The sequence below is a fragment of the Taudactylus pleione genome, unplaced genomic scaffold (assembly GCF_031769625.1).
Source record: "Taudactylus pleione unplaced genomic scaffold, aTauple2 ptg000214l, whole genome shotgun sequence".
In the NCBI taxonomy this organism is placed as follows: domain Eukaryota; kingdom Metazoa; phylum Chordata; class Amphibia; order Anura; family Myobatrachidae; genus Taudactylus; species Taudactylus pleione.
The window spans coordinates 8,711,482-8,783,570 of NW_028284616.1; the positions used below are offsets into that span (position 1 = coordinate 8,711,482).

The window sequence follows — 72,089 nt, forward strand, 5'->3', positions numbered from 1 at the left end:
TACGTACCAATATGCTGGAGTAACCAACCTTTTGGAGTACATGGCGCTTTTATACTGGTGCTCTCTTTGTAGACAGTGTTTATTTGAGCTATTACCTAAGGAGTTATTTATTATTAATTTAGTTTACACTGTTCATTGAGTTGCGTTGCCCTGGTTACTGGTGACTCGATCCGTTTTTCGGATCGTCACTTCCGGTGCTCGCGTTGTTGTTAGGTTGTCTTGGTTACCTGTGACCAGTTCCGGTCCAGGAGCGTCACTTCCGGCATATCCGGCGTGTGTCTGAGCTATGGTCTCATGACCCGCCGCTGTGCGTCTATGTACAGGTGAGTATGCTTTACTTTGATTGTTGGGTGTATATGTAGGCAGGGGTTGTGGTTTGTATGATATGCCCTTGATGAAGGTGTCGGATTGACACCGAAACGGCTGTCGGGCGCTACTCTCTGGAGGGAGGACTTGTGATGAGTATTTTCATGATTGCCTGCTGTTTGTGCCATGATGAACTATTGCTATGACTTTGCTCACAAGCCCCTCAAATAACCTCGACATTTGTTCTCTACTGGATTAATACATTTTCTATGGATTGATATGGATGTGCTGACTCCTTCTTTCTTTAATATATATATATATATATATATATATATATATATATATAAATAAAAGATCCAATGTGGTCCGGCACTCATACAAAATATATACCTTCGCCCGGTGCCATCACATAAAACAACAAATAGGCATACCAGAAGGTGCGGCACTCAGGGCACATCCAAAGAATGTACTCAGACACATAAAACGTTTTATGTGTCTAAGTACATTCTTTGGATATGCCCTGGGTGCTGCACCTTCTGGTATGCCTCTATATATAATCTTTCTTATACTCTTTAGCTGGTCACTGTTATTATGAGCCAATCTAATTCCTGTAATTATTCCTCTCTCATTTTAAAATGCTACAGACTACTGTTTGATTTATATACTGTTATGTCATATTTTTTGTTGGAACATTAGGTTACATTACATTACATTATATGTAGATGTTGTCCATGTTTACTTAGATAAATGGATATATGAAATACCTATAAAGTTTACCGGAAAAACGTTATATTAAAATGATAGATATTGTCTGCTTAAATTTAAATCAACCTATCTAAACTGAAGTATTATGGCTTAAAAACAAATGTGACTGATTAGGAGTCTTCTCAGCTTAATATTTCTGACAACTGATGGCTGTGACCGGACGCCTTTCGCCTAGGCCGGCCCTGGTCACGGGTTAGCGCTTTCGGACTCCCACTCACCGTCAGTGACCGCCTGTCACTGACTCCGCCCACTTCACCGTGGGCGTGTAACGATGCTGCCACCACCAAACTCTACCATCTGCGTTTGGAACTGCTTTTTACATTACCCTCAGGCTCCTCCCTCGGCACCTGGAACTGCTTCTGCTGCGTATGCGTTTGACTAGCTGCGTCCACACCCCCTGATTGGTGTTGGCTGAATCCTCCTGATCCCTCGCAATGGACCAGGTCTGCACGGTAGCTTGGCAGAGAGCTCGAACTTGGAGACACAGAGCTCTTACCCAGAACAGCCGGAGAACGGAATAGCGTTTGGCGCAATTCTTTTGGTCGCAAGGTACAAATATAGTCGAAGGAAAGGCAAGATGTTTATTGCTCTGAGTCTTAAAAAAGACCCTCCCTTCGGATTGAAGGGGAATTTCAGCATACAATACAAGATGTTACAGCAATTCTTCTCCACACAGGATTCACAAGGATGTACAATTTTACCAGGCATGAAGCCTCCTTTTATGCCACTCTAATACACATTTCCGCAGGGTGTAAGTCCGCCCTGTGGTTTTCAACTAATCATCATAAGTACATGACCTGTGCATGTGCTAGCCACATGCACGTTTAACATCGTCCCCTATGGCAAGGGGGAGTGGTGACTCCCCTGTGCCTGGGCTCAACCTCTGAGCTGGGCAACGTCCACGGCTCTGCTCCATCTGGACACAGCCTGGGAAGATAGGGATTTCCCTCCGAAAATGGACTTCCAGGAATCTGCTAAGGGACCAAGCTGGCTACTCTTGCCCTAATCTGAGCTCCAGAGGTGGGCAAGCAGGATCCCTGGCAGAGACTCCTGGCCACGGAGGAAAGTCTGTTTGGAGCTCGCTGGAAATTCTTAGCTGGCTGTATTAGCCAGCTCCCTATGCACCTCCTCATCCCACTTCCAGGCATGAGGCCGCATAGGAGGATACTTTATTAACCTGGATGGGCTGGAAGATCCAGCAGCCCACTGAGGACTCTGGATCCCCCTAGCCATCCAGGGAAATCACAGGTAAGTGCACTTTACTTAAATTATACATTTAAAATACATTGTTTATTCTTTACACTGCCCAGCGCTCAGCGTTGGGCTCCCCTAGCCCTGCAGACCTGGACTGCTGGGGCTCTCTGCTGTATCCTGCTCACAGCACTGGGGTCCAGGGAGCTGGCTCTCCCTGTCCCCCAGCGGCGTCCCTGTGGAGCTGGGACGCCGAGAGTCATACTCCCGGGTTCCAGCGTGGAGCGCAGAGCGGCTCCCGGCACTTTGTTCTCCCCCGGTGTGGCACACCGGGGGTTAACTCATCCCTGCCGTGGCTGCCAGAGTGGGGCTGGACCATGGCAGGGAATTACAAAATTAAAACATTTAATTTAAAACACTCGGCGCCTAGCGCCGCTAACACATTTTAAATATGGCACCCAGCGCCCGGTGTCCCTTTAAAAATGGCGCCGCATCACAGGGGTTAACCCCTTCAGTGCCACGGCCGCCATTCCACACGTGAGGCCGGCCTCCGGCCACAATGGCTAAGTTTGATTAATTAATTGACCGATCATTTCTGTTTCTGCACTATTTTAACTGCTAATGGATTGAGGTGAGCATCTAAGCTTGAAAAAGGCTATAGAGATAGCCGAAACGCGTTTCTGCTCCCTGTTTGGAACATCTGAGATTCTATCTGCCTCAGTGCCTAGCTGTTCATTCCCCACTACCTCCTGGCAGGTGACTAATATAAGCCTCTATTCACTGCAGCACCACGCGGTTAGAGCAGTGTGGAGATAGGAGCCGATTGAAACTTCAGCGCTGATACCAATGAGCGCTGACATCCCATCCACGTTGCTGCAGGTGTCAAGGGCACGGGAGCCGTCTTGCATATGGCATTTTGCATCTTCAAGCCGTCTCCCTTCACAGTGCCCGGACCACTAATACAGGTACACCATTTCATACAGGCTGCCAGCAACTGTGCATTACTCACGTTCTTGTGCACTAGTCTGTTTATGTACAGAACTTTACACCAGATAGGCTGAAGGGACACTTGATTGTCAATTGAACAGGCTGGATGACTGGACATGCAATCTATGGTGATGGGCTTTTCTCCAGTATTTGGGGTATTAATCCAAAGGAGAGCTGATGGTGCTTTTGTATGCAGAGTGAATCTCAAAGGAAATACCACTGAGTTAATTGCAACATTAGTAGCTATATTGATACAATCTAACCACCATCTGGAATATCCATTACCAATAGCTACATTAGCTCAGATACAGCTGTTTTATTCGGGACTTATATTTTTACTTTCCACACTTCACATTCTATAGAGAGCCTGATCAACTCTCTGTGTTGGCTGTAGTTTATATTTTTACTGTTTTTTTAATGTTGGATAATCACATCTTTACTTTAAGAATATGTATTCCTATTGCATTATTGGCAAAGGTTTTTATGACAATAGACGCATTTAATTTGTATTTTTTATTTTTCATATTTGCATGTTTATCATTTTTATAGTTTTATTATTTAATATATCTATGATTATTTACTATTAAAATGATCAATTTTCTGATATTATTTGTGTTTACTAGTGTCCCCACACAAGTATTAGAGCACAGTAATTCATATTTTGTCTTTTCAAGTGAGGTTGACAATCACCTCAGTAAGGACTGCTGCATTAATACTTGACCCTCCTGTCTGTCTAGCGCCGGACATCGTTTTGTCTATACAAATCCACCTTTCCAGTGTCTGTTAGCTGGCCATCCCCTCTTATGAAACCCATATAAGATTAAGAGGGAGTTTGATTTCCTGATGGAACTAGTATGATCCATGTAGATCTTCAGAGCATGGACCACATCCAATGAAGCCTCACCTGCTGAGAGGTCTGGTGATTGAAAGGCCGGAACCACAATTTCCTCATTAAGGTGGAAACAACAAACCACCTTGGGAAGGAAGCTCCGGCACGTCCTAAGAACGGCCCTGTCCTAATGAAAGATTAAAAAGGGGGAGAGACATGAAAGTGCCCCTAAATCCAAATACCCTACGGGTAGTTGCTATAGTCAGAAGAGTCTTCGCAGTGGGCCATTTGACATCCACTGATTCCAGGGGTTCGAATGGAGGTTCCTGAAGTGCGTGGAGAACCACTGACAATTCCCACTGAGCCATAGGAGGGACAAAGGGAGGTTGTATACGTAGAACACCTTGTAGGAAGGTGTGAACTTCCAGTAGAGGAGCAAATCTGCGCTGGAACCAGATGGACAGAGCAGAGACATGCACTTTCAGAGATGCAAGGCGGAGTCTGAGTTGCAATCCAGCCTGAAGAAAGGCAAGTATTCTAGAAACCTCAAAAACTTGAGGGTCATAGTTTCTAAGAGCACACCGCTGGAAATATGTATGCCATAACCGGTGATAAATTCTGGTTGAGGTCTGCCCTGAAGAATATGCTGAGCCAGAGTGAGAGTTCTGTAGATAGCTCAGAGTTTCAGGACGTTGATTGGTAAGACCGTCTCGGCTGGAGTCCAGCGGCCCTGGAAGGAGTGCTGGCCTGTCACTGCTCCCAACCCACGGAGGCTTGCGTCTGTGGTGAGTGCCCAGTCAAGGATCCAAAAGGGGCATCCCTTGTCTAAGTGGGATGTCTGTAGCCACCAGGCTAGGGACAGGCGAACCTCCAGGGAGAGGCCCATCATCTGGGATCTGAGCAGGTGGGGAGGATCAGGTGTTGTAGGGGCCTGGAGTGAAACTGAGCGAACTCCACCATGTCGAAGATGGACACCATGGATCCCAAGATCTGCATTGCAGAGTGAATCGACACTCTGTGACTGCGTAGCAGTCTGTGCACTCGAGATTTGCAATGGTTACCTGTAGATGGCGGTGAAGAATCTCTGGGGAGCTGGCCAACAGCAAGAGATCGTCCAAGTATGGGAGCAGTCTTATCCCCTGACGAAGATAGGCCGCCATAACTGCCATGATCTTGGTAAATACCAGAGAGGCCGTTGAGAGGCCAGAAGGCAGAGCCTGAAATTGGTATTGTTGCTGTAGTATAGCAAACCAGAGATATTGTTGATGAGAAGGCGTTATAGGTACATGTAGGTAAGTGTCCTGAATGTCCAGAGACACCAATATATCCCCAGGCTCCATAGCCAGGATGATAGAGTGGAGGGTTTCCATACCCTGATAAACTTGTTCAGAGATTTGAGGTTGAGGATAGGCCAATGAGACCCGTTGGGCTTCTGAACTAAGAAAAGGGTAGAATAATAGCCCTTCCCTCACAGTGAGCATGGGACCAGAATCATTACGCCTGAAATCAGTCAGGACTGAATGGCCTTTTGGAGCAGCAGGGTCTTGCTAGGGTCCGATGAAGGACCTGTGCAAAAGAACCGCTGGGGGGGGGAGGGTCACCTCAGGAAGGGGATATCCATGGGAGACTACGTCTCTTACCCAGGCGTCTGATGTGGTCTGATGCCAGAACTGGGTGAATTGAAGAAGTCGGCCTCCCACCCTGGGAGAAGCACACCCTGTCAGGCTGAAGGCTTGTCGTCAAATTTGGTAGGTGGACATCTAGTAGCCCAGGTCTGTTTGGTCCTAGGCTAGAAGCCCCCTCCATAGGGTAACCGAACACAGGCTGCAGTAGCCATGGTGGTACCCTCTCTGGCAGTTCCCATGGTGCAGGCAGACTGTCCTCAGTATTTCAGCTGTAAGTTATTCTAAAAATATTAAAGAAAAGGGCTGAAGACAGCCCCATGTACACCGGCTCTCGCGGGCACATTCTAAAAACTGGGACTGATGGGGCATAGAGGGGGAGAAGCCAGTCACACTTTTAGATTCTTAAAGTGCCAGGCTCTACTCAATGCGGCGTCTATACCTCATTGTCATGAAGCTCCAGTGTATGAAGGAGAAACTACCTTTTGTCGTTTATAGAGTTTCCTCACTCTGACCAGCTATCTGATCATGTGAGCGAGGCATGGCATATGCCCGGTATCTTTTCTTGCTACAGAACCAGCGTGAGCTCAAGATAAGCCCGCTCAGTCAATAGCCTTGCACAGGTCATGGGTTCTCTGCCTCAGCCTCCCGAGGCCGTGGTAAGTCGGCCGTCTAAGAGGAGGGCACTTCCGGCGGTTCTCCAGTCTGATGAAGAGTGAAGCAGATCACTTGTCTCAGGAGGAAGGGGAGATGTTTGATGACTCAGATACAGAGGCTTCTTCAGAACCTGATGCAACACAGGCTATTGAAGCACTTACGGTAGCTGTGAAGGACGTACTTCATATTTCCGAGCCTTAGGCTCCAGAATCGTTAGAGGTCTCCCTGTTTGCTAAGAAACAGAAGTCTTCTGTTACCTTTCCGGTTTCCGAAAAGTTAGACGAACAGAGGGTGGCAGCCTGGCAGAATCCCGACCGTAAGTTCCAGATCCCTAGGAGTTTTTCTGCCTTTACCCCTATCCTGTAGAAAATAGAAGTCGATGGGATACTCCGCCACCTGTGAATTCTTCGGTTTCTCGCGCCACCTGTGAATTCTTCGGTTTCTCGTCTGTCCAAGAAAACGCTTCCAGTTCCAGGAGCTAATACGTTAAAGGATAGCTCAGAGCGGAAGTTTGAAACTACGTTAAAATCCATTTATACTCTTGCAGGTGCACTTCTCAGATCGGCCTTGGTTGGCTCTTGGGTCAATAAGGCAGTGGAGAAGTGGGTGGTACAATTGGTGGAAGGTATAAAGTCAAACACTCCGCGGGCGGATCTGATGATCTTGATGGAGTATATTCAGGAGTCTGCAGTATACTTTGGATATGCCTTCAGATATATTGGCCAAGTAAGAGCTAGGATCTCTACTTCGGCTGTCGCTGCTCGCCGGGCACTTTGGCTTCATGCTTGGCAAGCGGATGCGGAGTCCAAAAGAGTAGTTGAAGCTCTACCTTTCACAGGTGATATTTTATTTAGGCCAGAGTTGGACAAGTGGATCTCGTTGGCCACTGGGGGTAAGAGTACTTTTCTATCTCCGTCCGCACCTCCTCCACGTTGCCCGTTTAAAGGGACCTTCCTTTCGCTCCTTTCAAGCTCCAGCAAGATTTCAGGGTCGACCTCGAGGTTTGTCTTCAGCAGGTCTAAGAGGCCGCGCCAGAGGACGTCAGATGACCAGTGCCCGCCATCCGGATTCCAAGCCAGCAGACAAGCCTGTGGCAAGACGGGCTCCCACGGTACCCACCTTGTCTCTAGCGCTTCTCGGAGGCCTGGAGGCAGACTTATCCCAACATTTGGGTTCAGAATCTGGTATCTCATGGATACAAGATAGTTTGCCTTCACTCCTCCAGTGCGATTTTTCACAACAGGGTTTCCTGTCGATCCTTTGAAACAACTAGTTTTGCATTAATCGATCGACAAATTTCTGCTGGCCGAAGTTCTGGTTCTGACTGCACAAAGAAACCTGGGGTTTTACTCAAACAGGTTCTGAAGCCAGATGGGTCAGTCAGACCCATTCTAAGTCTCAAGTCCTTGAACCAGTATCTCTCCTTTCACAGGTTCAAGATGGAGTCCCTTCATTCTGTGATTGTGGGACTAGAAGGAGAGTATTTGGTGTCATTGGACAGCAAAGATGCCTATCTGCATGTTCCGATTTGGGGGCCTCACCAGGCTTCCCTCAGATTTGCCATCAGCGAGACTCATTACCAATTCCAGACTCTGCCGTTCAGTCTCTCGTCAACTCCCAGAGTATTCACCAAGGTGATGGCCATAATGGTGGCTTATCTGCACTCTCGCGGGGGTACAATTGACCCGTACCTGGATGACTTGCTCATCAAGGCTCAGTCGGCAGAAGTCCTTCTGCACCAAGTGTCCCTTACACATCAGATATTCACACAACATGGCTGGATTGTCAACTTCCAGAAGTCTCAGTTCATGCCGTTACAGAAACTTCAGTTCCTGGGTATGATTCTGGACACAATCCTTCTTCTGATTTTCCTGCCAATGGACAAGGTCATAGCCATCCAGGAGCTGGTTCGCTTGGTGCTCAGGCCCAGAAAAGTGTCTGTGCATCTTTGCATTCATCTCCTAGGGAAGATGGTGGCCTCCTTTCACATCTGGGAAGCGCACTCCCTCAGTCGTCAGAATCTTCACCCCAGGGAGTGGTCCCTTCATCCCGAAGTCTACCTTCAACTAGTTCACCGATGGCGGAGACCACAGATAGATCTCATTGCCTCCCGGACAAATCGCCAGCTACCCCTTTACTGCTCCAGCGGTGGGAGCGGATGCTTTACAGATTCCTTGGCCATACAGCCTTGTATACCTGTTCCTACCTTTTCCACTTCTTCCTCGGGTTCTCTGAGAAATGGTTTTAACGGTACCAAAATCCTATCTTTACCAGAGGTTGTTTCGCCTTAGGAGCTGGTTCTCTTCTATTTGAAGAATAGATTTTACAGCTCTCACAAATGCAGGTATATTTAATTTAGAGGGGGGTTCATCATCTCCTGAGGGGGAGTCAGAGAGAGAGAGAGAGAGAGAGAGAGAGAGAGAGAGAGGTCTGCGTCTTCTGCCTCCCCAGTTGATAATTCAGAATCTGATAGCTGGGTGGACTGGGAAGATAACACAGCTCGCTTAGTAGGTTTACTGGTGAGGGTCTCTCTTTTTGCAGCATTTGCTGAAAGGCTGTAGAGGTATCTGCCCTGCACTGAGGTAGAAAGTACGTCTACCCATGGGGGAGAGAAAGGATTTGCAGGGAGTACCTGCTGTGGCCATCCCATAGGGAGAAGCTACCACAGGGACCACTAGGTGGTCTGCAGTTTTTGCCAGCACCTGTGAAAAGGTAGGGTGGGTCCTGAGGAGAGGACACCGGGAGCTGATGGGCCCACGGCGTTATAACAAGTTGCACAAAGACCATCCTGAATGAGGTCCTCTGAAGCTAAGCCCGCTGAGCAGGACTTACAAGACACCAGAATAGGAGCAGCAGCAGCTGCCTGCTTGTTATTCTTGCCTCTTCCAGACATAGCTGCAAGAATAATGAAATACACAATCTGACTGTGCAGTGAGCAACCAAGATGTATTTGTAATATTGGCACAGTGTAGTGCACAACAGCACTATATAGTATTTGATAGCCCTCACAAATATAAGTAGATGTGAGTTACAATGAATCCCCTATACCTTATTATTTCAGGGTTATAGTAAAATAAAGGTATAAGCTGACAGAAATAGGAAAACAGATAGCAGCGCTAGCACAAGTCACATATAAAAACGCAGAATATACACTATAACTGCAGTGGGCACTAAAATCAACTACACAGACCGCAGTGGCTTTAAAAATCTGGCACTTGGGAGAGGTATACAGGGAGACTGGACCCAGAGTTCCCGGAGACCTGCAGAAAATGGCTGCTGTGAGTCTCAGAGGGGGCGGAGGGTGAGGGAAGCGCAGCTCAGGGAACAGCAAGACCGCAGTGGCATGGTGCCGAGCTGGGGGAGGGGCCACAGTGAGAGCACCTTCTCCCCTAAGCTGACTTTAACCACCGGGTCCTCTGGTCTTAAATTATGCCATGTGCCAGCAATGCCCTGGTGGTTTAGTGGAGTTCCAGGCGAACCGGTGTCCACATCAGCGCCTCCGGTCTGTCTCCTGAGAGGCAAGACTGCGCAAGACGCAGGTCCCCGCAAGCAGGTATTCGCATTACCTGTCCCCTGGAATCCGGGTAGCTGTCTGGGGTCCAGGGTGCCTGGCTAGCTAGGTCCCCCTCAGAGCACTGCTGCTCAGTAGTGAAACAAATAAAAGTAAATCATAAAAAATATGCTTGGGCTACTTAAAAGCAGCCCCACTATTAAAATGGTAAACCAGCTCCTGCTGGACACCATTGAAACAGAGTTGCCCTCAGGCTCTGGGTGGGGTATAGGGGAAGGACCAGAGCATCCTTGGATTGAAAAGCTTTGCTGTTGGTGTCCGGTCCTCCAGGTCCCACCTACACCCCAATGTCTCCCCTGTGGAGCCCTATGGAGTCTGAAGAAAAAAGTTTTAAAGTAAAAATGAGAAATACTATATTGTTGAATGGTGGCATCTAAATGAGATGGTATAACAATAGGTAAATGGCTATTATAGTCAGGTGTTGTATATTAAATCTACAATCAATCAGAATGTCCACGTTTTAATGTTGACATTTCAACACTGACATAATTTCGACATTGTGAATGTCGACAATGCAATTTTGCATTGATTTGTCATCTAACCCCAACATTGGCTGTCGTCATGGTCAGTGTCGACATTCAGAACATGTCGACTATGACTACATATTGCAGTCTAACCATTTTCTGTGTGTGAGTGTATATGACTTTTTAAATGAGGTTAACTAAAAGACCTACCGTTATAGAAATCTACAGTACTAGGGCCTGATTCAGAGTTGTATGCTATTGCTGCCACAGATGTGATGTTCGTAGCTGTGCGAAAATATGTTAATGGAACAGCCACCAGGACTTGTCCACAAGTGCAAACATATACTCCTCGTCAATTCCTGGTCACTCAGAATGGCCACCGTAACCGAGACGCCGGAGCAGCTTCCTGCTTATGGGATCGCAGATGCCGGATGCGACACCCCCCTAAAACGATCAAGATACGCTACATTTTTAGCCGATACTCCCCGTTGCCTTTCCCAAACGCTGTCAATCACACTACAAATAAATACTCGCAGTGTGCGACTTCATGCGCAGTGACAAAAAAACGCTCCATTTGCAAAAATACATCAGCAAAGCGTACAATTCTGAATCAGGCCCTTAATCTTCCCAAATGGATGTGTTGTTTTAAAAGATATGATAGTGCTGTATTTGTGTTGTGCATCACTAATAAGTTTGTTTCACCTTAATATTTTTCATACTTTTCCTGCATTTTAAACACATGAAACTGGAGTGAAAACACCATTTAAAATAAATCCCATCCACTTAATGAAACCTTTTACACATATGCGGAAGGACAGCTTGATTTTCAATCAACACACTAATGGGTCAATTCAATTAGGAGCGAGTTGCCATTGCAACGGAGTAGAAACACCAGCAACAGCAGCTGAACTCACAGCCCGATCTCGTCTGGACTCCTAGATTTTTGTCCGCAGCTCTCATGAATCCAGCAGGACCCAAGGTTTATGTTATGTTTAAATATATAGCAAGTATTAGACATTTATGAAGGTTATCACCAGTTTACACCATTTCTGGGTAAAGTATCTTACCTGGATCCCCTGGAAAAACACTTTTATTTTCCAATGGAAAGCTTCATAGTCTGGATAGACATTGTTGGATTCTTTTAAGTGTGTTTCAATATACTTGTAGAAAATAAATAAAAAAGTAGGTGGCGCTTAGTTGCTCTTATTGGTGTGCAGCATCGTATACAAGCAGGGGAGTGAGATCTATACACCGCCACTGGCGCTTGGGCTATTATCTGTTTTTCAATATACTTGTGTTTGAAAATGAAGGCTTATGGAACTAGCAAAGTTATAGCTAATGGGTTATACCTTTTGACTCTCCTTAAGCACTACCTGCCAAGTCATAAGTATGTAACTCCTACTTGAGAGATTTAACTTTTTTTACCTACCAGCTGTTTTCCCCCACTCAGACCAGGTCACCTTTACTAGTTAATAGTATGACTTGCAAACCATTATTTGTTACTGTTAATTTTTATGGTTGCATTCTAGCGCACTTACATTCAGCACAAAACACAAATGCTGCATGCACTAAATAGGAATCATTTTGAATCCCATCCCTAAAGGTCGATTAGTTGTCACTATAAACCAGGTAGAGAACGGGTATGGTGGCATGGGAGCCATGGGTATTACACTACTGAACCCAACCAAACTGAAGCTGGGTATTTACATGATCATTTACAGTATTAAAAAAATAAAATAAAATTTCCAGTTATGTGTTGTGTGCCGTTTCCACTAGAAAACCAATAGTGTCTGCATTTCCTTTTACAGTAAATGTAACATTTATTAAGTTTAGTATACAATACTAAATACATTTTATGTCAGCTTCTTTTGGAAAGTTCTTGTCTACAGGAGATTTCCTTTATGAGATATGAAAATGTATGTGTGTGTTTATATTCCAGAAAGTAGCCGGAGTGGAATTTACAGGAAAGGTCAGATGGTGAAACTAAACACAGAGAGGAGGTGGAAGGGGGCTGGCACCGCTCATAGTCTACAAACATCCCAAAGTGCAGTGTCAAGACTATTGGGCTTACACACACTAGGTAGTTCCTGGCAGTTAGCTGGCTGCACAACAATTTATAGAAAATAATCAAAACTGATGTAGTTTACAATTTTTCTGCATCTAAAAACTTATAATAATTTATATAGTGGTCTCCTCCTCTTTTAATGATAGGAAGAGTGCATAGAGGGTGCTTCTCTTTAATGTAGCGGATGCTACTTACCTTTAATAAATGGCAGAGTGAGTGACTCCATGATGAAGCTCCATCGCCTGTGATATCACATCTCCTAACCGCAGATTTATTTGATATGTGTTTTGTCTTATTTTTACCATTTGTACTTAGTTACTGCTATATATAACGCACCCATGATAATAAAAGAAAATGAAAAAACAAAACTGTAATCTTTGAAAACCCCAAAAGAAAGTATTTTAATTTTGTAGAGAGACTAGTCTGTCAGATCAGCATGAGGACTCTTCATCCAACTCAGCCCCCTCCGTAACTGCACAGTTGAAAAGCAGGGTTATTAAAAAAAATAAAATAAACCACATCAAAATAATACATAGAACAGGGACAATGTCCCTCATTTCAGTCACCTATAAAAAAAAAAAAAAAAAAAAAAAAGAAAAGATATATATTGTTTGTCAGGTTTTGCGCCTATAGCTAAGCTTAGAGGCAGATTTTGTGGCAGGTACTAAGTTATAACTCTATTTGGCTTTAGCAATTGATATTCATATTTTGTGTCTCCTCCCTAAGCCATAGTCTCTCTCATGACATTTTACATTACATATTCCACTACCTGCTGATGCCAATACACAGGTGCCAGAATAGAAAATTATAGCCTCCAAGCCGCTCACACATTTCACTTGCTTGAAAGACAGTCAGTCAGTGTGGCACATTTAGTTGGATACCATCTGTAACAGCTTTTGCTCTATCTAACCCCTTACTCAGGGTATTGAATGACATAATCCATTTTTTCTCTGTCACTTGGTCCCTGGAGCCTCTGAATCTGCAAACAAGGTCTTGAGCAGAGCAATCATGATGTTGCCGTTCCTGTAAGCTTGGATGCCCGTCCATGCACAGTCCTTGGGTCATACACTACTGTCATCAAGCAGTGGTTCCTTGTCCTCAGGTAGGTGAGCAGGAGGTAGAAGTGCATAGCTCTGAGCACCATTGCTGTGCTTCTTATGAGTGCCAGAGCGCAATGTAAGGCTGGAATGCTCTGGTATGAAGAGTGCCACGAGCAAGGACAGCAACACGGAACAGGCCCCAAACAAGAAGGGGGGACCAGGGATGATGCTTCTCTGTGGTGGGGGAAAAAACAAAAATCAAAAGTGGGATTGTGGTTCCAAAAACAAAAAATGAATAAACCTAAGATGCAAGTTATTTAAATTAAATACAACAGTGGATCTTAATATGGTGGGTAAGAAATGAGAACAGTGTGCACTTATTACATAGCAGGCATACAGATGTGTGCTCACTAGTCTTTGCTGCAGTCGCATTGCAATTTAGAAGCATTTTTTCAGCAAAAAAACGTGACCATGTGCACCAAGAGAGGCTGTTCGGCACCCCTCGTCCTGTTAGACTCTGCTAGGGTCGGACCTTTTTTTGCCAAAACTTTGTCTAAGTTGCAATGCGCTGCGACTAGGACGCACCTGGAAATTGTGGCGATTCATTTGATATGACACTTGTGTATCTGTATGTGACTTAGTCTCTCAATCAGCATGCAAAGTGCTACGATGCAGCGGCCGCAACTTTTGTCCACACCAAATTCTGTTTACAGACTCAGGTGCACGCAGATATACAAGTGTCACATATCAAATTCATCAGCATTCTCCTGGTGCGTCCTAGTCGCATCGCTACGTAGATACATTTTCGGCAAAAAGAGCAATGCTAGCGGAGTTGCATGGGACCTAGAGGCTCACTCATGCCAGGAATATCACGCAGCTTGGCGTATTGAGCAAGGACACATCTGTACATAAAATGTAAAATACATGAACTGTCATAATATTAGGACCAGGATACATATGGCCGTATGCAATTTGAGGTGAAATGCCGGAATCGGCGATAATTTATTGCCGATGACGTCATTTTTGCCTATTTGAATTATCCCCGTATTCAGTTACATTGACTTTTCGCCGGTGCGAAAAGTCAATGAGAAAAAGACGGGAATAAGTTTTCACCAGCTTTTTGCTGGCGAAAAAAGTGCAGAATTGGGGTTTAGGGGTGCAGGCTTACAAAAAATAGCCTGCACCCCTGGGAGTGTCATTTAAAAAAAACTGCGTCAAAAAAGTTAAAAAATAATCGGGACACCCCAAAAAAATTAGGTTTCATTTTGGGGGTTAAAAAATAAATAAATAGGGGAACAAAGTGCTAAACTATCTAAATTAATTCTGGTCGGGTCCCCATGTATGCGGCAGGTGTTTTCTTAATTGCGGGACAAGCGGCAGGAGCATTTTTGCAGAATTTTAAAAATAACTTTAGGGACTTACCCCCAATTTCATGTAACCCAAATTTGATAGGAATAGTTATTCCCCCCCCCCCCCCAAAAAAAAATCTAAGTGCTATTCTTCATAGCCGCAAAATGCACCTGCCGCGGCTATTACAAACCCCGACTTCCATCAGCAGGCAAAAATGGGGGTAGTGATCCCCTATGTCTGGACATCTTTAGGGGGGTCCCATGCATATTTCACGAAAATTCCCGTATTTTTCGTAGATGGTGCGAAAAGTCATTTAAAAAAAAAAAATAAATTTTTCAATTACCTTTAGCAGGTGAAAAAAAGTGCAGATTTGGTGTTTAGGGGTGCAGCTTAAAAAAAAATAGCCTGCACCCTTAGGAATGCCCCCTTAAAACGAAATGTGCCAAAAAAAGTAAAAAAAAAAAAAATGAAAAAAAATAAATAAAAAATCGGGACACCGATTGTTTTGTGTTGAAAAAACAAAACACAACACAACTAAAAACCACTTCTAAAATAGACAAATTAAATCCACAGGGATTCCCTTATATGCGACAGGTGTTTTCTTCATTGTGCATAGTAGCGGCAGGTGCATTTTTGCAGAATTTTTGAAAAATTAGTTTAGGGACTCAAAAATATGCTAGCGCCCATTTTCTTGTACCCCAAATTTGACGGGACCACTGTTAAAAACAAAAAAAAAAAGCTAAGTGCTCTTCTGGAACACTTTTGCAAAGTCGGGAAAAAACACCTGCCGCAGCTATTTAAAAATGCAGAACATATTCTGCAGGGCTAAACGGGGATACCCAGACTGAACCCCCATGCCTGGACATTTTTAGGGGGGGTCCCTAGAATATTTCCAGAAAATTCCCATTTTTTTCAACGATCGAAACTCGCCGGGTCACGTTTTCGCTATTTTTAAATTGAATACAGGGATAAAGCAGGCACACGCCCGATACTTTATCCCCAGAAAATCAGCGATGTGGAGCGAAAAAGTCCAGCACGGACTTTCCGCTCCCAAATTGAATACGGCTCATAGTGTCAAACTACAGGAGGAAAACTACCCATTTGCCTTCTACTTCACTGGGGGACGAATTCAATTAGTATCGTGAGGATGTGGCTGGGAGCTATTCAATTGACTGCATCACACCCGGCATTTACCATGAGTGAAGGAAGTAGAATACAATTATAAGCACCTTTCCTAGCATTAGCAAAAGAGAAAGCGGGTAGAAAGGATGGAAAAAAAAATCTAATCTACCATCAAATCAAACTTGATACAATGTGATACATAAATGAAGGAGGTTAAATCACGATCATGATAAAAGGAGAGTTATGGTAAAACTTACCTTTGTTAACTCTCTTTTTTCAAAGTCCATAGGGTCCACAGGAGAGACAATAGTGTAGGTGGGACCTTGGAGGACCGGACACCAACAGAAAAGCTTTTCAATCCCAAGGATGCTCCGGTCCTTCCTCCTATGCCCCGCCCACAGCCTGAGGGCAACTCAGTTTTATTAACAAGCCCAAGACAGGAACAGGAGAGGAGAGAAGGAACACTGGTACACTGAAGAATTACACTCTCACACAGTGAAGGAAACAAGTGACCAAGAGAAGAAATTAATAGAAGCTAGGAGCGTCAGGGCGGGTGCCCTGTGGACCCTATGGACTTCGAAGAAAGAGTTAACAAAGGTAAGTTTTACCATAGCTCTCCTTTTCTTCTTCAGCGTCCATAGGGCTTCAAAGAGAGACAATGGGGATGTCCCAAAGTAGTTGTTCAAGGGCAGAAACGCTCCTGAGCTGATAGGAGAACCCTACGCCCGAAGGAAGCATCCTGAGAGGCAAATGTATCAAAGTCATAAAACCTAAGAAAGGTGTGGACAGACGACCAGGTGGCCGCCCTGCATAGCTGTTCAGCTGAGGCGCCACACCGGGGTCCCCACGAGGGACCCACAGAGCAAGGAGAATAAGTAGATAATGTAACCAGCACAGGAAGGTCAGATTGCGTATAAGCCCGTGAAATAGTCATGCAAATCCATCTGGCCAGAGTCTGTTTGTTAGTTAGCCATCTCTTCTTGTGGAATTCATATAGAATGAAGAGGGAGTCCAATTTCCTGATGGAAGTAGTAGGGTCCACGTGGATCTTTAGAGCACGGAACACTTCCAAAAGAGGCCTTACCTGCTGAGAGGACTGGTGTTTGAAAGGCCAGAACCACAATTTCTTCATTTAGGTGGAAATGAGAGACCACCTTTGGAAGGAAGCCAGAGCGTGTTCTAAGAACCGCCCTGTCCCGATGAAAGATTAAAAAGGGGGAGTGACATGAAAGCGCCCCTAAATCTGATACCCTACGGGCATATGCGATAGCCAGAAAAAACAGAGTAAGTGCTTGAAGCACTACTGCCAAATCCCATGGAGCCACAGAAGAGACATAGGGGTAAAGTGAGTTTTTAGAAGTGCTTTTAGAAGAGATGTTGCCCATAGCAAGCAATCAGATTCTAGTTATTATCTTCTAGAAGGTGCTAGATAAATGTTAAGTAGAATCTGATTGGTTGCTATGGGCAACATCTCTTCTAAAACTCACTTCTAAAAACTCTCACTGTAGTAAATTTACCCCATAGGGAGGCTGTATATACGGAGAACACCCTTACGGGAAGGTGTGAACATCTGGTAGAGGAGCCTGTCTGTGCTGGAACCAGATGGATAAAGCAGAGACCTGCACTTTCAGAGATGCTAGGTGGAGGCCTAGATCCAATCCAGCCTGAAGAAAGGCAAGAATTCTAAATACCTTAAAAACTTGGGAGTCAGTTTCTTGGAGCACGCCATTGGAAATATGTATGCCATATCCTGTGATAAATCCTGGCTGAGGCTGGTTTACGGACCCTGAGCATGGTCTGGACCATAGAGCTGGAAAATCCCTTAGCCGTTAGGAGGGATGTCTTAAGAGCCAAGCCGTTAAAGACAGATGGACGGACCAGGTCCAGATGTAGACATGGACCCTGAAACAACAGGTCTAACCGTGGAGGAAAATGAAGAAGAACGTTTATGGAGAGACTCTGAAGATCGAAGTACCAATGGTGTCTGGGCCAAGTTGGAGCTATCAACAGGACTGTGCCCCCCTTCCTGTCTGAACTTCCAAAGAACTCGAGGAAGCAGGTATATTGGGGGAAAAAAAAGGTATGCTAAATGGAAGGTCCATTTCACTGACAATGCATCTACAAAGGCTGCGTCACGGTCCCTCTTCCTGGTTCCATATACTAGAAGTTTATTGTTGTGTCTTGAGGCCATGAGATCCACATCCGGCAGACCCCATTTGTCCATCAGGAGGTGAAATACTTCTGGATGTAGACCATTCTCCTGCATGCACGTCGTGACGGCTGAGGAAATCTGCTTATAATTGAGAACTCCCGGGATGAATAACGCTGAGATGACTTTCGGTCCATGTGAGAATGTGGGACACTTCTGCCATTGCTGCCTGACTCAGAGTGCCTTCTTGGTGATCGAGGTAGGCCACTGCCGTGGCGTTGTTGTACTGTACTTGTACATCCTGAGCTCTGTAGATGGTTCGAAGTTCCAAGTCATTGATTGGTAAATTTGCCTCGACTGGGGTCTAGCAGAGTACTGGCCGGTCACTGCACCCCACCCTTGGAGGCTTGCGTCCGTGATGAGAAAAGCCCAATCAGGTATCCAAAAGGGGCGACCCTTGTCTAAATGGAATGTCTGTAGCCACCAGGCTAGGGAAAGGCGAATCTCCGAGGGGAGGCCCACCGTCTGGGATCGAAGTAGATAGGGTAGGCCGTTCCACCTGGAGAGGATCAGGTGTTGTAGGGATCTGGAGTGAAAATGAGCGAATTCCACCATGTCGAAGGCGGACACCATTGATCCCAATGCATGTATTGCAGCATGAATTGACACGTAGCGACTGCGGAGCAGTCTGCGCACTCAGGACCTGATTTAGACCCGCTCGCTAGCAAGCGGCCGCTCCTTGCATACGATGTTCGCTAATGTGCGCATAGTTCGCAGTGCGCGTGCGCAAACTAGTACGAGCGATCGGAATGTGCTCACTCGCCCTGCAAAGACAGCCCAGTGGAATGAGTGACAGGAGAGGTGTGTGGTAACAGGGGCAGGCCAGTAGTAACGGGGGAGTGGAGTTACGGACATAGGCGTGCCAGAGTTTTTACGCCATTTCTGGGGCGTGCATAATTAACAGGCAGTGTCAAAGTACTCGTCACCTGGTTAAATAATACACTGTCGTGCTTGCGATAGGGTACAGTCAACCGCAAGCGCTGCGGTCAGATTCGATGGAACCCGATGTACCGATGGTTGTATATACTTCCTGGAGATTATGTACGCTAGTGGGTGGCTAAAGACAGGCTGGTGGGCGTCTATAAACTCAAAGTGATCGCTCGCCAAGACATAGTGGGTGTGCTTATGCCTTGTAGTGCGAGCGGCTGCCTTGACGTCACTTAGCTGAATTTCCATATGCAGGGAGCGAGCGGGTCTGAATCAGGTCCTCCAGTGTTGTATTAAGGAGATCTTGTCTGTTAGAAAGATTCTCTGAACCTGAGAGTCCAAGAGGGCTCCTAAATGCACCATTCTTTGAAATGGTGTCAGGGAAGACTTTTTTCCAGTTGATCAGCCACCAGTGCGTTTGTAGGAAGGCAATTGTTACCTGCAGATGGCGGTGAAGAACCTTTGGGGAGCTGGCCAACAGCAAGAGGTTGTCTAAGTACAGGAGTAGTCTGACCCCTTGACGACGAAGGGAGGCCGCCATAACTGCCATGATTTTGGTAAAGACCCCGGGAGGGGGGGGGGGTTGTTGAGAGGCCAAACAGAAGGGCCTGACATTGGTAATGCTGCTGTATGATAGCAAACCGGAGATATTGTTGATGAGAAGGCGCTGTAGGTACATATGTAGATAAGCATCCTAAATGTCCAAGAGGCACCATTAAAATCCAAGGGCTCAATAGCCAGGATAATAGAGTGGAGGGTTTCCATACAAAACCTGGGCACCCTGATAAACTTGCTCAGAGATTTGAGGTTGAGGATAGGCCTTCTGAACCAGGAAAAGGGTAGAATAATAGTCCTTGCCTCATTGTGAGGAGGGGACCGAAATAATTACTGCTGAATTCAGTAAGGACTGAATGGCTTTTTGGAGCAGCAGGGCCTTGCTTGGGTCCGATGAAGGCCCTGTGTAAAAGAGCTGCTGGGAGGGGGTCGCCTTAGGAAGGATAGAGCATATCCGTGGGAGACCACTTCTCTTACCCAGGCGTCTGATGTGGTCGGACGCCAAAACTGGGAGCCCCCAGGGAGAGGCCTGCCCCATCAGGCTGTAGGCTTGTCCTCAGACTTGACGTCTAGTAGCCCAGGCTTGTTTGGCCCTAGGCTTGGAGGCCTTGGCTGATGCCTGCTACCGTAGAAAAGTTTGACCGTTAGCTTTTCCTTGAGGGCGAAAGGATCGAATAGATGACGTCCGAGGCTTTGTATTATATGTAGAGGGCAGTTACGCAGTCTTGGAAGCTGCCAAAGTAGTCACAATTTTATATAATATGGACCAAATAGGATATCTCCAGAATAACAAAGGGACTCCAGAACCCTTTTTGAACCAGAGTCTGCTTTCCAGGAACGGAGCCAAACAAAGTGGCAGATATCCTGGAGGCCTGGAGAGCCGTATCCATAGCTGCTTCTCCCAAGTAGGAGGCTGCATCTCTAATGTGAGAAATGTAGGATAGTTGTTCCTTTGAAGTATCAGGGGGGAATGTCTCTCAATTGCTTTTGCCACCCAGGCCATAACAATAATAAAACACACAGTATGATACAATGCAGTGAACACCCTGTAGTATGTGTAATATGGCAGTGTAGTGTGCAACCGCGCTATATAGTATGTGACAGCCCTCACAAATATATATGTGAGATGTGAGTTACAATGAACCCCCTATACCTTAGTATGTCAGGGTAAATTAGAATAAAGGGAAATGTATAAGCGGACAGTATAGAAAGTAGAGATTAGTGCTAGCACAAGTCACATACAAATGCAGAAAAAAACACTATATATCTGCAATTGGCACTACAATCAACTACACAGACCGCAGTGGCTGGTAGGATATAGCACTGCATAACCTGGCCCGTTGGAGAGGTATACAGGGAGACTGGACCCAGCATTCCCGGAAACCTGTGAAGCAGAAAATGGCTGCCGCGCATCTGAGGGGACAGAGGGTGGAGTAGCAGCTCAGGAAGTGGCTAGACTACAGTGAAATGGCGCCCAGAGCTGGGGGAGGGGCTGCAGGCAGGGAGAGCGCCTTCTCCCCGTGCTGACGTTAACCACGAGTCCTCTGGCATTTAAATATGCCTCTGCGCCAGTATATTAATGCTCCGGTGGTCCAGTGGTCGTGGGCGCACCAGTGTCCACATCAGAGCCTCTGGTCCGTCTCCTGAGACCGGAGGCTATACTGCGTAAAGACGCGGGCCCCCGCAAAGCCTGTCCCCTGGATTCCAGGCTGCAGTCTGGGGTCCGGGGAGCTTGCTAGCTAGTCCCCCAGGGAGTACCTAGCCGCGGCTTGGTGTCAGGGCGTTGCAGAGGGGTGATGGAGCAGCAGCGCAGACGTCCAAGGGACAGTCTTTTGCTGCTGCTCAATTAAAACACTAGAAATAAAAAATAAAATCTTAAATAAAAGCTTGGGCTGGTTGAAGCAGCCCCACTGTTAAAATGGTGACCCAGCTCCTGCCGGACACTAACGAACCTGAGTTGCCCTCTGTGGGCGGGGTATAGGAGGAAGGACCGAAGCATCCTGGGATTGAATAGCTTTGCTGTTGGTGTCCGGTCCTCCAAGGTCCCACCTACACCATTGTCTCCCTGTAGAATCCTATGGACCCTGAAGAATACAGTCTAGTATGTACTCCGTAAATAAATCTTCCAAAGTAAATTACATTACTTTACCAAGCTTATAATCTTCCCCATGTTGTACTCCTTCTGATATATCACAATAATGGGCCAGCAGATCTTAAGGAGTCTCTCAAATCTAGATTCCTATCAATGGTCTGCACTCTTAAATTTTCTTCCCAATCTGCACCACAGTAAATGCTCACCTCATCAGAAGGGTTGGCCATGTTGAGTTTAAGGACCTTGTCTGAAGGCTCTTCCTCAGTCATCTCATTGAGCTCCACATGGAACAAGTAAAATACAAAGCCATATAGAGCAGGTCCCAGTCCATTACACAGGCCACGGATTCCAGTTACCATTCCCTGCACAACACCTAAAGTAGGGGTACAACTTCCTTTTAGTTCATTAATAAATCTCACACAACTATAACCTCTGTTTTCTTGATATCTATGGACACAAAACCATTAATTTTCATTACTATTGACTATCCATGTTACTTGTAAATCCCTTTGTGTATTTCCTCCACAAAATAAACACTATGGCGGAGATTCAGAGTCCACCCAAACTGGCCCCGGATGTTGGCCACATCTATTCTACTGCACCACCAATATCCTTCCACTTGTGAAAGAAGCAGTCATTACTATCAGCGCACATTAGCACCCGCCCTATCCGTACTGCAGGAGATCAGTCTGAAATCACAGATCTGTGTATGCTCACCTCTGAATAGCCCACAATTCCACCTGCATGCACAGGCATACCGTGACATTGGCGTATCTATAATGATTGCATGGTGTGCGGTTGCACACGGGCCCACACCGCAGGCCCTTGTTTAATACTTAAATACTTACCACTCTGGGAATCCCACATCAGTGGTGCAGCAGTACAAATCACCAGGATAATGGCGCAGCGGCCATTTTCCCGGAGATTAGCTCATGTGCAGTAGAGGAGTCTCCAGGATCATATCACGGGTGCCATGTTACCGCTGACCTGAGCAAGTGCAGTAGACTTTGGCACATTGACAAAGTCTACAGGCACCACAGAGAGGAGGGGACCCCGCACGGAGTCTGTACAAGGTCTCCCTCATCTCTTATACTGCCCCTCCCACCCTTTAAACACTTATGCTACATGTGAACGCCCAGTTACACCCAGTGAGCTGCATGTGGAGAGATGTACAACTCTGAATCACCCGTAGTTACAGTACCAGTAAAAAGTTTGGACACACCTTCTCATTCAATGGTTTTTGTTTATTTAAATTATTTTCAACAGTAGATTAATACTGAAGACATAAAACTATGAAAGAACACATATGGAATTCTGTTGTAAACAAAAAAGTGTTAGACAAATGAAAATATGTTTTATATTTTAGATTCCTCAAAGTAGGCCCCTTTTGCTTGGATGACAGCTTTGCACACTCTTAGCATTCTCTCAATCAGCTTCATGAGGTAGTCTTCTGGAATGGTTTTCCAACAGTCTTGAAGGAGTTCCCAGAGGTGCTGAGCACTTGTTGGCTGCTTTTCCTTCACTCTGCGGTCCCACTCATCCCAAACCAGCTCAATTGGGTTTAGGTCGGGTGATTGTGGAGGCCAGGTCATCTGATGCAGCACTCCATCACTTTCCTTCTTGGTCAACTAGCCCTTACATAGCCTTGAGGTGTGTTTGGGGTCATTGTCTTGTTGAAAAACAAATGATGGTCCCAGTAAGCGCAAACCAGATGGGATGGCATGGCGCTGCAGAATGCTGTGGTAAATGTGCCTTGAATTTTGAATAAATCACCAGCAGTGTGACCAGTAAAGCACCCCCACACCATCACACCTCCTCCTCCATGCCTCACAGTGGGAACCACACATGCAGAAACCATCCGCTCACCTTCTCTGCGTCTCACAAAGACACGGCGGTTGGAACCGAAAATCTCAAATTTGGACTCATCAGACCAAAGTACAGATTTCCACTGGTCTAATGTCCATTCCTTGTGTGTCTTGGCACAAACAATTCTCTTCTTCTTGTTGTTCAACCTCAGTAGTGGCTTCTTCGAAGCAATACGACCATGAAGGCCTGTTTCACACAGTCTCCTCTGAACAGTTGATGTTGACATTTGTCTGCTACTTGAACTCTGTGAAGACTTTATGTGGTCTCTAATCTGAGGTGCTGTTAAGTATTGGTTTCTGAGGCCGGTAACTCTAATGAACTTATCCTCTGCAGCATAGGTAACTCTTGGTCTTCCTTTCCTGGGGCGTTCCTCATGAGAGCCAGTTTCATCATAGTGTTTGATGGCTTTTGCAACTGCACTTGAGGATACATTCAAAGTTCTTGAAATTTTCCGTATCGACTGACCTTCATGTCTTAAAGTAATGATGGACTGTCGTTTCTCTTTACTGAGTTGAGTGGTTGGTGCCATAATATGGATTACAACAGTAGTCAAATAGTGGTGTGCACTGTGTACTAACCCTACCTCTGCACAACACAACTGATGGTCTCAAACACATTAAGAAGGCAAGTAATTCCACAGACTGACTCTTGACAAGGCACACTGTTAATTCAAAACCATTCCAGGAGACTACCTCATGAAGCTGATTGAGAGAATGCCAAGAGTGTGCAAAGCTGTCATCAAAGCAAAAGGGGGTTACTTTGAGGAATCTAAAATATAAAACATATTTTGATTTGTATAATACTTATTTGTTTACAACATAATTCCATAGGTGTTCTTTCATAGTTTTGATGTCTTCAGTATTAATCCACTATGTTAGAAATAATTTAAATAAACAAAAACCATTGAATGAGAAGGTGTGTCCAAACTTGTGACTGGTACTGTAGGTTTGCTTGGCTACGGAGCATGCACAGTGCAAAAACATTTGCAAGATCAGTCTGAAAAAAGGACACCCAACTCTGAATCAGCCTCTATTGATTTCCCTCTAATATTTACGTGCTATTCCGTTTCCCATAGAAGCATCTCATTACTGCAAACTAGAGATGAGCAGTTTGGTTTTACTCTGTTATGTTCATTGATTTTACTTTGTTATATTTAGATCTCAAAAACAGCATCATATTGGCTTTCCGGTACTCACGTGTTTTGGATAGCCAAAAGAATAAATCCGAACTTGCGCTAATTTGGCAAAAAGCGGTGAGTCAAAACTGAACCGCTCATTACTCGGCAAACTATTTCCTCATTTCACATCCCTACACCACCATTGTTCTTGTCCATTTCATGTATGTCATACCTATAGAAGTCACAGATCTAAAACTCACCCTGCTGGTCAGGATCTGCATTGCGAGACACCACAGCGCTGATAGCTGGGAAAGTTATACTTGACATTGCAGCTACAGCTCCTGCAGCCCACATCATCCTAGAAGAGAAAGAAGAGGATATACTGTAGAGAGGAGATTTGTCAAACCTTATAAAGAGCACTAAAGATTTACCAATAACAACCAATCAGCTTCTACATGTTCTTTCTAGACTGCACTAGATAAATGATAGCTAGATGCTGAATGGTTGCTATGGGTAACACCTCCACATGTCCTCTTTACAAGGTTTACGGACAGCAGGTACAGCATAACACAGCCAGGTGTGGTTGGTCTTGACAAATGACACGTAGCGAACATGCAGTTTCTAACTGTGTCAATATTATGATTACAATAAATTATATTAAATCTTCATTGTTGGTATGGGCAGCAGAGAAATCTGTGCAGTTCGTTGAGGTACATCAACTGGAAGGATCAAGTGGAACATTTGTACAAAAGACAGCACACCAAAAGATACCCAATTGTGGGACTACAATGGCTGATATAACGCCTTCTGGACTCACTGGTGGTTTATTGTAAAATCAGTGAATCAAACCAAAATTAAAATGTACAATTCTGTCATTGTGAACAATAAATGAATGAGAACACAGTGTTCACTGCAATATTATCAGATCCATTTTCCTGAGCTAAAAATAAAATGAAACACGTAATAATCTTCACAAAATGTTTATACGGATGTATAGATTGGTTTGCTCAACCAGATCTAGTTATCACTCACCACTGCTGAGAACCAAATCCGTACCAGGCAAGCTGCAGTATCTGGAAGCCAAGCCCCAGGAGTATAGTGTTCTTATTTCCAATCGATCTCATAAGAACTCCCAATACCACAGTCTGGAAAAAGGTATGGGAAGCAGTTACTAGCTAGACTGTGACATGCCAAAAACATGTAAGAATATGTAAACTTAGGTCACTATCCCGCTCCTGACACCCCTTAGTCACGAAAGTCCACTTTCCAGCTTCGGGTATATTTGCCTTAAATGTCTCTTACTCCTTTCACAATGGAGGAAGGCAGGCCCATCATTCATATACATAGAAAAATGGTTCCAGTCTGTGGCAGAAAAGATGAAAAAAAACAAGACAAACTCACCTGAGCCAAGATTGACAATATTCCAACAACTCCGATAAATGTGGCCACGGTTTCTGATGAAAAGCCAATCACCTGTTTGGAAAAGGGATGGATTAACCATAGTACTCTGAAATGTATGGTAGAAAATACAGGTTCTGTCATTGACACAATGCACTTAAATCCTCTGTAATATCTAAAGTTGAAAAAAGTACATCAGGCTCCAAGAAAACCTAACTTTGAACTTGAGTTAGAATGAGCTGCAGTTCATAGTGATTAAAATAAATAATCTCCATCATATATTGCTACCTGTCGCAGGTAGAGAAAGAAGCTTGAGTACTGTCCTGCTTCAGGGAGGTAAGACAGAAACACAGTTATACAGATGAGGAGTACAGTGGAATCTTGGCCGACTTTTCGCAGAGACTGTAAAATAGAAAAGAGGAGAAATAATAAAAGATAAGTAAATACAAAATGTTATATCTACTGTATGTACTACAGGTGAAATAATAATTAGGAAATTATTACAGTATTTCTAAAACAATGTATATAGCAAATTTAGCTCCTAACAGGTAACAGCAGCAGACAGATCTGCGTAGTAGAAAAACAGGCCCATTTGTCCTAACAGATACCCAACCACAAGTGAGATTGGATTACTATCTCATGAATCACACAATGTGGTTAAAGATTGTAGCTTTTAGGTTTATTACCAATTTTATAAAAGATCCTATATAGATTAATTTGTCAGAAGCTATTTAACCAACCTGTATATCTATGGAGCGTGAGAGAAAACCAGAGCATACAGAAAAATCTCATGGAAGAACATCCACAAGCAGAACATACAAACTCCACACAGATAGTGACCTATTAAGAATAGTACTCATGGTCCTGTCACTGCGAGACTGTGACCCAGCAGTGAATAAGGAGCACATCACTGTCCAATTGGCAATTTCACAGGCCAAATGTAGTCAACAAGGGCTACATTCCCTGCCTATAGCAATAACAACATATGGCACACCTCATGAAAGGGTATTACAACATTGGCTTACAAGCATGATTCAAGCCACGATTAATGTAAAGACAATACTGTTTCAGTAACCTATTTACTTACTCTAAAGAGTGTCCTAAATTCAGTTTCTACATTTGGCTAATGCAGTATAGTGTCGAATTTCACTTAAGGATCACATTAGGACTGTTAGTGCAGTTAAAAGACAGCAATTGCCAGTACACCATGTACTGATCCAATCCAATTGAACTGGTCATCAGACAATGTACTGATTTTGGGATCACACATGCTGGAAAATGGTCACCTTTGTGCCCAAGTGTAGCGCCTTAGCAGCACTTTTGCCATGCATTTTTATAAACAATGAAAGTGAAGTCCTAAACATTTAAACATTTCCAGGCTTTGGAGGTCTGTTTACACCACAAAATAGAATGGGCGGAAGTTTATCTCCAACAACCACATCCCTTCTTAGAATATCCGACTGTTCTTTACCAGGTTAGCATTTCCCCACAAATATCCATCAAGCTATCAAATGACTTCCATGTGCCATTATGCAAAATAAAAACTACCTATTCTCACACAGTGATATTTTGTCATAAAGTAATACTGTACAATACTCCTTACATACATTTATGTATGTCACGATCGTTCACTGCCTACTGACACAGATGTGTTCACATAACCCAATCCCCAAATAGCTACATTTGGAGCAACACGGACCTTGCACCTTATCTGCGCCATGCAACCTTCTTAAAATATTTGCCTTAATGTGCTCCTATATACCAATTCCTTTGCAAAAAAAAATATTAATCCCAAATACTCAGTACCCCTTTTAGCGAATTAAGAGGCAAAATTCAGGAAAAAGTGCTCAAACAAGGGAATCAATACCTGTGGCAGAGCGTCTAAGTCACATCTGGTGTCTCGCGCCATATGGCACAATAAGGATATGTGTACACATCTGTAATCGGGCAGGACCCCAACGCTAGCCTTAATAACGGAGTCCACAAATAGGTTTAATAATATATAATACAGGGTGTTTCACTCGCTATTGGCCCCAAAGTTTTCCTTATAACTTTTAAAGTAATTGATGTAATTTAGTGAAATGTGACACAGACATACATTTGTCTATGAGAAACATGAGGAAGTCATAGCAAGTGTTCGCCATTAGCATCCAGGCCAGCTTAGCCACTTAACTGACAATTTTTTCCAGCAAAACCGATCAGAAATTTCCGGGTCCAAAGTAGAGTCTGGGGAGTCAGAGGAGATCCGTTCTGCACATGTGTAGAATGGATTTCCTCTTCAAAAACGCAGCGGGGAGGTGTAATCGCACCTTGTCCGCTGAACCAGTTGGCTACATTTGCATCCCATGCGCCCACATCAGTTAAGTGGTTAAATGTGTGGCTCCATGTTATGGAAGGTTTTAACCAACATATTGGAAGTTGCAGTCTCAATTTCCTACTGAATGTTTTCTCTCAGACTCACGAAAGTCTGTGTCATGACAGACCACTGTGAGAAGCAGGAATACCTACTGACTAGCAGTGGTGGCTCCAGAGATGGGGCTGCAGTGAAGTCCAAAATTAAATAGGGCATCCTCACTGGTAGTTGGTGTGGCCCCCCCTTCAGTTCGTGCATGCATGAACAGCTGGCCTGGATACTAATGGGAGAACACTTTTAATATTACATACTCGTGTTTCTCATAGTCCAAGGTATATCTGTGTCACATTTCACTAAATGACATCAGTTACTTTAAAAGTTCTAAGTAAAACTTTGGGGCCAATAGCGAGTGAAAAAGTCTGTATAAGCTTCTGATTGTTTTATGGGCAACAGCACACATTACACGACTTTATTTTTTATATACGAGCAGCGATCCCTATACAATTGTGGACTTCCCATCACTGTTAAAGCTTCTATACTATTAACCATAATATCACTTACATATTTCATTGTACACTCTGAAACACATTCTGGAGCGGATGCCATTCTGTACTAACACCAGTCTGTGTTGTGTAAAATCTGCACATTGGTTTTGCCCATCCCAGTATAACAGGCTGCATACACACGCAGGATTTGCTAAAAATCTGACACTAGCACCCACTTATGACTGAAGAGGTGGGTTGGGGAAAAGAAGAGGTGGTCTATCAAAGGCAAAGTACAGTAAGGGCGTGTTCATGGAACTGCTTTGCATTTCAGATGTTCCAGGCTAGTAACTGTAATGTGTTTGTATTGTGTACTTAGAGGTTTAACATTTTTAGTACTCAGTTAAACCACACCTCTAGTCCTTCTCTAGTCACATCAGACCCTGGAACATGAAGTGTAGTGATCCGCCGCTAAGGATTCGCTACTATTTTGCCACTTCATTGCATCTGTGAATAATGTCCTTTGCATGTAGAGTAAGACCACAAACCAAAGTTTTATTTATTACTCTCTTTAGTATTATAATACATCCCAAAACATGTTATTTTATGCTATACTGTACATACATGAATATGTACATAACATTTATGTATTTATTTAGCTCCAATGTAGCTAGAAATAGAATTTAAGCATGCATTGTTCATGATTTTTCCTGAGTGTAAAGAAACTACAAAATGTACATATAAGCTGTGGTGATATGAACAAAGTTGCTGGGCTGTTTCTCCTTTTTTATTGTTCCAGATTTTGTTAATTTTGTAGCATATGGGAATTGACATAATTATCGTGATATAACCTCTGTGACTATGTCGCCAATGAAGAGCTTCATCCTTACCGCAAATGGATCAGCTTGCTCCCAAGATATGGGAGCTCCCCAGGACACTGGTCGCATTTCCTCAGGCAGCGACTCAGGAACAGCAAGCAGTATGAAACCTATGTCTAGGAGTGCCACACCAGAAGCCAGGACCACCACCAGAGTGTCACTGTAAGCACGAGACAGATAGGCACCAATTGCTGGACTGGTTACAAGGCTGGCAGCAAAGGTGGCAGACACCTAAGAAAAAAGGCAACAAACAAACAGGAAAAACAAAAAAGATTGCATTATGGGACTCATGAGCCAGGTTCACTTTACAGACTCTACAGGTATGAGATTTTAAATATTTTTTTTACTTAGAATTTGCTAGTCCACATTCATATGTACTAAAATGCTAGCTCTAGACAATTGTTCATAGATCAACTGTGTAAGCCTACTTTTATGACAAACACCTACACAAATATATAGGTACTGTATATACTGTAAAGTGATTCCTACTTTATTTTGATAATTAGGTTTATTCTATTGACATCAACTAGTCACTATGAATGCCTAGATGTAAAAAGGACAACCATTAGGGTATAGTATTTAACATTTTATACATGTCAAAAGTAGTGTCTTTTCTGAATAGTTTTTCTAATATGGCATTTGTCATCTCCAATTTTATATATATATTCAGGACATATATATGCTTGCGCAATATCACAACGAGTAATTAGGTTATCAGCTCCATAAGCCTGTGGTAACAATTACATTAACCCACAAATTATAGGGCATCTACATTGGAAAGAGGGGAGACCTGCTAATTGAATTGACCCCATAGTGTGTGAGCACATCAAACTCTAAGTTTCTTTTACAAACATAATACATAGATCATGTGTCCTAAAGAAGATTGGAGTCTCAACACCTCTATGTACAGTTTCTGATTTTAGAGGTTCATCAATACTGTAGGTATATATAGATGCTGACCATGCAGTCTGTATACCAGTGGTTCTCAAACTCGGTCCTCAGGACCCCACACAGTTCACTTTTTGCAGATCACCCAGCAGGTGCACAGGTGTATTCATTAGTCACTGACACGTTTTAAAATATCCACAGGTGCAGCTAAGAGTTTCACTAGTAATTATGTGAAGAGACCTGCAAAACATGCACTGTTTGTGGTCCTGAGGACCGAGTTTGAGAATCTGCGCTGTATACTGCTCAGCTCCTCACCCAGACAAGCATGGAAACCAGTTGAAGAGTTGTAGACATGCGTTAACACCATGGCCACACGGAACTGCCACTCTACAACTGGTTTCTCAGGCAAGATTAGCACTATTAAGTATAGCACAGGTTTTCAAACTCGGTCCTCTTTACTAGTAATTATGTGAAGAGACCTGCAAAACATGCACTGTTCGCACATGCATTGAATCCGAATTATAATTATTTATAGTGTCACTCCATTAAACAATTTTATTACGACAATATGGACGGAATATGTTGCACAAAACATCCACTTATTAGACACACAGTATGGATAATATAACAATACGAAAGAGATCCCACGCAACCTGAGCATTGATACAACCGGGACAACCGGGATTCCCTCTTAACATGTGACGTCACAGAAAGCAGGTTTATAAAGGAATTCTTCCAGACACCCTGCACTGCAACCCTGAAGAAGGCTTTGTGGCCGCTACGCGTCGGAGCGGACACTGTTCCTTTCCCCCTGAGAGACAGATCCTCCGTTGAGAGGTATTTACAGACGGCCGTCTGACTACACTCCATCCAATACCGCGAGACTCACACCCGGAAGTATCGCGGTCACGGAGTTGAACAGCAAGGCTACCAAGGAACCAAGCCGGAGAGCTACACGTCCGTGCACTCCGGCATACGGAACAGAGGAAGAAGCCAGGACGATCTGCGAAGCACCCACCCCACGCTTCGACTCCCGGGGCTCCGGGTGTAGAGAGGTGAGGAAGGTGGAGGTACAGCGCTTTGGAAGACTACTGTGGGTAAGTAGGGTACCTGGGGTTACGGGACGCCGCACCTTGAGGCCCTGCTCACCATTGGGACATACTTATTCATACAGTGATTAACATTGTCTATCAGTAACAACTATATTTATTACAAGTGGCTGGAATTAACTTTCAAAACATCCAGGATCGTACAATTAACATCCAATACCTACCAGTACATTTGCTATATATATTTTTATATTAAATCCTTATCATCAAGATGGATTGTTTGGGCCTGAAAGCATTTTTCTATGTCTTCTCTTTTTTGTTTTTACCCTTCTCCACCAGAGTACTCTTGGCATTTCCCCCCCCTTTTTTTTTCTTCTAATTTGGGTCCTGTCTTTGTTGGTGTCTTGGTCTGTCTTGTCTCTGTCCTATCTGATTAACATAAATTGGTATACTTTGAATCATATATTTACAGCATTAAGGTTTTATTCAACAAGTAAATTATCTTGGAAATTAAATCCACTGTTTGATTGTATTATTTATTGTCACATTATTAACTATATAACACCACCACCTGTGATTGAGCGCGGGATCTTTCCCTATAATCCTATTAACCAAAAGAGATAAGGTTCCTCTTTAGCTCCTGCTGCCATTTCAGGCTACAAGTGACTGAGCGCTAATTTAACATTTACTGCAATGTTAAGCAAATATTAGGAGCATAAGAGGCTGTTTGCTCTAGGTTTGCTATAGGAACGAAGATTAACATTTTGCAGGACAATCCAGGAGTACCTGTAACCATGTCTGGGATGTGGGATTGTATAGAATTTATTCATTAAAAATCCCTACAAGTTTCAAATCCATGGCTCTGCAAACATATATTAGTAATAAATATTATAACACAATCAGAAGGTGGAAAATGGAGCTCTCACCAGGCCATATGCTGTGCTTCGCTCATGCTCCTGGGTGATATCAGCCACATAAGCGAAGATCACAGAGAATGTGACAGCGAAGACACCGGACATAGAAATCACTGCAAAGTACCACCTGCAGGAAACCCCAAAGAATCAGAAAGTGTTGTACACCTCAAAAGGTTCAGTAGTATTATGTAGACTGTTGTTATAGCTATTGCCTACATACATAGGGATATTACTAGCAAAAGCAATGTAAAAATGCAATTCTGATACATCACTAGCAGGTTAGATTTCACACACACATATGAGATATATATATAAAAAAAACTCCTTTTCTTCTAGGACCATAGGGTCAACAGGGATACCATGGGGGATATTATGGTTGGAAGACCAGGCATCAAACAGTTAAAGCTTTGGCTCCCAGAATGCCCTGGGTCATCCTCAATATATACCCCACCCCTAGCCATAGGACTTCAGTCTAGTTAACAAGGCTAAAGGCAGGAGAAGGAAAGAGGAGACGGAAGAACAATCGTACACCAGAAACTCTAACCCGCCCTCACCAAAGTAGTAACATCCACAGTAGATGGATGATCCTCCTCCCCAGAAGATTATCCTGGAGAGGAATCCTGTGCATCATCAGATTCCTCTGATGATGCGTCTGAATCCATATGTTGGGCAGACTGAGATAAAGACTACTTGCGTTTAGGCACTTTAGTCACTACTGGTCTGTTATCAACATTAGATGGTGCCATACTCTGACTAGAATGGCTATCAACATCCCTTATTGCGGAATGCATATGAGGTGAAACATATGTGGACCCCCCACCCAAGGAGGCATCGTTGGAATAGCCAAATGATCCACCACCTGCATCACAACCTGGGACAAAGAGGAAACCCAAGACGGCACTTGTCCAACAACAGGGAAACCGGACAGGCAAGGTGGCACTTTATAGCAGTCAACATACAAACCCTCCTTTATACTTCAAAAAGAAATAACAGTGATTGTTATAATTGACAGATAGAAATAAAAAAACAGTATCAGCCAGCAGGTAGCAAACAGTCACATACAATGCACCTTTAATAGAATTACAATTGGCTCTAAATCAACTACAGCAATGCAAAGGAATGGTAGGACATAGAGCACCTTAAACCTTAACCAAGGGAGGGTATACAGGGAGACTGACCCAGACCCTCCTGAGACCAACAGCTACCGAGTGCACTGAGCGTTGACCGTGAGCGTCTCATACACGTGGAGAGCAGACAGAGCAACCCAGATGTGCTCCTCCCCCTGACCCAGACTGCGTCTGGGTCAGGGGAGGAGCTGCCGAAGGAGTGCCTACCTCCCCTAAGCTGCATTAACCAGCCGGGTACGCTGGCCTCGTGGCAGCAGATATGCGTCTGCTGCCGATCCCCGGCGTCAAATGATAGGGCCCGGCTGGTGTAGTAAGGACGCGGACAATCCCTGGTCCTTACAGCAGCGGCTTCTGGTGCGTCTCTGGCACCAGAAGCAAGGACTGCCGCGTGTGATTCCCCGTAAACTAGAAATCGCCTTACCTGACATCTCCGAGCATCCGGTGCAGTCCAGGTCGCAGCATCGCTGCTAGCTAAGCTCAGCTACGACCCGCCGAAATCACCAGCACAATTACTGATGTTGCAGCCCGGCAGAGGTAGATGGAGCCGCAGTACATGCGTCTTAATACAGATGCTTGGTACTGCCAAATCGAAATAAAAAGCTTAAGCCTGCCTGAGCAGTCCCCTGTTACAAAAGTGCGTCTGAATCCTGCCGCACCAAACAAACTGAAGTCCTATGGGTAGGGGCGGGGTATATATGGAGGAGGACCCAGGGCATTCTGGGAGCCAAAGCTTTAACGGTTTGGTGCCTGGTCTTCCACTCATAATATCCCCCATGGTATCTCTATGGCAGTGGTTCCGAAACTGTGCGTCGTTGCACCCTGGGGTGCCTCGGGACACTTGCAGGGGTGCCTCAGGATGGTGGTCCAGCACCAAATCAAATTATTTATGGTCAATAAAATGTAAATATGTGGGCAAACAGAAGTGCAAACCTGTCTACCACCACGTAACTGAACCTCAGGATGGCACGTAAGCACAATTTACTTCACTACATTTTTTTCAGAATTTTTAAATAACAAACTTAAACTTAGGAGTGCCGGGAAAACAATCCTGATACTCTAGGGCGCCGTGACTCAAAAAAGTTTGGGAACCACTAGTGTTCACTCTAGCTCCGGCGGCAGGCTGGGCGCCGGAGCTAGAGAGGGCAACTTTGTGCGCGCGCCGAAGGCTGCAGACAGGGAGAATAGATGCCGGGCGCATGCGCCCGGCTTCTATTCTCCGGCGGTGACCGGGTCACCGCACATTTCTCACGGCACCCGCAGGCTGTGAGGGCAGGGCGCTTTTTGCCCTCCTTCTGGAGGGCAGGGTGCTTTTTGCCCTCCAGAAGGAGGACAGGGCGCCGTGCCCCGCTAAAACAGCTAAAGCGGGAACGCTAAACCACTGCCCTATGGACCCTGAAGAAGAAAAAAAAAATAAATATACACCACACACACACACATACATACAACTCAATGTAAAATCACTAATCTAAGTTTGATTTTCTTCATTGAAGTCTTAAATCGTACCTGCTAGTGTCACTATTGCCAGAACAAAATAGCGAGAGAGTGTAAGTGAGAGCGTGAGAGAGAGATAGTGTGTGAGAGAGAGATATTCATTTAAGAACAATAAATATTAGTGATAACAATATTAAAAAAAAAACGTTCCATGTTATCAACTACACATACTGCCACCAGTACATACCATGGGCTGATCTTGAGCAGAGGTATAGGGGCACACGTAAAAAACACAGTGAGGAGAAGGAATGACTTTCTGCCCCACACATCAGACAGCGCTCCAATGAGGGGGGCACTCAGGAAGGAGAGAAGTCCCTGAAAGAGATAAGACATGATTAGTTATGGTCTAGTGACAATACAGAAAGTATAAGTAGCTATTTATTTTACAAGTTTACATCAACTTGTCCCACATTTTTTCTCACCTTAACACCATGGATCAAGCCATTCATTAAAAATGTGTGCTGAGGAAACGTCTGGTGCAATACCTGTCAAAACAACATCTGAATGTCAAGTGTTCCTAAAAAGGTGCAGGTTACAGATGTTCAATATTTTTATCAGGCTTACTTACAGATAACATGGGTGTTGTCAGCAGACCCCAGGCGAAAAACTCCAAGAATATAACCACGACTGCATGGTAGACGCTTGGCTCTCCAACCCCCTGCCGCTGTTTAAAAATTAGAAACAATGTGTGCATCGAATATTTCTTGTGACATCATCAAAATATTATTAATAGGCTCTCCAGCATAAAGCCTTATTGCTCCAGTATCTATGAAGGGTCAGGCTGCAGGTGTGAATTGGGGAGAGTGGGCAAATTCCAAACCAGGAGGTCGGGTTCTCCTTTATCAAAATAGATGCTCTTAGGTAAGCCCCTTAAAACAAGGAAATAAAGCCTATATGTAAAGAAGGTTTATAATATTAATTATATTTTATTTAATAATTGTTCTGTTACTAACCTGCATTGAGACCTAGAAAAGTTGTGTGAAACCTTCATCAAACTCCAGAAACAAACAGGTCATAAGCCATAAGACTCATGACCAGACATCAAGCCTGATTCAGAGATGGACGCTAATGCGATTTTTACACAGATGGAGTGGTTGTTTGCCACTGTGCATGCGTATAAGCCGCACTGCGCACACGCTGTGATTGTCTGGCGATTATGCATGCACAGAGGATCCATTCTCAAAGTGAGTGACAGGTAGTCAGTGTTTGGGGGAGGTAACTGGGGGTGGTCAATAAACTGCAGGTGTGTGACCGTTTAAATGCTGTTACATGGGCGTGTATAAATTAGCACTTGCGATCTCCTGCACAGCATGAGTGCCCTCAGCGTGTTAAGAGAGCTGCAGAGTATACGACTGGTCAGACCTGCCACAAAGGGCAAGATGGCAGCTTGATGTGCGACATTGTACGCATATAAAAAGGCAGTGGGCGTCCTTATGCTCTGGTAAGTTTTGAAACTATTAGCATATTTCCGCAGCGTTCTGTGCAAAATTGCAGCTGCAATCGCAGCTCTCTGAATCAGGCCCATAGTATGTGAGGACAGGAGCTAAATTCTACAGCAATATAAAGAGTGACTCAGAGATGGAAGCAATGCCGATGTTTAAGCAGTTCAGCGATTATCTGTGGCCTGCGCATGAGTCAAGTTTAATTACAGTGGTCGCTGGCAGTGAGGATATATTTGCAAAGTGATTAACAGCCAGGGATCATTTGTGGGCAGAAATGGGGGGTGGCAACTCAAACACAGGTGTACCCCGAAAGTTTTAAGAGCGTGTCTCTGCCTGCGACCCTGTACTCCGGTAAATTGGCACTGGCGTGTTAATTGCCGCAGTCATTCTGCACGACCATAGGGTTACTCAGATGTCCGATGATCGACTGATCTGCATCCGAGCTGCGTCTTTATATGCAGTCGCTTGGATTACAAAGTCGCTAGTGGGCACCTCAATACAAATCCAGGCGCCTGCAACATTTGCATATTTTCACACAGCTGCTGCGCACAACTTGGCAGCTGCGGCATTAGCATACATCTCTGAATCATGCCCACAGTCACCCATGTGAAAGACACATTTGCATGAATATAATATAGTTCAAGTCTATTACTTGATGCCTGGAAAGATTGACCAAACATTTCATTGGTGCCAATATTTTGGGCTACATTAAGGTCTGCTACATACTTGCCGATTTTAAGTCGGTGGGCTGGGCCGGACGGGTCACATCATTAAGCTCCGCCCCTTGCAGAAATTTGCAGTGAACACCGCATATTAAAATTGGGGGCGGATCAAATGACGTGATTCTCATAGAAACGCATCATTAAGCCCCGTCACCTACTCACGGACCTGCCGATCCTCGGGAATATTTTCCCCATTTTGCCCACTTCACTAGGAAGTTGGCGAAATGCAGAAGTGCCTACTCTTCCCGGGGGTGCGGGGGGTTACCCCAAAAATCAGAAGCCTCCCGCAGGTTCCAGGAGGGTAGGCAAGTATGGTCTGCTACTGCATCACATGTCTCCTCAATCATGTAAAACAATGAAGCACATCCTCCTTTAAACCGTTTTTTATAACATATCAGAATAAAATTAAATCCATTTTCAAATCAGGACCTCTAGTGCTCAACAAAATGAAAAATATAATAAACCTAATCTCATGTAATAAATAACAGTTTTACTTTGTCATTATTAATTCAATCATTAATTCAATCCAAAATAATCCAACATTAAGAAGTAATCTGTGTCACGTGCACCACCCCTCCTCTATATGCAGGCAGACATCTATAAAAGGCACAGGGCGACTGGGCTTGTTGAGAGATTAAAAACACTTGATGTTTTGGTGAGTAGAAGTACAAGAAAGAAAGGTGAGGGGAAAAAAGTAACAGGGGTACCTGCAATCACAGAAAAGCAGAGGTGAGGGAAGCAATGGGAGATTAGAGGATTAGGAGGAGCCTGGCAGAGCACTATCATGAAACCAATACCAGATTTTACTATTAAGAGCTGATACGTATGGAGAGGAGGGGAATTTGGAGACGACAATTTCTTCCAATCAGTGGCGATTAAGAATGTAGCCTCAATGATAATGTGCCTCTGAAGTTTATCTGAGTGTTTAGGGGTTTTAATCATTTAATTGAGCAGGGCCAATAAAAGATCCTTTGGGATCGCAACCTCAAGATGACGGTTGCAAAGACTAAGGACAACATCCCAGAATTGAGGTAATAGGGCAGCCCAACCAATTATAGGAGCAAGTTCCTCTCATGTCACATCCCTCCAGCATAGATTGAAAGTTGCTGGGTAGGTGTTATGTCATTTATCAGATGCTAAATACCAGCATGTGTAGTGTTTATAAGAGTTTGCCTTAATATCTGTATTAATGAAACACTTGGCTATCCCTCTGACGGTATAGCAACTATCCCTCCCTGTCCACTGAAACCCCCAGGTCCAACATTCACACAAGTTGAAATGATTCAGCCTCAGGACAGGTGTGGTGAGAGGATTTGTGGAATGGTAGAGAAATAAAACCTCTGGCATCTGGGTGATATATAATAATATAAAAATAAATTCAAAAGCCATGGGTTCCGTACTCTGGGTGACCAGCATGTTGTTTGGATAAAGCTACAAAGCTGTGCTTAGTTAAATGGAAAGAAGAGGGAAAGGAACACTGACCACACAAATGAGAAAAGGACCAAGGTACGAAGTCGCCAGGAGATGGGAAACTTATTGATGTCCGAGTTGACAGATTGGAGTGCATGTCTGCCTAAGAGAAATGAGGATATTTCCAGAGCATAACTAATGGGGGCAAACCTAGTTTTGCATTTAACTGGTTCCAATAGGAAGCAATGGGAGATAACTGGTTCCGTATGTTGAATTTAAAATTTTCAACCTAATCCTGACTGCCAGGTAATTATGTGACGAAGTTCAGAGGCATGGTGATATCTTTCAAAAACAAGGAGTCCCAAACCATCATCAGAAGTAGGCTACATGCCTTGTTATCTCAGTCTCTTTTCCTTCCAAATTAACTTGCCACAAAGAGACTGAATGGAACAGTACTGAGGTAGGATATTAGGATGAGCTTAGTTACCAACTGCAGGCAGATGCAGAGCCGAACGTACTTTGGCAGGGATTGCTCCTACATTACGTGTACAGAACTAAATGTATATATTTGCACGCATGCAGAATTGTTCACATTTCTAGGAATGGCCCATCGCTATATGTACACTTGGTTTGATATTCTTCACTATCATTACACACTTGCACTAACCCTTTCCTTGGTGCTTAAGATACATCTGAAAATAGTATCAAAGAGGAGCTGGAGACCTGCGCTAAGATTAGTATGTGGCTGTATATACTCAGTGCTTGCTGCGAACCTCCCTGGGAATACCCAACCCAAACACATGCAAGATTATATTAATTATTAATTGAGGTCGTCGCTACACTTGGTGTAATATGTAGGACTAACACAGTGGTTAGTGATAGAACTTGATAATTTATTGATAAAAATGGAGGTCACAATGCCCCTGTATGTGGGTAAATAATACAAAGTAAATAAGTCACAGCGTGGATACCCTGGAATTGGGACAGGGTATGGTATATGGTGGTAGGGGGGTATATACCAGCTGGAGTCCTGAATCAGTTAATAATACTACCTAAGGTAGTGCAAAGGTGGTGAGATGTAGCTGTGGTAGCATCACCAGCAGCTCTTCTGGTATTATGAGTCAGTGTGGAGTCCTATACGCAGGGTGTCCAAGTCTGTGTCTGGCGGAGCGGCGTCCCGTATCCCCCAGGTGCACAAAACTTACCCTCGGCGTCCTTGTCTAATCACCTCCAGGTGAGCGACTTCCTCTTATCCTGTCCTGGATCCTCCGGTCCTTTGTTCCGCTATGGTAGGCAGCGTGTGTCTGGATACGAGCACCGCTGGTGAACAGTGTCCCCACCGGTGGTCCGCGAGACTTCCGGGTATATGCACTCTCGCGAGATCGTGCAAATCCCCAGGCTCAGCAGACACTTCACGGCAGCTCAACTCGGCACCACGAGGAGACTAGGGAGTCGGCGGTGTGTACGAGTCTGTAGTCAGATTCTTGTGTAACTTCCCAACGCGTATCGGCTAATGCCTTCCTCAGGGGTTAATGCGTGCCATCTTGTGTGTGGCCTTTATAGTTTGATGCGGCCGCCATCTTTGTTTAGGTCCCATTACTCATACAGATGTGGCCGCCATTTTACTCGTGGGCATATAGAGGTTTATCCAGCATGAGTGTTAGTACTTCCATAGTGTATATGTATATGTTACACTTTCATTCCTCACCATGCCTAAACCCATGTGTTATATATATATAAAAAAAAAGGGGGGGGTTGGCATAGTATGATAATAGTTTACTGTGTAATAACGGACTTTACTTCGTTGTCCGCATTGAGGCCCTGTGGTACCAGAGTTTTAAGTGTGTAAATCCAATAGCTCTTCTCTATTAAGTGTACCCTCGAAATCTCCTCCTCTCCAATTTTTCTCTACACAGACAATACCCATATATCTCATCCCTTTTGGGTCCTGCCCGTGTGCTTCTTTGAAATGTAGGGATAGACAGTGTGTTTCTAGTCCTTTCTTTATATTGCAGCAATGTTCAGATATACGTGTTTTAAAGTTCCGTTTAGTCCGTCCAACATATTGGAGGCCGCACGGACATTGAATCAGGTAAATTACCCCAGTACTGTTACAACTGATGTGTTGTCGTACTTTGTATATCATATTGGTGGTGTTAGACTTGAAATGATCAATTCTTTTCGTGGTGCTATGTCCCTCTCTACAGTTCTTACATGTGCCACAAAAATAGAATCCTTCCATGATACTTGTATTCTCTAGAGTAATCTGTCTTGCGGGATTGATCTTAATGTGGTTCCTGACCAATTTCTGTTTCAGATCCGGAGCTTTTCTAAAAATTAATTGTGGTCTGTCTGGTAAAAGGTCTGACGTGAAGTGTCTGCTGAGCCCGGGGATTTGCACGATCTCGCGAGAGTGCATATACCCGGAAGTCTTGCGGACCACTGGTGGGGACACTGTTCACCAGCGGCGCTCGTATCCAGACACACGCTGCCTACCATAGCGGAACAAAGGACCGGAGGATCCAGGACAGGAGAAGAGGACATCGCTCACCTGGAGGTGATTAGACAAGGACGCCGAGGGTAAGTTTTGTACACCTGGGGGATACGGGACGCCGCCCCGTCAGACACAGACTTGGACACCCTGCGTATAGGACTCCACACTGACTCATAATACCAGAAGAGCTGCTGGTGGTGCTACCACAGCTACATCTCACCACCTTTGCACTACCTTAGGTAGTATTATTAACTGATTCAGGACTCCAGCTGGTATATACCTCCCTACCACCATATACCATACCCTGTCCCAATTCCAGGGTATCCACGCTGTGACTTATTTATTTTGCATTATTTACCCACATACAGGGGCATTGTGACCCCCATTTTTATCAATAAATTATCAAGTTCTATCTCTACCCACTGTGTTAGTCCGACATATTACACCAAGTGTAGCGCCGACCTCAATTAATACATCTGAAAATAGGCTTATTTACACTTCTGGACAACTCTACATAGGACGCAATAACGTCAGTATGTCTTTACCGAACTTTGACAATATGAGAATGCCCTAAGTACAATTCTGCAATGCCCCTAATAAAATACTCTTGCAGATGTGTCCTTATACATCTTTGCTGAAGTCACGCTAAAAAGCCCTTCTCAGCACGCAAGGTCCTGTGAGACTCTGCTTGTGCAGGGTGTCTATTTTGTGCCTTTTTTGCTAAAAATGTGTCTAAGTCGTAATGCGGAGACTCAGGTGCACACAGATATACAAGCGCCGCATATCAAAATAATTTACGGAGTCTGCTTGTGCATCCTAATCGCATTGTATTGCGACTTAAAAGCATTTTCTGCAAAAAAAAAAAAAAGACACCAAACGCTTGAAGAGTAGCACAGGACCTGGCGGCTCACTCACGCCAGGCAAGTAAAACTGCATAGCTTATTAAGGAATATGTATGAGCTCACAACTGTAGTTCCAATGCATGCACAGTGCAAAAACACGTAAGTTATGCTATAAAAAAGGGTCGTACGTTAAACTCTGCATGAGTCCCTTGTGAGGGCTAGATGACTTATTTATATACGATATACACCCATACGCCATAACATTAAAACCACTGACAGGTGAAGTGAATAATATTGATTATCTTGTTACAATGGCACCTGTCAAAGGGTGGGATATATAATGCAGCATGTGAACAGTCAGTTCTTAAAGTTGTGTTGGAATCAGGAAAAATGGGCAAGCATAAGGACCTGAGCAACTTTGACAGGGACCAAACTGTGATGGGTACATAACTGGGTAAGAGCATCTCAGGTCTTGTGGAGTGTTCCCGGAATGCAGTGGTTAGCACCTACGTGATCAAATGAAGGACAACCGGCAATAGAGTTATAGGAGTCCAAGGATCGTTGATGCGCGTGGGGAGCGATGTCGAGCCCGTATGGTCCTATCCCATAGAAGAGCTACTGTAGCACAAATTGTTGGAAAAATTAAGGTGCCTACACACATAGCGATGTGCTCACGATTCAATATCATGCACGATTTCCCTTGAACACTCTCCTCGGCAGCTCTGCACACGATTTGGTGTTTGTAATGTCCAATCTTCAAACGATCTATAGTGCATCCAGACTTTTCTCCAGTGCATTGGGTCCCAGATTGGCAGATCTGCCCTACAGCATGGCAGATCTGACGATGCGATTTACGACCAGTGGGGACGCGCATCGCATTGTGATCGTGAGTGGGGACTCACGATTTGGGCATATTTTACACGATCTGTCGTTCCGATGCGTCGGAATCGGCCAGATCGTGTAAAATATAGCTATGTGTGTAGGCACCTTTAATGCTGGCTATGATCGGAATGTGTCCGAAGACAGTGCTACGCAGAGTGCCCATGCTGACCCGTCCACCGCGGAAAGCACCTACAATGGGCAGGTGAGTGTCAGAACTGAACCATGGAGCATTAGAAAAAGGTGGCCTGGTCTGATGAATCACATTTTCTTTTACATCATGTGGGTGGTTGGGTACATGTGCGTCATTTATGAAGATATGGGAAGAAGGCAAGCTATTGGAGGCAAACTGATGCTCTTGCTAATGTTCTGCTGGGATACCTTGTTGGATGCTACTTTGACACATACCACCTACCTAAACTTAGTTACAGACCAAGTATTCCCCTTCATGGCAACAGTATTCACTGATGACAGTTACCTCTTTTTGCAGGATACAACGCCCTGCTACACTGCAAGAAATGTTCAGGAACAGTTTGGGGAACATGACAAAAAGTTCAAAGTATAGACTTGGCCTCCGAAATTCCCTAGATCTGAGGGCCGATTCAGACCCACTTGCTAGATGCGTTCGCTCGCAGCGAAAGTATGCAAATCCCACGATCACACAGCAAGTCATTAGCACGTCCACTATGTCTTGGCGTGCGATTGAGGTGTGTATGCAGACGCCCACTAGCCTGTCTTAAGACGCCCACTTATGCACGTCATCACCAGGAAGTATATGCAACCATCTGTAACATTGAGTACCATCGGAAGCAAACACAGCGCTTGACCATACCCTACCGCAAGCACTGCGAGTGTTTCAGTGTGAAATACAACCAAGTGACGTGTACGACGCTCCGTAATAATTATGCATGCGTCTGAAACTGTGATGAGACGCTCAGGCACGCCTGTGTTCGCACCACCACTCCCCCGTTTCCATCGACCCTCCCCTGTTACCACCCACAAACGGTTTTTCCTGTCACTTAGTCTAGCGAGCCATCTTTGCTTAAGGGGCGATCGCTTCAGGATCGCACGGAGTGGTTCGCGCACTGCAATGCGAACGCATGCGCAGACAGCAAACATCGGCTGGCTGCGTGCGAACGCATCCTAGCGAGTGGCTGGATCGGGCCCTGAATCCGATCGAGCATATGTGGAGTGTGCTGGAAAAACAAGTCAGATCCATGGAGGCACCACCTCAACTTACAGGATCTGCTACTAACATCTTGGGGCATATTCAATTGGACGCGAAAGTCGGAAAGGTTTCGCCTGGCGTAATTTTTACCGTCTTCGCATGTTTTGCCCGCGAAAAAATATGAGATATGGTAAGAACTTACCTTTGTTATCTCTATTTCTACGAAGTACATAGGGTTCCACAGGATCCCTTGGGGGTATAGGTGTGACGTCAGTCATCGGGCACCATAGAGTTAAGCTTTCAGCCTCCCAGGATGCACTAGGGTCCCCTTCCTATACCCCGCCCCCGAGCCAAGGCACCTCAGTTAGTTACCAAGCCATAGGCCGGAGGAGGAGAAGGAAGAGAGAGAAAAAAGATCTGGACACACACAAGAATCACATTCTCACCAGAGGGAGACGGAAAAACCGGTGACCAGAGCAAAGCCCATCTGCAGCACAGGTGCGACAGGGCGGGAGTCCTGTGGAACCCTATGGACTTCGTAGAAATAGAGATAACAAAGGTAAGTTCTTACCATATCTCATATTTTCTACTTCAGGGTCCATAGGGTATCCACAGGATACCTTGGGGATGTCCCAAAGCAGTATCCTTTAAGGGTGGGGACGCTCCTGTGCTGAAAGGAGAATCCGCCGCCCGAAGGAAGCATCCTGAGAGGCGAAGGTGTCAAACCTGTAATACCTCACGAAGGTATGGACAGAGGACCACGTAGCAGCCTTGCAGATCTGGACTGCAGAGGCACCACGTCGAGCTGCCCACGAAGGACACACAGACCTAGTGGAATGAGCCTTCACAGAAGGAGGAACCGGCAGGCCTTCATGAAGATAAGCTTCAGAAATAGCCATACGGATCCAGGCTGCCAAAGTTTGCTTTGAAGCAGGCCAACCCTTTTTACGGAAGCCATAGAGGACAAACAAGGCGTCCGACTTCCTAAAGGAAGAAGTGCGGTCAACATAAGTCCTTAAGGCCCGCACAACATCCAAAGTGGCCTCACCCACTGAAATACCAGGTGAGTTAAAGGCCGGAACAACTATTTCCTCGTTAACATGAAACTGGGAAACAACTTTGGGAAGAAATTCAGGTCGAGTGCGTAGCACTGCCCTGTTCCCATGAAAAAATCAAGAAAGGGGGTCTACAAGAGAGAGCCCCTAAATCAGAAACATGTCTGGCCGAAGCTATGGCCAGAAGGAAAACAGTCTTAGCTGTTAGCCATTTGAGATCCACCGAGCCCAGTGGTTCAAACGGCGGCCCCTGGAGAGCCCTCAGGACCACAGCCAAATCCCAAAGGTGCCACAGGTGGAACAAAGGGCGGCTGAATGCGGAGAACACCTTGCATAAAGGTGCGCACATCCGGAATTGTAGCAATCCTACGGTGAAACCAGACAGACAGGGCCGAAACCTGTACCTTCAAAGAAGCAAGGCGAAGCCCATGATCTAGTCCCGCTTGTAGGAAGGCGAGTATCCGAGACAGACGAAATTCCCGCGGTGCATAACCTCTCGGTCGACACCACTGGAAGAACGTATCCCACACGCGATGGTATATCCTTGCGGAAGACGGCTTCCGAGCTCGTAACATGGTACGCACCACAGAGCTGGAAAACCCCCTGGACCTCAGCATGGCTGTCTCAACAGCCACGCCGTCAAAGACAGCCGAGTCAGGTCCGGGTGAAGACAGGGACCCTGTGACAGAAGGTCCGGTCGTAGCGGCAACCGCAGAGGACTATCCACGGACAGACATTGAAGGTCTGAGAACCAGTGCCGTTTGGGCCACGCGGGAGCTATCAACAGGAGCGTCCCTCCTTCCTGTTTGAATTTCCGGATTACCCGTGGAAGAAGGGAAATCGGAGGAAACAGGTATGCGAACCGGAACGTCCACCGGACGGACAGAGCATCCACCAGAGACGCCCCTTGGTCTCTTGTGCGAGACCCGTACACCGGCAACTTGTTGTTGTGCCGGGACACCATGAGGTCGATCTCTGGAAGACCCCATCTGTCCACCAGCAATTGAAAAACGTCCGGATGCAGGGACCATTCCCCCGGATGAACGTCCTGGCGACTTAGAAAGTCCGCCTCCCAATTTAGCACTCCCGGGATGAAGACCACTGATATGGCCGGAAGATTGCGCTCCGCCCATACCAGGATCCGAGAGACCTCCACGAGAGCCGTCCGACTTCGGGTTCCTCCTTGCCTGTTTATGTAGGCCACGGTGGTAGCGTTGTCCGACTGGACCTGTACCGGACGACCTTGGAGAACCCGATGTGCCTGCCTGAGAGCATTGCAGACCGCACGGAGTTCCAAGATATTGATTGGAAGCTCCGCTTCTGTCGGCGTCCACCTGCCCTGGAACAAGTGTGGACCCGAAACTGCTCCCCAGCCCCGAAGACTGGCGTCCGTTGTCAACAGGACCCAATTTGGAACCCAGAACGGATGTCCCTTGCTGAGATGGGTCGTCTGTAACCACCAGGCAAGGGACAGGCGAACCTCCGGGGTGAGCACAATCGTTTGGGACTTCAGAGACTGAGGCAGCCCGTTCCACTTGGACAGGATCAGGTGCTGCAGAGGTCTGGAGTGAAACTGGGCATATTCCACCATGTCGAACACCGACACCATGGAGCCCAGTAACCTCATCGCCGAGTGTAGAGTCACCCGGCGGCTGTGGAGACAACTGCGCACCCTCGACTGTAAAGCAGAGATCTTTTCCCCCGTCACGAAGATCCTTTGCTGTCCCGAGTCCAATAAGGCTCCGAGGTGCAGAATCCGCCTAGACGGGATTAGAGTGGACTTCTGCAACGGCACGGCTGGTTAATCAACTGGCAGTAGTGCAATGGTCAGGTCCAAGTGGCGTAGAAGGAGCTCGGGAGATCCTGCCACTAATAAAAGGTCGTCCAGGTACGGCAACATACGGACTCCCTGCAGCCGCAGAGAAGCCGCCATGACCACCATCACCTTGGTGAACACACGTGGTGCTGTCGCCAGGCCAAAAGGTAACGCCCGAAACTGGAAGTGGTCGCTGCAGATTGCAAACCTGAGGAACTGTTGATGGCGCGAAAGAATAGGGACATGCAGGTAAGCGTCATGTATGTCCAATGACACCATGTAGTCCCCAGGTTCCAGCGCCAGAATGATGGACCGTAGGGTCTCCATCCGAAACTTCGGGACCCGCAAAGACTTGTTGAGAGCTTTGAGGTTTAGAATCGGACGATACGACCCATTGGGTTTCTGCACCAAAAAGAGATTTGAATAGAAACCCTGGCCCCTCTGGGCGAATGGAACAGGCACTATAACTCCAGCCTGGAGCATAGTGTGCAAGACCTTCGCAGCTCCGTGGCCTTGTTCCGGTCTGATGGTAGACTCGTGGTGAAGAATCGAGCCGGGGGTCTGTGCCGGAAAGAGAGGGCGTACCCTTGGGAGACCACCTCGAGAACCCAAGTGTCTGTCGTGGTAACCAACCAACACCGGGCGAACAGCAGCAGGCGGCCTCCCAGTTTGGGATCCCCCAAAGGGAGGCCCGGACCGTCAGGCCGCAGGCTTGTCATCTGGCTTAGGGGCCGGACGTCTGGTACTCCATGCCTGCTTCCGGGGCTTGGCCGATTTCTTAGGACCAGCCTGTCGAGGAAAAGACTGTGGTTTGGGCCTGCCCTGGGCCCTATAAGACCAAAAGGACGATGGTCCCGAACCAGAAGGAGCAGCGGCCGACATGCCGATTTGGCTGCCGCCAGCGTGGCCACAATCTTGTCCAGATCCGGACCGAAGAGAACTTCTCCGGTAAATGGCAACGCCTCCAAACCCTTTTTGGAATCAGCGTCCGTCTTCCAGGATCGCAACCACAAGGTGCGACGAGCAGCCACCGCTGCTGAAGAAATCCGAGACACCAGGGTACTAATGTCTAAGGCCGCCTCGTTGATATAAGTGGCCGAATCACGGAGATTACCAATCAACTCCGCCTGATCGGCCGGACAGTCGGAATCAAAAGACGCCTCTAATGAATCCGCCCAGCGCTCCATCGCTCTGGCAACCCAGCAAATGGCCATAGCCCATAGCCCGGGCCGTGCTGCCCCCCCCCCACAAGGGAATAAGCGGACTTCAGGCAGATCTCCACCTTGCGGTCCGTAGCATCCTTAAGGGAGGACATGGATGGCATCGGCAATGTGGCACTACGGACAAGACGGGTCACGTGAGAATCCACCTGTGGAGGGGGATTCCCACTTTGCAAAATAATTATCCGCGAACGGATAAGCCACCGCCAGGAGCCTTTGCGGCTGGTAACGTTTGCCAGGCTGTTTCCACGCCTCCTCTAAATGGTCCACTAACTGACCCGAAAGAGGAAAGCCCTTCACATCTTTAAAAAAGGCATACTTGGATTTAGCCGCTGGGGGAACTTCGTCCTCAATCACCAAGGCTGTGCGGACTGCCCGAATAAGTCCAGGAATATATACTTTGGACTTACAGTCAGCGTCCTTAGTATGGAGAGGTTCCTGATCGTAAGGATCCAGAATCTCCCCATCATCAGACGTCCCTTCGTCATCCTCATAAGGAGCCGACAGAGACGCCACCGGCCGTTTATGTGGCCGCATCACAGACTCCCCCTGCAACACATCCGACAAGTGCTGTACAGAACTCGTCAGGGAGTTAACCCACGCCGGCTCCTGAGAAACCGGGAGCGGGGAAATAGGGAGACTGTGGGGTACCACCAATTGTCGTGGGAAACCCTGCATGGGTGACGACACCACTGACTGCTGGGACAAACCCATCTGCGTAAACGCGGGCTGCGGAGCTAACTGGCCCACTAAGGTCGTAAGCGCCTGAGCGAAACAAGCCCAGGGCGGCTCCTGTACCGGTGCTGTAACCGTAATAGGCTGCGTCATTGACAAACACTGCCGGCAGAGGCCCTCCGCGCTACCCTCCCCTAACGGTACTTTACACGTAGTACACTGTAGCCGGAGAGGAAAATCACTTTCAGACATGTTGGCACCAAGTATGTGACCCCTCTCACCAATTATATATTAAATAGGCGAGAGACGACCCTGCAGCACCGCACCGCAAGGGCTTGGCAGAAAGGACAGGGACAGTAATAAAGCTGACAGTCAGAAGAAAGGTTACAGGCAGCAGCGCTAGCACAGTCACATACAATGCAAAGAAAAATCAATTCCTGCACTAACAGCGCTGATCACTCAACTACGCAGACACAGGGCCTGGTAGGACACAGCGCTGCATACACAGACCTGCCACAGCGGAGGAGAGGTATGCGGGGGGACCCAGACCACGATGCTTCCGTCCAGTGCTTCCAGCAGCGTTCACCATGCGTTGAGGAAAGATGGCCGCCGAGGAGCAGAGAGGAGGCTGGCCTGGGGGAGGAGCGCTGCTACAGGACCAGTCGGCAGTGTGCAGAGAGGGCTGTGTGCAGCGGGGGAGGCGCCGGCTGTGAGACAGGGAATGCGCGCTCCCCTGGCATGCATTTAACCCCCGGGATGCCGCAGCGCTACCGCTCTGCTGCGGTCCGCTGTCCCAGGGGGGTAGTGGAAGCGCAGGTTCTTACCTGGCTCCACGCTGCAGCCGCCAGTCCCCAGGGAGCCCTCTGCCTGGGGACTCTGGACCATGTAACAGAGGGGACCCACCGCGGGACCCCGCTGCTTACCTTGCTGTCGCCCCTTGAATCCGGCCATGGTCCGGAACATCTGGGGTCACCGCTAGCTGTGACCCCAGATGCTCACCAGCATCCCCGGATCGGTACCGGCGTTCTGGTACCGGCGGGGGTGTAGGGAAGACAGCATGGACGTCAGGACTGACTGTCCATGCTGTACATCCAGATGTGCAGCCACAGCTGCATGAAGAAAAGCTTCAGGGGCTCTTCTAGCCCCCACTCCAACAGGTGCACCCGACTCCGGCCGGGCACCAAACGAAACTGAGGTGCCTTGGCTCGGGGGCGGGGTATAGGAGGGGGACCCTAGTGCATCCTGGGAGGCTGAAAGCTTAACTCTATGGTGCCCGATGACTGACGTCACACCTATACCCCAAGGTATCCTGTGGATACCCTATGGACCCTGAAGTAGAAATTTTCGTGCACGGCCCCACTTTTCGCCCTATTCAATTACAAAGGACACAAAAACGTGACCCGGCGAAACGTGCTGTCAAATTTGGGAAAATCAGCCTGACACCCCCCAAAAGATGCAATAACATTGGGGATCAATGTGGTTGCCCCCAAATAGCCCTACTGAAGCTATTTGGGGTACTTAAATGCTCTCAATAGCTGCTAATTAGCGTCTTTGCACAAGTGGTGAAGAATAGCATTTAGCTGTTTTTTGGGGTGAAATAAGTAGTCCCAGCAAATTTGGGGTACATGAAAATGGGTAAAAGCATGGTTAAAAAATCACAAAAGTGTGGTTTTAAAAAAACTTGAAAAACGTACCTCCAGCAAACACCTGCAATCAAAAAAATCACCTCCCCCATGCTTGCAGATCCCCCAAAAAGTCTATTTTGCTAGTTTTTACGTTTGTACCCCAACTTTGTACTTTTTCGCCCACATTTTAAAGTAATTTTTTGGGTTGTTTTTCAAATATTTTTAGGATTTTTTTGACGCAGTTAATCTTTGGGGACCTGTCCCAAGGGTGCAGGGTGGTTTCCCCACCTTTGCACCCCAAAACCGTAATTCTGCACTTTTTTCCGCTTGGTTTCACAGGCGAATCTTTTTCGCCTATATACCAATGCATTGACTTTCCGAGTAGGCGGAAAGTCTTTGGAATTGAATACAGGGATAAGTTTTCACCTGGCGAAATAACGTCACTAGCGAAACTTTCTCTGAAAGCGGCTTATTGCAGCTAATTGAATATGCCCCCTTGGGTCCTGTGGTGTCCATGCCTCGGCAGGTCAGAGCTGTTTTGGCAGCACCAGGGGGACCTACACAATATTAGGCATGTGGTTTTGATGTTATCGCAGATGAACAATCTTTTAATTTCACATGATTAAGCTTGAGAAACTCAATGTATTTGTAACACAGAAATCTGTATGTATAAATATATATTTATAAAAAAAATAACTTTTTTTTTTTAAAGTATTTGCATTACAAAACAAAATAATCAACACAGAGCATACATATTGCAAGAAGTATAGTAAAAGCTATGGGATGCTACAAACAGAAATTATAAGCACAATATAGTAAAATTTGCAGCATAAGACACAATAACAATTAATAAAACACATCCTTCTATGGGTTAGAGTAAATAGAGGACAGGAACAATTAAAAGGAGTAAGATAACTGATCAAAAGCCAATAACTGATATAGGGCCATACTCAATTAGGCTGCGAAAAGTTGGTAATTTATGACGTCATTTTCGCATGTTTGAATTATCCCCGTATTCAATTTCAAAGACTTTTCGCCGGTGCGAAAAGTCTTTGTAAAAAAACGGGGATAACTTTTCACCATGTTTTACATGGCAAAATAAAAGTGCAGAGTTGGGGTTTAGGGGTGGCAGGCTTAAAAAAAATAGCCTGCACCCCTGGGAATGACCAATAAAAAAGATCTGTGTAAAAATAAATAAAAAATTGGGACACCCTCAAAAATAATTTTGGGGTGTTAAAAATAAATAAATATGGAACACAGTTCAAAAATAGCAAAATTGATTCCAGAGGGGCGGCAGGTGTTTTCTTCATGCGGCAGGTGTTTTCTTCATGCGGCAGGTGTTTTCTTCATTGCAGGAGTAGCGGCAGGTGCATTTTTGCAGAATTTTTAAATATAATTTTAGGGATTTAAAAATATGCTTACACCCATTTTCATGTACCTCAAATTTGATAGGAATAGTTATTTTTACAAAAAAATATCTAAGTGCTATTCTTCACCACTTCTTCATAGCTGCAAATATGCACCTGCCGCGGCTATTAGAAACCCCGACTTCATTCAGCAGGTAAAAATGAGGGTACCCATAGTGATTCCCCATGTCTAGACATCTTTAGGGGGTCCCTGGAATATTTCCTAAAAATTCCCGTTTTTTGGCGAGACTTACCTTTCCGCTGGCTCCCGTTTTCGTTGATTTCTAATTGAATACGGGGATAAAGCGGGCACGCGCCCAATACTTTATCCCCGGAAAACCTCCGATGTGGAGCGAAGAGTCCAGCATGGACTTTTCGCTCCAAATTGAATACCTCCCGTAAGGCCAGCAATGTCCCAGATTTGAACAGGTGCAGAAAAGATTATAAATATATTTTACATAGAGTTCAATAAAAACAATCTAAAGCACTATCTGCATTACCTACAGGGAAATGCCAGATGACAGTTGGGGGAGGAGGACACACACAGTAACCTGCTCCCGAGTTAATATTTGCTCTGCATAGAGTTCTTACTTTGGCAGATACAGCGACAGCAGATACTCAATCCATTAACCCCACCCTATCTGAATCACTGTTTTTAGTATGTTGCCCTGTAGTTTTATAATTGTACTGCATGCCAGCTTGCACAAAGCTCTGTAATGCCCAAAGGAGCTGTTGCCAAGCACTGTAACAATTCAAAAACACTGCCAAATCACTCCAGCCTCAGCTATCCAAATTCAACAATAAAATGGGTAAGACAACAAAATACATATGAATGACTGGCATTCACTGTCCTCAGTTACTACAGTTCTTTTAACAATATCCAGGCACTCAAATAACTATTTGCAAAAATGAATCTGCAAGCAAAAATTAAGATCTCCGAACGCTAGCACTAATAAAGAGTTTTTCTACCTGGAAAAGCACAAGCATTTGAAAGCAACCTCTGACTCTACTGTTGACACATAAGGAGAACCTATAAAAATCGAAAAATTCTTATTTGCTTTAAACTCATCTACTTAAGCACACGTGGTGAATTCAATAATGTTTGGCTGCCCACATTCCCTAGAATTATGGTAACCCAATATCGCAATCTTTTCTATGCATTTCCGTGGGGTGTAAGGGAAAATGGGTTTTCCGATTGGACAATCGATGAGAATTGAAGTTGCTCTCACAATGTTAGTTTTTATAAACCCTATTTTGCTTTTACTAGTTGTTTTCCCCCAATTTATGACGGTGTCCCTCCTTCTCGAACTTCACTACTGTTTACAGGCCACAAGAAACAGCTACTTCTGTTTTAGTGATTGTTTAAAAGAAAATGATTATTTAAAGCAAATCTCTTTGTTATAAATAAATAAGAGCATATATTTTAATGGGATAGTCATTAAATCAGTTACCAAGGATGACTTTCTCCTTATAGGAATACAGCCATGTTCACCTGTAGAACAGCTGTCAGTTGTTCATGCTACATCGGTGACACTGCAGCCACAGTATAGGCTCAATTTTTACATCTTATATATGAAAAGGACACTACTATAGGGGGGTATCAATGTGCAGAGATGACCATATTCTCCATGTGATGTTACACACAATCCTGTATCCGTGCACTCCGCACACACAATCAGTGTGTAACCAGCTGTGTACTACTACACACTATGTGCAGCATGTTACACCACCTCCTCTCTGACAAGGAGATGATCAGCAGGTATATCACTGTCACCCTATGACCACACTCTTCCACACCTGACACTCATATTTTAGAAACCAACGCCTAGGTCGTGACAAACATGTTGCGCTGTCACGACTCACTCACCGTCCCTCCATCTTTAATAATGATTTTTTTAGCCAGCAGAATGCTGCGGTTGAGTCTCTTCTTCTTTTTCTTTTCCCCGGTCATGGTGAGCTCAGGCCCGTCATCCCGACACCGGGTAAAGCTCCGCTGTTAGGCCCACCTGGCCACACTGACTACCATGGAAACGGCGGCTCCTTCAGCACCATTTTCGCCCGCTTCCGGCCTCCGCCGCGCTCTCCGCCTCTCGGCCAGCTGAGAGCCAATGAGGTTCTGCCGCCAGCACACGGAGCATTGCCATTCCCCCGAACACACGTCCATTACACACGCCGTACGTGCTGGTTGGCTGAGCGCTGTGGCGCGACAAAACTAGAAGACAAGTTGAGGCTCCATATTGAGAGTGGCACAAACGCCGTGAGCTAGCCTGTCATCTCCCCGGCTCAGTATCCCATCCTGTCTGTCAGTCTACTCTGGGAGGGTGACATTATTATTGTGGCTGCCACAATATGCAGCTGTGCAGGACATCTCCATCCATATGTCAGCACTACATCAGCATGCCTGCAGCTACACTGGTGGTGTTACTGTTACCTAGTTGACAGCTGTATGACAGTCCTTCTCAGGACCGTCATTGTCTGACCTCTTCACAAACACTAATGCCGCTTTTTTTTTTACCTGAGTGTATATAAACACTGGTTAATTTTGATATATGATTCATTTATTATTATTTTATTTTTGCTTAATAAACGTATTTATACTTATGGAGGATGAGATTGTTTACTGTTTAGTCCTCACTACACCTGTACAGTTTTTCAAGTGTTTAATATGAATCAAGCTGAATGTTGCTGGGTATAAAAAAGTGTGTGTATGTGCCCATATACAGTCTACTATTCTAACTTAAAGCACTATCATGGGGTCAATCCTATTAGCCGCTATCTCGCCGGTGCGAGGCATCGCGGCAGTGACCGCACTTTATGGCAGCCCGTATTCCCCAAAGTTTGCTCGCAGCCCCATAGAGCAGCGAACAAAGTTTAACGAATTCAGGGTCGAGTTTGGCTGCAAACGGTGCGGTGTGTCGGTCCGTTGCTGGTGTTTTAAATCCGTTGCAACGGCACATCGCACCTTTCGCACAGAATAGGATTGACCCTATATGTTGATGTGACTATAAGCCCTCATTCAGAGCCGCTCGTAAGCAGCCGTACGCTCGTAGTCATCCGATGTTGTAAAACCACGCATGCGTCGGTGTAACAGTGCGCATGTGCATACGGCTGATTGTGATCATTTTTTCAGTCGTTCGTCGAATAGCGAACAGGAAGTGACATGTCAAATGTGATTGACAGAACTGTCCGTTTTGGGGCGGTGACGGGAGTGGAGATGGGAAAACGCAGGCGTGTCGAGGCATTTTTTGGGCGTACATAAATTATCTGATGCGAACGGCCAATGTGAATGGAACAAGTGTTACGTCACTGTCTGATCCACTTTCCATTAAAACTGCTCGCTCAGCTTGTGGTCTGGTATACTCTACCGCAATGACGATGGTCTCTTCGTCCTTCTCTTCGGCACATCGATGGTATTCCGATTTACCAATTGAGGCCTCACAAACAATCAGTTTTGAATTGCAAAAATGCTTGTAAGGTGTTTAGCAAATAGCCTTTTTTTAGTAGCAAAAAACCGTACGCAGGTGAACTACTCAGCTGCTAATTTCTGGGTTAGACAATCAATTAGCTTACAAATTTATTTTAAATTTGCGTGTTTTTTCCAAATTTGTTTTTTTCTTTTTTTAGGGCAACAGTATTGTACGCATGTTTGTTTTTTTTCTTCATTTTTTAGGGGCCAAGAAAACAATCATCCTTTTGTTTTTTGCTAAGTGTTAATTAAAACTCATAAATTGTTTTTAACCCTTGGTTTTTTTATTCAAAAATAATGTTTAGATTTCCGTTGTATTGTTTGTAATTTTGTTTGCGGGATTACCTTTTAACCAGTTTTTGAATAAATTAACAATAGAATTGTGCAGATTTTCAACAGTATTTTATTTTTTGTTGTTTTTTAAAAAATTTTTTTTGGAAATAATAAAAACTTCATAACGTAAACACAAATAACAAATGATTTTAGAAACACACAAACAAAATAAGTGGCATTTGAATCCACAAACAAACAAAATTATAAAAAAATTCACAAGACAGGAGAGGGAGGTTTTGGGCATTAAGGAATATGTAGCAAACACAGAGAAGGATTGTGGGAAAATTAGCCAGTGCTGTGTCGAAGCTGAATAATTGGCTAAGACAAGTTCAGTTTAAAATTTAATCGCAGCGACGCCATCTTGCGAATGGCCACAAGACTTCATCTTGAAAATGAAATCGCAAGACGCCATTTTGCGAATGGCCGTCTAAGCGCCATTTTAGATAAACTCACATTTTAGTACATGTGGCGATAATACTAATAGCGCCATGCGATCGCATTTTTCATCATTTCCCATACGCACATTAATACATACAATAGCGCTGTTAACTAGTCGCTTATTAGCGAATGCATAGGACTTTGTATGAAACCGCTGTTTTATTAGCTTTATGCGCACGCATCTGCCCTAAGTTAACTAGCATCCTTATATCAAACCCTGGATACCCACACATTACATATTCACACATAAGGTTCAATAAGCTTTAAAGTGTATGATTTAAGTAGGTTCAGTTAGTTTAAATGCTAAGAAATAAAGATATTTGATAACTAAGGTATTATACATGCTAAACCAGTCGTGTTTGGAGTTGTACTGATGCGTACTCTTTTCACAGTATTCCGGTGTTATCAGTGGGGAGATCGCATCATGCATTCCCGAGTTATGGATCGCAGAGCCTACAAGCAACAAAATGTATATTTTAGAAACAACTGTTAGGATGCTGCCGGAGGCTTGAAGAGGAAGACCCCCAGCTGTTAGAGGCAGGGAGAGTCTGTTTGAACCAGCCTGTTAAATGTGCTGTAACAGATGCTTCACCCCTGAGAACCAATGATATCAGCAACATACTTCCCTATTGTCCTGTTTATTCTGGGGGGGTATAAATATGAGTGCACGAACGCTGATTCTGGGTCTTCGTGCTGAATGCTGAATGACGAGGGGTCTCTTGCTGATGCCTATCTCTGGGTCCGGAAGCGCCTGCGTATGTATACTGTACTTGGGTCTGTATAATTTCCTTTTGTGCCTAAATTGTGTCTTGATCAATTGCGTGTAACTGTCTGAACTTTTACCTGAATATCACTTGTGCTTTGGAACCACAGATTCCACGTCTAAGTCTTTATTTATGGTATGACTGCGTATGCAAATTAGCGTCATCCTTAGAAGGTATAGGCAGGACATTAGAAGGTATAGGCAGGACATTAGAAAGTATAGGAAGGTGTGTATAGAGGTTCTGATCCAGTATCGTTAGCTGTCATCGCCTTTTGGCCGGGGTAGGGAGGGAGCCTGAACGGGTCCGGGATGTCCTTCTGCTGGCCAGAGGCAGATGTTGTGGCCTCTGGACTAGGCATAGGGCTAGGCACATTTGGAGGGATGGCTGTTGTTGTGCCAGAGGTGGAGGGTCCTGATGTTCCGGCAGAAAGGGAGGCCGGCTCCAACATGTGCTGGCGAACGAGCTGCTCCAGGGCATTTGCTATTCGCACGTTGGCCCCAGTATTTTCCGCCAGGGCCTTAGCAATGGTCACTTTTGCCGCAGCACTTTGCTCCAGGGCGTCTGCCACCCGTAGCAGACTGGCGTCCAGCCTCTGCAGAATCTCGGTGTGCTGATCCGTTTTAATATTGAGATCAGTGAGGAGGCCCACTGCCAGCGAGGGGGAATGCCCTGGACTGTCTGCCACAGGGTTCCCAGCCGGATCTACTGCTTCCTCCCCTGCAGAGCCAGCAGAAATTCTGCGGCCAAAGCTCCCCTCTGGAGCAGAGTTATCCGCCTGTGTCTCTGTGAGAGAAAAGAGTAACATTATAATCTAGATATTGTCCCAAACACATTTCTGAGTTGTTAACATTACAACATTTACCTGGGGCAACATGAGGAGCCGCAAAGTCTGGCATGTCGGTATCCATGTTCGACACGCCAAACACCTCCTCATCCTGCACACACCCCTGGGCCATCTCCTCCAAATCTGTGAGCTCCAGTGACAGGGGTGGGACCCCCACCTGTCCCCCCTGCATGCCTAGCCCTATCAGCCAGTTTTTGCTTAAGACGATATATGAAGTCGCTCCATCTGTGGAGTAAAAAGTTAGCATTATTCCTGCAGTATTTGGACCTGTAAACACTTTTTTACTAAAATGTAGTTTTTACGTACCGGCGTTTGACCTCCCGGGTTGAACGTTCAAAATCACCCACCCTATTGACACCACTGGCTATGTCATCCCACATTTTCCATTTCTGGCTTGCACCCATATTCCTTGCTGCCTGTGCCAGGTTGTCATTGCACATTTGCACCAAAACCTCCATCTCCTTTCTTGTGAATTGTGGCTGCCTTTTTTTCTTGTTTAGTTGGCCTACTAGGCCCAGCAGCCTCTTCCATGGCATCCTCAACACCTTTTTTTAAAATGGGATTAAAATTTATAATGTAAAATGTTCCCAAAATTATTGTTAAACATAATCCTTTAGCCCAAAAAAGATAAATACTTACCTGGTGCCTCTTGGCCAGTGCTTTGCTGCTCTGTAGTCATTTTGGACTTTCAGGTCTCACTACAGCCGACCGATTTGGGTTTTCAGTGACGTTTTTATACATGCGTCAGCATTATTCGGCCGCATCATTGACTGTGCACTCCTATTGTCCGTCCTTAATTTGAGCGGGAAAATAAAGACTATTTATGGCTTGGTGTGACTCGAGTTGATGTGGCATGTTATGATTGTTGGAGGTTTTGCGTTGGAGTGGATTGTTGGCTTATTGAGTAGAAGGAGGACTTTTTTTGTGCGATATTTTGTTTTTTTTCTAACTTCTATCTTTTCCGTTCACTTTTTTTTTATTGTTTGGCTATTTTTATTTGAATTTTTGAGTAAGTATTTTAAAAAACCACCGTAAAAAATAATAGTAAATAGTTTACAAATGTTTTTTTTTTTTTTTTTACAGTTATTTTGGCATTGCCCCAGTGATGTTTTTGCACTTTGGGATACTTGTCTGTTTTTGGTTTCATGAATTTACAAATTCGATGTTTTGGTCTTAGCATATGTGTCGTTAAGTGATGTTGTTTATTTTCTGGGAACAATCATGTCTTACCACTAAATGTAGCGTACTATTTTGCGAACTAATGTTTGAGTGGTTTCAAATGTAAAATTTACGTACTATTTTGCGAAGTAATGTTTCCTTATTTAACTGTAAAAGTAACGTACTATTTTGCGAACTAATGTGTCCTTATTTAACTGTAAAAGTAGCGTACTATTTTGCGAACTAATGTGTCTTGATTTAACTGTAAAAGTAGTGTACTATTTTGTAATGTTTTTAGAATTTTTCAGTGTAAAATCATGTCTTACCAATAAATGTAGCGTACTATTTTCTGAACTAATGTGTGCTCCCTTCTCTATTTTTTCACAAAAACAATTTGTTTCCAATCATATTTTATTTAATTAATCTTAAACATATTTTCTACTTTTGAAATGTAGGTTGTTCTGCACATGACACGTCCCAGGCCTGTAAGCATCTTTGGATCTCTTAGAAAAGATAAGTATATTTTTCTTTACACATTTGTCTAAAACAATAACTACCTGGCTTACCATTTCAGGTTGATGTTGGTCGTATTATATTGGCCATGGTTCCAGAACCCGACCAACCTCAACTTCGTCCCAGGCGTAGGCCTCGTAGGCGTGCAAGGCCCCAGATATATAGAACACGTGTCACCCTTTTTGGAATGCCAGATGATGAGGTGTTAAGGCGATACCGTCTGCCGCCACAAATCATCATAGACACTCTCATTAATAGAGAGTGATCTTGAACGGCAGATTGACAGTCCTACAGCAATACTACCACTTACTCAATTAATGTCGGTGTTACATTTTTGTGCCTCAGGATCCTTTCAAACCACTGTGGGAATAGTTGCAGGAATATCCCAATCCACCTTTTCAAGGATCTTGAGGGCAGTGATGGAGGCCCTTTTTAAACACCTCCATCATTTTATTAAAATTCCATTGGATATGGGTACCCTTAATGTGGCGAAGGTGAATTTTTACCAAATAGCTGGCTTCCCACACATCATAGGGGTTGTGGATGGCACTCACATACCACTTCAGCCTCCAGCAAGGCTGGAGGCTATTTTTAGGAACCGAAAGCACTTTCATTCACTGAATGTAATGGTGGTATGTGATGCCTCCCTCCAGATCCTGTCCCTGAATGCCAAATTCCCCGGCAGTGCACATGATTCCTTCGTCATCCGGCAATCAGGGATTTGGCACAAATTAAACAACCTACAAGCTGGTGATGCGTGGCTTCTGGGTAAGTTGAAACCTTCTGTTGAAACCAATGCAAAGCTTGTTACACAATGGTTCTGATGTTTGTTTTTATATTTTAACAGGAGACAGTGGTTACCCTTGCACGCCCTGGCTGCTCACTCCTTATTTGGTTCCCACACCAGGGCCACAAAGTGAGTATAATTATGCACTTACAGCCACCAGGCAGGTGGTGGAGTGCTGTATCGGCCTTTTAAAAGGCCGATTCAGATGCCTCCACCGCTCTGGTGGCGAGCTCATGTATTTAACGGCTATGGTTTCGAAAATTGTGGTCCTTTGTGGGATATTTCACAACATCGCCATAAGGAGTGGTGTCCCAATGCAGCCAGAGGATGCCTTGCCTGAGGATGGCCCCCCGAGGTTGGTCGGAGGTCAGTATGTGGGGGGGGCCATACGCGATGACATTGTGGCCAGATTTTTTAGGTAATTTTTTTCCAAAATTAACTTAATTGACACAATGTAGACATGTAAGATTTTAATGGCCAATTTTAATTATTTTTTTTTCTTTTATTCCATAAAATTACCATAAAAAACGATGCCTACTACCTGATCCCAAAAAATGACTTCATGTGGACACATTGGATATAACTTCGGGAACAATGATTTCTTCGCCTCATTTGTGGAATCATGTTGGCATGCTACTTCTTCAAACAGTTCCTGATTGTTGTTTTACTTTTGTTTTGGGTGTGTTGTGGATTTTTGTGTGTGTTTTCATTGTGTGAATTGATTGTGACAAATCACTTGGTGTTTATTATTTGTGTGCATTAAACTTTTTTTTACCGTTAAACAAACATTTCCTGGGTAAATTACAAGCAAGTGTAACCTGGTCCAAAAAAGGCAAACTTGCTTAATGGCTATTCCTGTAATGTATTAAATTGTAATCTTTTTGACCCTGCTTTGTGGCTAAAAACAAACACCAAAGGTATTATGGTGAATCAGTCTGTTTGCCAATGTAGGCCTAAGCAGGTTTGGTTTAATTTTTACGTTACCCCCAAAAAAGAACAAACTATTGTTGCCGTTAATTCTACAAACCTATTGGTATTGTTAGGTGTTTAATGTGCCAGCTTACATACTTACTTGAGCTTTCTACAATCCAATTTACATTACTTAAAACCTCATGGTAAAATAGTAGACTTATGTAAGGTTCAACAATCTAAGATTTACAGACAAGGAATGAGACTTAAATAAATCAAAATATCTTTTATTTTTTTAAACATGTTTTGGGTGAAAAAACAAAAATTAGTGGCGCAGGAGCACCAACAGATGATCCAAGACCACTAGCATGCCAACTACATGGCCCCTCAAGCTCTGCAAGCCTGCATACATTTGTTCGTTACGCCTCTGGTCCTCTGTGGGTTTAAAAAAATGTGGGGATTACTAAAATGACACCTTAATTTATATGCTACCAAACAACTTAGAAATCAGACTATACAAAAAAACGAGAAAAAAAACATCTACAAAACAAAAGTAATGCCAAACGCAAAGATTGTTGTAAAAAACAACAACAAATTTTACATCAAAATAGGGACAACTACGCAAAAATACTACATTTGTTGGTACCGTAAACAAGAAAGACACAAGTATGAGTGTTTGGACATGTGTCATATGTGTAAGGGGAAAATATCCTAGACATTGTTTCACAAAGATATATATCCAAAACATTAGAACTACTTTACAATTTTGAACTGCACAGGCAAAAGGACAACATCACCAAAAAACCAAAAAATGCAAAAGCAACCATAGTTTAAAAGGGAAACATACCGGGCATAATGCTGACTGGGCCAGGAGCCCCGAAATCGTCCTCCTCAGAGGTGGGCCAGTGCTGCACAGATGGAGGAGGGGTGATTTGGGAGGAAGTTGAGGGTGAGGAAAAGAGAGGGGGGGTGGAGGGGAGGGTGAAGTTGGAGGGATGGGAATGTGAGGAGAGGGAGGGGCCTCATGGTCTGCCAGGTCTGGGGTGGAGGGGGAATTTGGGGAAGAGTGGGGAGAGGATGTTTGGGTGGGAGTGGGGGATAGGGGACGAGCCCGACGTCGGTGACGTTGGAGACGTCGTAGTCTGCGCTCAGCCCCTAAATGATGTTGAAAAATTTATATTATTACATATTTAATATTTTGATTCCAAAATTTACACACCAAAAAAAAACAGGGCTATACGGTAAACATGCACACGCAGGTATGTCCAAAATAAAGAAACAGGGCTATACGGGAAACATGCACACGCAGGTATGTCCAAAATAAAGAAACAGCGCTATACGGGAAACATGCACACGCAGGTATGTCCAAAATAAAGAAACAGGGCTATACGGGAAACATGCACACGCAGGTATGCTTACATTTTAAATAAAATAAAAAAAACACTTACTTTCCAGTATTTGCTGACGCAAATTGGCCAACAGGCGTGGGGATCGGCGCCGCAGATCGGACCACCTTCTTTACAGTTGTCCGATATTTCGGCAGTAGCCGATCGTACGCAGGCGGTGCTGCACCTCCGCGTAGGCAAGTCGCTTGCGGAGGTTAGTGATGGGGCCCATGGAATTTGTTATTCTCCGGTCCATCACATCAGTGAGGACCAGGAGTTCACGGCGACAAAAAACTGCGGCTCTCATGATGGCAATGATTTTTTTTATACAAAACAGTTTTAATAAAGGTCCTAGAAAAAATTTGATTGGCTAATGTACTTTGTAAATTAACAGAAAGCATTCTATTGGTTATTGTATGAGTCATGTGACCTACACCCTCACAAATATAATGTGAGTTATGATAGGCTTGATGCAGTGACATGCGTAAGCTAATTTAAATATTAATAAAAAAGATGAAAAATCTGCATATAAAAAAACGCAAAACAATAGTAGCATTCAAACAAACTTAATTTTGAACAACCATCCCCTTGGTCCAACCGTACGTATTCTGCGGAATCAATGACACACACTAACAATAATAAAGTTTATTGACATTGAAAAAAAAAAAAAGGATTGCAAACATGTGAATACCAATTAAGGTAATTAATATAGTGATTGCCATTAATCGATTCAAGTATGTTTGCTGAATGAAATAGCAGGCAATCGAAAACTGACAGGGCCACTTCCGGAATTGACTTGTGCGAGCGTTCCCTGCAACCAAAGAGGAGACGGACGGTCGCTATTTAGAACGTTCGCTAGCTAGAGGAGGGGTTGGGAGAACTATGGGGCGGAAGATTAGCTGTGAGCGAACATACGAGCGAGCGCTTGAATTTAAATTTTTTCGCTCGTACACCGAACGAGTGAACGGCCACTTGCGTCCGGGTCTGAATCAGGCCCATAGTGTGTTGGATGAGATGCCTTTATTTCAGGGCTGTTACTACCACTATGTGAACTTTGGGGGTCGATCCAATGAGCCACGAAGGGTGCAAGTTGCCATTGCAATGGCGTTAAAATGCCAGCAACGGACTGGCACCTCACACCCTTCGCGGCCCCTTCTGTGCCCGAAGTCGCAGAATATTGTTTGCAGCCCTATGCGAACAAAATTCCGTGACTCCAGGCTGCCGTAAAGTGCGGCCATTGCCGCGATGACTTGCGCCGGTGAGATCATCGTGGCTAATAGGATCGGCCGCTAGGTGTGCGCCAGAGTTTTGGAGGTAGCCTGAAACACAGAGGGGCTGATGCAGAGTGAGTATTATGCCAATTGGCATAGCATTTCCACTCTTTCCTCTGCCTTCGTCTCAGTCGTTTTTGGTTGATGTGCCATACGGCATGTCGTGAGGATTAATCTGGGCAGAGCGATGGTGCTCACACGCGCTAGTAAGATTGATCATTAGCATGTAGCCTGTGCCACCACTGCAGTTCATATACTTAACATTAATAGGGGAAAACACAGGTTTTGTTGGAAGGGATTTCTATATACACCCATTAACTGTACTTCTTCTTCATGGTCCATAAGACTCCACAGGGAGACATTGGGGTGTAGGTGGGACTTGGAGGACCTGACATCAACAGCAAAGCTTTTTCAATCCCAGCATGCTCCAGTCCTTCCCCCTATACCCTGCCAACATCCTGAGGGCACTTCAGTTTTGTTGGTGTCCGGCAGGAGCTGGACCGCCATTATAACGAGGCTGCATTAAGCAGCCCAAGCTTTTATTTTAGGATTTAATTTATTTTATATTTTTTTACTATAACTGGTGAGCAGCACCAGACTGTCCTCTGGACGTCTGTGCCGCTGCCCCATCATCCTGCGGCGCTGTGATTCCAAGCCTGTGCTTAGGTACTCCCGGTGGGACTCCGAGGAGGACTAGCTAGCAGACTCCTTGGACCCCAGACTGAAGCCCGGAATTTAGGGGACAGGTAAGGCGGTACCCCGTTCGCGGGGACCCTAATTGTTGCGCAATCTTGCCTCCGGTCTCAGTATACAGACCAGAGGCGCTGATGTGGACACTAGTACACCCACGACTCCACTAGATCACCGGGGCATATAACATACTGGCGCAGACAGTAAAGAGGCCAGGGGGCCCGGTGGTTAATGTCAGGAAGGAGAGAACACGCTGTCCCTGCAGCCCCTCCCCATTCGACTGGTGTTCCCTGGGCAGCTCCTCCCTCACCCTCCGCCCCCTCAGAGATGCGTGGCAGCCATTTTCTGCAAGCAGGTCTCCGGGAACGCTGGCTCCGGTCTCCCTGTATACCTCTCCCACGGGCCAGGTCATACAGCACTATATCCTACCAGCCACTGCGGTCTGTGTAGTTGATTGTATGGCCCATTGTAAACATGTATTTTTTTTTCTGCGTTTGTATGTGACTTGTGCTAGCGCTAATCTCTACTTTTTATACTGTCAGCTTATATCTTTCCCTTTATTCTACTATACCCTGACATACTAAGGTATAGCGGGTTCATTGTAACTCACATTTCCCATGTACTTGTGAGTGCTATCATATACCTTATAACGCAGTTGCACGCTACACTGTGCCATATTATCCAGGGTGTTCACTGCACTGTACCTTACTGGGTATTTTGTTATTCTTGTGGCTATGGCTGGCAGATGAAAGAATAACAGGCAGTCTGATGCTGCTCCTCCTACTCTGGTGTCTTGTAAGTCCTGCTATATCGGCTTAGCCACAGAGGACCTCATTCAGGATGATCTTTGTAATAATTGTTACACGGCCCCGGGCCTATCGGCCCCGGTGTCTCTCCCTCAGGACCCACCTTGGGCCATATATACCGACTTTCATGTAGCATGGAGGGTGGGGGCTGCTGAAGTGGGTGGAGCGCGGCGTGTTTGCGTCATCGCGGCACCCCTTTATAATGGTGATACTACCGGCATTATAAATCAGGGGGCGGGGCTATGATGACACAATTCAGCGCGAATTGCATCATCGCCCCCCCGAACCGCCCACTTTCACATGCGGGCGCGGGGGGGTCAGCAGACAATGTGAGGTACTTGCCTACTCTTGCGGGGTGCTGGGAGCGGCACTCGATTTTTGGGAGGCTCCCGATAGTCCCGGGAGAGTAGGCAAGTATGCCCTGGGCTGCCTTTTCACATATACTGGCAAAACTTGTGGACCAAGTAGCAGTCCCCGTGGTAGCTCCGCCTATGGGATGGCCACAGCAGGTACTCCCTGCAAATCCTTTGCCTCCCCCATGGGTAGACATACTGTCTACCTCCGTACAGAGTTTGGCTAATGCCTCTACATTTTTTCAGCAGATGCTGCAAAAAGAAAAGCCTTTACCTACTAAGTTTACTAAATGTACTATATCTTCCCAATCCACACAGTTATCTGATTCTGATATATCATCTGGGGAGGTAGCAGATGCAGATCTCTCTCACTCTGACTCCGTCACAGGAGACGAGGAGCCACCCTCTAAACTAAATATACCTGCTCTTGTGAGAGCTGTTAAAACTATTTTTACAAACAGAAGAGGATGAACCCGCTTCTAAGAAAAAACATGCACTTTTTAAGTGACAAAAGGTTGTTTTACGAGAGTTTTCTCACTCTGACCAGCTATCTGATCACATGAGTGAAGCTTTGCAATATGCCCCGGTGAAAGGTTTCAAATTCCAAAATGGTTCAGTTCCTTTTACCCTCTTCCAGATACTGATTGTACTAAATGGGAAGTTCCACCCAGCAGTGGATTCTCATTTAACACATCTGGTTAAAAATGCCACCTTGCCCATTCATACTGCTATCTCCTTGAAGGAGACTACAGATAGACGTATAGAAGCTTGTCATAAATCTATATACTCTCTTACAGGAGTTATTACTCGTCCTGCTAGGACTACGGCTATTGAGAGTTGGGCAGAGGCCCTAGAAGAGACTTTTCCCCCTGATGCTTCAAGGAACAACTGTCCTACATATCTCACATTAGAGATGCAGCCTCCTACTTAGGTGAAGCAGCTATGGATACGGCTCTCTTGGCCTCCAAGTTATCACCCACTTCTGTAGTGGCCCACCGTATTCTTTGGCTACGTTCCTGGAAAGCAGATTCAGAATCAAAACGGGCTCTAGAGTCCCTGACTTATTCTGTAGACATCCTATTTGGGCCAGAATTAGATAAAATTGTGACTACTTTGGCGGCTAACAAGATGGCGTTCCTGCCAACTAGATATAATAAAAATCCTCGGACGTCATCCTTTCGGTTCTTTCACCCTCAAGGAAAAGCCAAGGGATAGTCCTTTCCACAACAGCAGACATCAGCCAAGGCCTCCAAGCCTAGGGCCAAACAGGCCTGGGCTACTAGACGTCCACCTGCCAAGTCTGAGGACAAGCCTACAGCCTGATGGGGAGGCTCTCCCTGGGGGCTCCCATTGTGGGAGGCCGACCTCTTCAATTCGCCAAGGTTTGGCACCAAGTCACATCAGATGCCTGGGTAGGGGAAGTGGTCTCCCACGGATACACCCTCTCATTTCTGAGGTGCCCCCCCAGCAGTTCTTTTGCACAGGATCTCCGTCTGACCCAACCATGGTCCTGCTGCTCCAAAAAGCCATTCAGTCTTTACTGAATTCAGGAGTAATAATTCGGGTCCCCTCCTCACAACGGGGCAAGTACTATCATTCTACCCTTTTCTTACTTCAGAAGCCCAATTGGTCTCATCAGCCTATCCTCAACCTCAAATCTCTGAACAAGTTTATCAGGGTGCCCAGGTTTCGTATGGAAACCCTCCATTCCATTATCCTAGCTATGGAGCCTGGGGATTTTATGGTGTCTCTAGACATTCAGGACGTTTACCTACATGTACCTATAGCGCCTTCTCATCAACAATATCTCTGGTTTGCTATACTACAGCAACATTACCAATTGCAGGCTCTGCCATTTGGACTTTCAACGGCCCCCCTGTCTTTACCAAGATAATGGCAGTTATGGAGGCCTCTCTTCATCGTCAAGGGATCAGACTGCTCCCATACTTGGACGATCTCTTGCTGTTGGCCAGCTCCCCAGAGACTCTTCACTGCCATTTACAGATAACCATTGCCTTTCTTCAAATGCATGGTTGGCTGATCAACTGGAAAAAATCTTCCCTAACATCCTCTTAAGGATGATACATTTGGCAGCCCTCCTGGACTTTTGAGTTCAGAGAATCTTCCTGACGGCAGACAAGATTTCAGCAATCCAGCATAGTCTACGCAGACTGCTCCACAATCGCCAAGTGTCAGTTCACTCTGCAATGCAGACCTTGGGATCACTGGTGTCCACCTTTGACATGGTGCAGTTCGCCCAGTTTCATTCCAGGCCCCTACAACACCAGATCCTCTCCAGGTGGAACGGGCTACCTCATCTGCTCAAATCACAGCTGATGAGCCTCCCCCAGAGGTTCTCCCCTCCCTAGCGTGGTGGCTACAGACTTCCCATTTGAACAAGGGATGCCCCTTTTGGATCCCGGATTGGGCTATCCTCACCATGGATGTAAGCCTCCGAGGGTGGGGCACAGTAACCGGCCAGCACTCCTTCCAGGGCCAATGGTCCCCAGTCGAGGCAGTGTTACCAATCAATATCCTGGAAGTTCGAGCCATCTACAGAGATCTCACTCTGGCTCAGAATATTCTGAAAAACAGGCCAGTACAAATATAGTCCAACAATGCCACGGCTGTGGCCTACCTCAATCACCAAGGGGGCACTCAAAGTCAGTCAGCAGTGACAGAAATGTCCCAGATTCTCACATGGGCCAAACACAATCTCCCAGACATCTCCGCAGTGTTCATCCCGGGGATTCTCAATTCGGAAGTGGATTTTCTCAGCCGTCACGACGTGCATGCAGGAGAATGGTCCCCACATCCAGAAATCTTTCAACTCCTTGTGGACAAATGGGGTCTTCTGGAAGTGGATCTTATGGCCTCAAGACACAACAACAAATCAACAAACTTCCAGTTTATGGAGCCAGAATACAGGACCCCAACGTGGCCTTCATAGATGCATTGTTGGTGAAATGGAACTTCCATTTGGCATATCTCTTCCCTCTAATATCCCTACCTCCTCGAGTGCTTCGAAAGTTCAGACAGGAGGGCGGCACAGTCCTGTTCATAGCTCCGGCTTGGCCAAGACGTCATTTGTACTCCGATCTTCAAAGGCTCTCCATAGATGTTCCTCTTCAACTTCCTTTATGCGTAGACCTGTTGACTCAGGGTCCATGTTTACATCAGGACCTATCCCATCTGTCTTTAACGGCTTGGCTCTTGAGACATCTCTCCTAACGGCTAAGGGTTTCTCCAGCTCTGTGGTCTAGACCATGCTCAGAGCACGTTAACCGGCCTCAACCAGGTTTTACCACATAATATGGCATACGTATTTCCAATGGTGTGCCCCAAGAAACTATGACCCGAAAGTTTTTATGGTTTCTCAAATTCTTGCCTTTCTGCAGGCTGGCCTGGATCTATGCCTCCGCCTAGCATCTCTGAAAGTGCAGGTCTCTACTTTGTCTATCTGATTTCAGCTACTATACTAGACGTTCACACCTTCATGCAAGGTGTTCTACATATACAACCTCCCCTTGTCCCTCCTGTGGCTACATGGGATTTGTCAGTGGTGCTCGAAGCACTTCAGGAGCCTCCATTCGAACCCCTGGCAGCAGTGGATGTCAAGTGGTTCACTGCGAAGAATCTGTTTCTTCTGGCTATAGGATCTGCCCGTCGGGTATTTGGATTTAGGGGCACTGTCATGTCGCTCCTCCTTTTTAATCTTTCATCAGGACAGGGCTGTTCTTCGTACATGCCCAGGTTTCCTTCCCAAGGTGGTTTCTCGCTTCCACCTGAATGAAGAAATTGTGGTTCCGGCATTTAATTCACCAGACCTCTCGGCAGGTGAGGCCTCATTGGATGTGGTCCATGCTCTGAAGATCTACGTGGACCACATTACTTCCATGAGGAAATCAGACTCCTTTTTGTCCTATATGGATTCTACAAGAAGGGATGGCTAGCTAACAAAGAGACTCTGGCCAGATGGATTCGCATGACTATCTCTCAGGCTTATACGCAGACTGGCCCTCCTGTACCGGCTTCAGTATCTGCTCATTCTACTCGTTCTGTGGGTCCCTTGTGGGCAGCCCAGCGTGGCACCTCAGCTGAACAGCTATGCAAGGTCCGCCACCTGGTCTTTTGTCCACACCTTTCTAAGGTTTTATGCCTTTGATACATTTGCCCCTCAGGATGCTTCCTTCGGGCGTAGGGTTCTCCTGTCAGCTCAGGAGCATTCCCGCCCTTGAACAACTGCATCCCCGATGTCTCCCTGTGGAGACACTGTGAATTTGTAGGCTGTCGGCTCCTGTGTGCAGGCTGCTGCTGTGTCTTCTGTGTATGCCTGCTGCTTGTTGTTGTAGGCAGCGTACAGTGCCATGCACATAGATGGCCCTGGAGCCGCCAAGGCGGGCCACAGACAGCCTGGAGGCAGAGCCATCAGTAGTGACTGATAGGCTCTGCAAAGGCTTATGGGGGGAGCTGCAGCAGCTGGACATGCACAGCAGCTCCCCCGTCTGACATTTTTCTTTAGGTTCATTAAGCTTCTGGGCCGACAGTGGGGTGGGTGAGGTAAGGGTGGCCGCCGGCCCATTAAGGCATAAAAAGGGACCAGCCCAGTGGGAAATGGCCCGTGGCCCAATCCGCCCCTGTATATACTGTGTATATATATATATATATATATATTATATATATATATATACATACAGCACACACAGCGGCACTCGCAAAGATATCAATACAGTGTCACAGGTCGCTGTGACCCTGTGTTGATATCTCAGCGAGTGCTGCCATAAGTGGTGTATATTTCTCTGAGGAGTTGGAGGGCACCCGATCATTATAATTATTTGTATACAGCCTTGTGGAGTGCCAAATATTGCGCTTTGTGTATATGTATATATGTATATATATATATATATATATTCTAAAAATCACATCACAAAGTAGACTCCCTATTCCTTGAAAATGATATTGTAGATTTGTCTCCCCCCCACTTGTACAAATCATTTCCCAAATATACTTACTGTTTATCATTGAAAAAAATGCCCCAAATCTGCAATACCCCCAATCCCCGTGTAAAAAATCCTGTACTTTCTCCCCACCCCCATTAAATATCAGTCCTCAGATCAATGTGCAGCGAATAAATTAAATGTCTAATACCCGACTGCCTTTGGTCAGTCCTGCCATTTCTCAGTCCTACTCCTGGCTCCCTACAGCTTCATGCGCTCTGAATCCTGGATAGTTCCAGTCGTCCACTAACCAGTGTGTGAGTATATCCCACCTCGGTAATTGGCGGATTGCCAAAGCCATTAATCAGCATCGCACAGCGGCACCCCACTGACTGCAGCCTAATGTGGAGTGCATACACCAGCTGACCGATCTAAAAAGGTTATGCACAATTGGCTGCCCAATAAGTTTGGACAGAACAATCAGCTTTGGTGTCATTGTCACTGCTTCCTGTGGCCAGCATATAGGTCGGTTGGTTGGTCGTGTGTACACACAAGCAGATGTGAAAGATACATCTTTCTGATATATCGCATCTGCCATGCAGCACAGTCGATGTAATGTATCTGTGAAAGACATTGATATATTTTGTGTGTAGACAATGCCAGATGGATTGAATGATATATTGTTCGTCGTCTGTATGTACGATATTTCGTACCCATCATTAGAGCAGCCAGATGCTGCGGCTACAGTGCAATCAGTGACTAAGACAGGCAGAAGATGTTGCCCGGTTGCTCTCATTGTATTTACAAACACAATTGGAGCAGCCAGTGAGCGGCCCTTTGCCTGCATGGCCCCCAGCCAAGCCCTCCCTTGTCCGCTTTGTTTAAGAAACATGGCACTGTTAGTCTATGTATGTCTGTACAGAGAGCTCATAGGGGATGATTGAATTCAAGTGTCCAGGAGCTATTCAATTACTGTACGCGACTAGCACCGAGGCTGCACTTATCGCAGATTTCTGCTTGCACTCTCTGACGGGGTGAGAAGAAATTCGAGTTAAGTGGGGCTTTGGGGCTAGTCGTGACCTGACCACTGCATCGGAGCCGACACAGCTGCAGCTAGTCTTGGGCATTTTAGTGAGAAAAAGTGTCCATCACAGTAATTCACTGAATAACTTCTAGACATTTAAGGCCAAATCAGAGATGGCTGCAAATGCCATCGCAGCTGGGATCATAACTGCGAATATATGCTAATGACTCATTCGCTGTCCAGTGCTTAGAGACGCCCACTGAATCGGATTGTATCTTACTCCAAAAATACACGATTTCCACACGATCCATCGTAAGACTCGTCGAAAATTGGGCAATCGGC

The 72,089-nt window shown here is 45.4% G+C and overlaps 1 protein-coding gene across 1 annotated transcript; it reads right to left on the bottom strand.

Moving 5' to 3' along the window:
• Window positions 1-12,255: 12,255 nt before the first annotated feature.
• Window positions 12,256-54,179, bottom strand: LOC148517581 (solute carrier family 71 member 1-like). The gene is made up of 12 exons (XM_088478436.1): window positions 53,937-54,179; window positions 35,884-35,979; window positions 35,738-35,800; window positions 35,503-35,630; window positions 32,710-32,824; window positions 29,859-30,077; window positions 26,422-26,535; window positions 26,137-26,208; window positions 25,768-25,880; window positions 24,996-25,093; window positions 21,959-22,125; window positions 12,256-13,731 (listed from the first exon to the last, which is right to left on the bottom strand). The coding sequence occupies exons 1-12, from the start codon at window positions 54,018-54,020 to the stop codon at window positions 13,519-13,521; spliced, it is 1,482 nt and encodes a 493-aa protein (XP_088334562.1). The 5' UTR covers window positions 54,021-54,179; the 3' UTR covers window positions 12,256-13,518.
• Window positions 54,180-72,089: the final 17,910 nt, after the last annotated feature.

Bases quoted from the DNA above. Each gene is read 5' to 3' on its own strand.
- LOC148517581 (XM_088478436.1), bottom strand. From the start codon at position 54,020: ATGACCGGGGAAAAGAAAAAGAAGAAGAGACTCAACCGCAGCATTCTG. The intron at 35,631-35,737 runs GTGAGAAAAAAT...TATCTCTTTCAG, and splicing joins GCTTGATCCATGGTGTTAAG to GGACTTCTCTCCTTCCTGAG. The intron at 13,732-21,958 runs GTGAGCATTTAC...CCCCCACCACAG, and splicing joins TGGCCAACCCTTCTGATGAG to AGAAGCATCATCCCTGGTCC.